This window comes from Bufo gargarizans, chromosome 5 (genome assembly GCF_014858855.1).
Source record: "Bufo gargarizans isolate SCDJY-AF-19 chromosome 5, ASM1485885v1, whole genome shotgun sequence".
In the NCBI taxonomy this organism is placed as follows: Eukaryota; Metazoa; Chordata; class Amphibia; order Anura; family Bufonidae; genus Bufo; species Bufo gargarizans.
In genome coordinates, this window is record NC_058084.1 from 471,845,471 (window position 1) to 471,917,559 (window position 72,089).

Consider the following 72,089-nt stretch of genomic DNA (forward strand, 5'->3'; position numbering starts at 1 on the left):
CCCATCCTCCCTTAGGCCTCATGGTTCTAGTCTAACAACAGTCTCCAAACCTCATGTACTGTCATCCGGAAGAGCCGTGAGGAACAGAAGAACACATGTATGAATCAAGTAGGTGCATAGAAATAAGTCAGTTCCTCCACAGACCACAGCGGTTTCTGTTTAATAGTCCCATCAGAGCAGAGTCAGTGTCTTAAATGGATAAGATAATTAACTTTGTGGCGCAATTATTTACAATACACTTGGGCTGATTATAATTGGCTCCTCGGTTTCTGTCAATTCATATGCAAAGTATCATCTATTGTCACCAGAATGATAACTCGCACCACGCATAGAAAATATCAGAATCAAAGGAAAAATTCAGGTTTTGTATCGAATTACCTCTGCATTGTGTCTTATATAATGTTGTTTTCGTTTTATCCTTCTTGCTAATAAAGACGTAAGACACTGGGCGTCATCATTGATGATGCATACTGTAATGAGGGTAATATACAATAAATACCCTAGATCATAGCACGTGTCCATAACCCTCATCCTTCAAAGCCATTGCCTTCTAAAACAGTAAATATCATCTTGTGAGTCATTCTGGAAAGGTAAGGAAAAGTTAAGCCTGGTTTTTCATTCATTCTTTAGAAAGCTAATGGACAGTCATTATGGGCTCCCATAAAGGCTGTCACCCAGTTTTCCCCAGAATTCTCCATATAACTAGTCATATTTAGCATGCAGGACTATGGGAAGTAGGGGCAGCTACAGGTAGCTATTTCCAAGCACTATAAAGACATGATCACAAGGATGAGGTCAATCTAGGGTTGCCACCTGCCTACTATACTACCAAGGTAGATGGTATTACCTACGGTATGCCAGTGCCAATATTATATTGTTCTAGCTGCATTAATTGCTGGTAAGTATTCCTTTATTGGCCTAGAACAGTGATGGATAACCTCCAGAACTCCAGCTGTGGTGAAACTACAACTCCAGCATGCTCTATTCATTTCTTAAGAGTTCTGAGAACAGCCAAGCAAGTGTACATCTTGGGAGTCATAGTTTTACCACAACTGGAGTGCTGAAGGTTAACCATCACATGCCTAGGAAGTGTGAAATACCTCTTTGGTTATAATAGCTCTATCTCAGGCTGTATAACAGCTAGATATATATCAGGTCTTATTTTAAAGGTAACAATCCAATCTATATGCTATGATACAGACTGAGATATAACCTGTAGAAACCAGGTCAAGCATAAGATCTGCAGGTACTCACTGTCTAAATTGGTCTCATCTTAGAAAGGGTAGCCCAATGGATGGAAATAAAGAATTCAGGGGTGACACCATGAGGACACTGCAACCTGAAATATCCTTTGATTGCATTTGCTATGGTTACTTAATACAGATATGGACATTCTAAGACATACTTTGTTTGGCACTGGTTAGAATGGAGTGTAATGTATAAGGAACCCCTTGGTCTTTATGTTTAAAGAGGTAGTCCAGTAATAGTACAGTAGGTTATCCCCTAAGACAAAGTCAGGATCAGGGTCAATCATAAATCAGAACTAGAAGCATAGGGAATGAGAGCAAGGACCGAATATAAATCTTAACCAACAATTCCCCTTTAAATATTCTGGCTCTACTTATCCAGTAGAGCCAGAAGATGGATTTTGGAGGAGCAGAGGAGGAAGGTGCTCATCGGGCACAACACTGGAAAAGGTTGAACTGAGTGACAAACCAATCTGGATATTCAGCGCACAGTGAAACAGAATACTGCACAGGTTAGAAATAAGCATCTGCAACGCGCTGCCCCCAGGGAGTAGTCACGTTGTATAGGATGAGAGTGGTATACTGTGGCCTATTGTCTGTGTCATGGTGCTCCTACCTTCAAGCTGTTGCTTCCAGGTGGTCAGTCTTCATTGCTGACATTGAATTGGAGCAAGGAATGAAGTTTAACTTTTCTTTACTTGGAATAGACTTGCAGAAACAGAACAGTACTTAATATTTCTCTTTCTTGGTTCCAGAACTATGCTATCTTTAGCTTCAAGTTTTGGTTACTGTCTCAAACAGAGTGTGGTTTCTTGGACCCATTGCCCCCTCTAAGATACAAATTCCTATTAATATCAGGAGTGTACCGCTCTATGAGCTGCTTTCCCAAAGCTTCTTCAGCAGTAGGGGAAACACTTCCCTCTTTGTGCCTTGTCTGGTCTTATTAGATTCTATGACTCAACTCCTCTACCTCAAAACCCCTCCTTTGGTAGGAAACTGGAAAACCCACGTCTACCCTAAGGTGAGCAGAATTAAATGGTTAGTTCCATTCTTTCTAAAGGAATCTGCCAGAACATATGCCACCTGATGGAAAACCAGGCTCATCATATATAAAACCAGTTGCATAACAATATTAAGGCACTAAATGAGAAGACCTGGCAATAAATATACTGATGGGATACACTGTTAGACATATAAACCCATAGCCAGGTGACAAAATTGTAGTTCCCCACTCCAGGGTACTATATATCTACCCCTAAGTCCTTTGCTAGATACAGGAGAGTCTGGGCACCTTGACTGACCTTTTCTACTGGTGCAGTTGTACAACCATACTTGTCTGATTCATAGATAGTGAGGGAGTAAGAACCTGGGGTCATGGGTTTGCTCCCTGCGCATTTCCGAGGTGCTGTATTTTGGAGCCCATATGGTTTCCATTGTAATGTGGAATGATTGTTTCAAGCTATGTTCCTTTGTTCCATTGGGTATGGCACTGTTCATGTTAGGGTCGGCCTGTGTCCATATGGTGCATTTGTTTTTTCTTTTGCTGATTCATGTTTGTATTGATATGCGACTTATGATGTAATCTTTTTTGCTTTATAAAAACAATAAAAATAGAATTGACAATTTTTTTTTTACATGAAATTCATATGGAAAATGCGGCAGGGTAATCTGATCTACGGCATAATTTGTATCTGTAGAGGACAGTGGGTTATTGGGGGGCAGAGGAGTCTGGAGGGAACAGAAGGGTCTGAGGGAGACAAAGCAGTCTGGAGGGGTAAAGGACACTGGAGGGGACAGAGGAGTTTGGCAGCAGCTCACTCGCCTATCCCCGTTGAAAACACATACAAACTTGGCCAAGCCGAATGTGTGTGATTATGGGGGAGTCGGAAAGAATAGCTCTCAGCAGAACAAATATTTGACTGTTATTTATCTAACGTACATGACCACCTTTAGTAAAATGTAGTCCTGGAAGAAGCACAAGGGGGTAAAAACAAAACAAAAGTAAAGTATCTGAGGCCAGGAAAGACGGAAGATCAGCAACCCGGGTGGCATATGGGTGTGTGGGGTTAAACAATTTGGCCAAATTTCAAAGTAAATAATGAGCAGGTAATAGCAAGATATTAGTAAGATAGAGGGTATAACCCACTGTACTGTAGCTAGGAGAAGGACACAATCAGATCCGCATAGGCCATCCTCTTGTATGTTTTTTTGGGTAACCATGCCCACATAGCTAAGGAAGACGGAGTGGTGGTGGAATCCAGAGGAACACAATTTGGCTTCCACTTCCACCGCACGTAAGCGGTTACAAAGGGAGCAGACTCACCCTTTGTCTCCCATTGGTACCCCGCAAATGAGATTGCGCGTGGCGATGTCAGTGCAGCAGGCCAAGGCCTAGTGAAGGCCCCAGGCCTGCCTCCAGAATTTCCCAGCAGGCTGTGCCTCTTTGACGCAGCCTGCTGGTGAATGTTAATATAGCACTCACATAAAAATACAATGCACTATAGGAATTGTGTATTGTATTTTAGAAGAAATCAAAATATTGTCTGTTATAGTCCCCTTGTTGGACTATTAATTAAATGGTTATAAAAAGTTTACAAAATTATTATATTTAAAAACATTCCAATAACAAATAGGCTTTTTTCATTGAAAAAATGTTTTTCAATGGAACAAATTGCAAAAATAAAATCTCCACAAATTTGATATCATCGCATCTGTAACAAACCACCACTATGCAAATATCATGTAAATTATCCCGTATGGTGAACACCGTAAAATAAAATGCCAGAATGCTTTTGGCTTAATCGTCACAAAAAAAAAAAACGTAATAAAAAGAATTTAAAAAGTGTTATGTACCCCAAGATTATACCAATGTAAACTACAAGTGGTCCTGCAAAAATCAAGCCTGCATACAGCTCTGTATGAAAGAAAAATAAAGAATGTATGGGTCTTGAAATGTAGCAATGTTAAAAGGTTTTCTTTTTTAACCCCTTAAGGACACGCCCATATTTCACCTTAAGGACCAGGCCATTTTTTGCAAATCTGACCAGTGTCACTTTATGTGTGAACAACTTTAAAACGCTTTTACTTATCCAGGCCATTCGTCACATATTTTACTTCATGACACTGGTAAAATGGAGGCAAATTTTTTTATTTTGATGTATAAAAAAATACCAAATTTACCAAAAATTGTGAAAAATTTGCAAATTTCCAAGTTTCAATTTCTCTACTTCTATAATACATAGTAATACCTTTAAAAATAGTTCTTACTTTACATTTACCATATGTCTTCTTCATGTTTGGATCATTTTGGGAATGCAATAAAAAAATTTGGGGATGTTACAAGGCTTTGAAGTTTAGAAGCAATTCTTGACATTTTTCAGAAATTTTCAAAAACCCACTTATTAAGGACCAGTTCAGGTCTGAAGTCACTTTGTGAGGCTTACATAACCCAAACCACAACCAATTGAAACAAAAGACACACATGTACAATTATAACACAAATATTTTATTGAATAATAAATATAACAACAGACTATAGACAATAATAAAATGAGTAGCAGCAGTGCAGACAAGCGATGAGATAAGCAGCTCAGCCGCCTGACTCTGGGTAAATGAATCCAGGAATCCAAAAGAGGAATAGGGAAACAGTGTATGCTGCACTGAGCAGGCAATATAAACCCTACCCCCAATACACGTACAAGCCTCCAACCCCCACAGATAAACATACAACAACTGCAAAATAGGAGCCAGAAACAAGGGGGAAATAACAGCACCTATAGCTAGCCCATAAGCAGTATGGAGGGACAACAATAGTAGTAATAAACGTTGAATAAGAAAAAAATATATACTATAACATATTACCTAGAGTTGATAGGAGGCACAGATGGAACAAACCCAGGTCTGGCAGAGAGCGCACCCCGACGCACGTTTCGCTCCTCCACTTTATACATTAGCAGGTGATGCACCCCTAGAGTAGAAACTCCAAAAAAGTGACCCCATTTTGGAAACTACGCGATAAGGTGGCAGTTTTGTTGGGACTTTTTTTTAGGGTAAATGTGATTTTTGGTTGCTCTATATTACATTTTTGTGAGGCAAGGTTACCAGAAATAGAAATTCAGAAATTTAATCTCCATTTGCCATAAACTGTTGAGGAACACTTAAAGGGTTAATAAAGTTTATAAAATCAGTTTTGAATACCTTGAGGGGTGTAGTTTCTTAGACGGGGTCGCTTTTATGAAGTTTCTACTCTAGGGGTGCATCAGGGGGGCTTCAAATGGGACATGGTGCCAAAAAAAGGCCATCAAAATCTGCCTTCCAGAAACCATATGGCGTTCCTTTCCTTTTGAGCCCTGCCGTTTGGAGATACAGCAGTTTATGACCACATATGGGGTGTTTCTGTAAACTGCAGAAAAACTAACAAAAAAAATTGAAAGCCCCAAAAAGTGTAAAAAAAACCCAAAACAATTCAAACGCGCTGATCAGCGGTCGGGTGGGTGATGCACTAACAGTGGCCGGACGCTAAGAGTGCCGGCCACAGTCAGCGCATGAAAAAAAAATAAAAATAATAATTATGCCCCAAAAAATATGTGTGTGGGGGCTAGGGTGCAAGCTGCAGCACCCCTGGGGGGTCTAGAGTCATACAGCTAAGTGCTGTGGACCCCAGACACCCGATACGGGTGCGAAACCACACTCTCCCTCACTATCCCTGCCTAATCTACCTCTCCCTCACTGTCCCTAATATGCTGTTTTGTGCCTGATGGCACAAAAAATTTACTTTACAGGCTCTGCAGCCGGAGGCTCCTCTCTCTACCCGCTCCTCGGATGTGTATGAGCGGGGAGAGGAGCTCCGGCAATTCAAATCTGCCGCTCCGCCCACCCACCTGCCCAGCCAGCCAATCAGAAGCGATCCTGAGAGGTGGCGTGACCCCCCTGGGCATTGTACCAAGGTGCCTGCTGAATGATTTGGGCAGGCACCTTGTGCCGCACGGCGGTGATCAGAACTACACAGGGGGCACAGGTTTGCCCTGTGTCCTTAAGTACCAGGACATCAGGATGTACCTATACACCCTGTGTCCTTAAGAGGTTAAGAACAAAAAGGTTTCTATTGCGTAAAAGTAGTAAAACGTAAAATAAACTATACTGTATGTATTTGGTATAGCTGTAACCATACCAACACAGATAATTAAGTTATTGTGTTATTTATGCTGAAAAAAGAATGCTGCAAAAAACATAAAATCTCATTGTTAGAATTCCTGTTTTTTCCTATTTTTCTCCCATAATAATAAAAGTTAATAAAAGTTAGATAGAAAGTTATCTGTACCCCAAAATGGCGCCAATAAAAACTATAACTTGTCCCACAAAAAACAATCCCTCATACAGCTACATAGATGGAAAAAGGTGAAGATATCGATGAAAAAAAAATATATTTGCTTGGTCAGTAAGGCCCAAAACAGGCTGGTCACTAAGGGGTTAAAGTTCATGGGTCGGTTGTTTAGAGCTGCCGTGGCTGTCTACTTGTGACTAAGCTCCATTTAATGGAGCTAAGCCATGAGCAGGTTTGGGGCAATTAAAGTGAACAACTGCAGTAGAAACCCTAGTCTTGATGGCCTACTGGGGCATAGGTATAGGCGGTATAAAGGTGGAGATCGCACCTGGGCCTGGCACCTGACGGAGACCAGTGGTCCATCATTCTCATAAGAATTCACCAACAGATTTTGCATGAGGCCCGCTGTCCTAGTATCTAGCCTCAGGTTGATGACATCCCTTCAGTTCTACGATGAGGGCGGCTGATTCAGGAGAAATATTGACAACTTTTTCACGGAATGGGTGGTGGTGAATTTTTGGAAATGAGTTCTAAGATAATGGGAACTGAGCTTGTAATGAAGGGAAGAGATTACGCAAGAGTCCTGCTGAGGAGCAGATAAGAGCCCTGGATGTTTGGTGTCACCCAGTACACAAAATGTCTATTATCTCTTCTTCTGGTGGTGCCCATGACAAGGTCTTCAGAGTCACTGCATGCCACGTGATTTTCACAAGGAGCATGTTTACACACGAGTCCACCTTAACCCCTAATGTCCACCGGACATCTGATGTGTAAAGTAAGAGCCCTTCATCAGGCTTATGCTTGCTTAACCTCCTCAGGACCGTCGTACGCAGGATTGCGTCCTGGCGGCGGCCATGCTATTCTGGGTGGACGCATATACGCGTCCTCTCGCGAGAGGCAAGATTTCCTGTGAACGCGCGCACACAGGCGCGTGCGTTCACAGGATCGGAAGGTAAGCGAGTGGATCTCCAGCCTGCCAGCGGCGATCGTTCGCTGGCAGGCTGGAGATGTGATTTTTTTTTTAACCCCTAACAGGTATATTAGATGCTGTTTTGATAACAGCGTCTAATATACCTGCTACCTGGTCCTCTGGTGGTCCCTTTTACTTGGATCGACCACCAGAGGACACAGGTAGCTCAGTAATAAGTAGCACCAAACACAACTACACTACACCCCCCCCTGTCACTTATTAACCTCTTATTAACCCCTGATCACCCCATATAGACTCCCTGATCACCCCCCTGTCATTGATCACCCCCCTGTAAGACTCCATTCAGACATCCGTATGATTTTTACGGATCCACGGATACATGGATCGGATCCTCAAAACGCATACGGACGTCTGAATGGAGCCTTACAGGGGGGTGATCACCCATATAGACTCCCTGATCACACCCTGCCATTGATCACCCCCCTGTAAGGCTCCATTCAGACATCCGTATGTTTTTTACGGATCCACGGATACATGGATTGGATCCGCAAAACACATACGGACGTCTGAATGGAGCCTTACAGGGGGTGATCAATGACAGGGGGGTGATCACCCATATAGACTCCCTGATCACCCCCCTGTCATTGATCACCCCCCTGTCATTGATCACCCCCCTGTAAGGCTCCATTCAGACGTCCGTATGTTTTTTTACGGATCCACGGATACATGAATCGGATCCGCAAAACACATACGGACGTCTGAATGGAGCCTTACAGGGGGGTGATCAATGACAGGGGGGTGATCACCCATATAGACTCCCTGATCACCCCCCTGTCATTGATCACACCCCTGTAAGGCTCCATTCAGACGTCCGTATGATTTTTGCGGATCCACGGATACATGGATCGGATCCGCAAAACACATACGGACGTCTGAATGGAGCCTTACAGGGGGGTGATCACCCATATAGACTCCCTGATCACCCCCCTGTAAGGCTCCATTCAGACGTCCGTATGATTTTTACGGATCCACGGATACATGGATCGGATCCGCAAAACACATACGAACGTCTGAATGGAGCCTTACACGGGGGTGATCAATGACAGGGGGGTGATCACCCAATTAGACTTCCTGATCACCCCCCTGTCATTGATAACCCCCCTGTAAGTCTCCATTTAGACGTCCGTATGATTTTTACGGATCCACGGATACATGGATCGGATCCGCAAAACACATACGGACGTCTGAATTAAGCCTTACAGGGGGGTGATCAATGACAGGTGGGTGATCACCCATATAGACTCCCTGATCACCCCCCTGTAAGGCTCCATTCAGACATTTTTTGGGCCCAAGTTAGCGAAAAATGTTTTTTTTTTTTTCTTACAAAGTCCATATTCCACTAACTTGTGTCAAAAAATAAAATCTCACATGAACTCCCCATACCCCTCACGGAATCCAAATGCGTAAAATTCTACTCTTCTTTCCAAAGTGGGGTCACATGTGGGGTATTTATACTGCCCTGGCATTTTAGGGGCCCGAAAGCGTGAGAAGAAGTCTGGGATCCAAATGTCTAAAAATGCCCTCATAAAAGGAATTTGGGCCCCTTTGCCCACCTAGGCTGCAAAAAAGTGTCACACATCTGGTATCGCCGTACTCAGGAGAAGTTGGGCAATGTGTTTTGGGGTGTCATTTTACATATACCCATGGTCAAATGCCAACTTTGTATAAAAAAATGGGAAAAGTTGTCTTTTGCCGAGATATTTCTCTCACCCAGCATGGGTATATGTAAAAAGACACCCCAAAACACATTCCCCAACTTCTCCTGAGTACGGCGATACCAGATGTGTGACACTTTTTTGCCGCCTAGGTGGGCAAAGGGGCACATATTCCAAAGAGCACCTTAAGGATTTCACCGGTCATTTTTTACAGATTATGATTTCAAACTACTTCTTACGCATTTGGGCCCCTAAAATGCCAGGGCAGTATAATTACCCCACAAGTGACCCCATTTTGGAAAGAAGACACCCAAAGGTATTTCGTGATGGGCATAGTGAGTTCATGGAAGTTTTTATTTTTTGTCACAAGTTAGTGGACTATGAGACTTTGTAAGGAAAAAATAAATAAATAGATAAATCATCATTTTCCGCTAACTTGTGACAAAAAATAAAAAGTTCTATGAACTCACTATGCCCATCAGTGAATACCTTAGGGTGTCTACTTTCCGAAATGGGGTCATTTGTGGGGTGTTTGTACTGTCTGGCCATTGTAGAACCTCAGGAAACATGACAGGTGCTCAGAAAGTCAGAGCTGCTTCAAAAAGCGGAAATTCACATTTTTGTACCATATTTTGTAAACGCTATAACTTTTACCCAAACCATTTTTTTTTTTTACCCAAACATTTTTTTTTAATCAAAGACATGTAGAACAATAAATTTAGAGAAAAATGTATATATGGATGTCGTTTTTTTTGCAAAATTTTACAACTGAAAGTGAAAAATGTCATTTTTTTGCAAAAAAAATCGTTAAATTTCGATTAATAACAAAAAAAGTAAAAATGTCAGCAGCAAGGAAATACCACCAAATGAAAGCTCTATTAGTGAGAAGAAAAGAAGGTAAAATTCTTTTGGGTGGTAAGTTGCATGACCGAGCAATAAACGATGAAAGTAGTGTAGTGCAGAAGTGTAAAAAGTGGTCTGGTCATTAAGGGTGTTTAAGCTAGGGGGGCTGAGGTGGTTAAAGGTGGTTTTACAGGATTAGAATATTGAAAGCCTATTCTTAGATTAGTGGGGGTCTGATTCCGGTCACCCACCCTGATCGGCCGATTGAAGGCACTCCAGTGACCTCAGCATCCCCTTAATAGTTTACCAGGCACAGTGCCATACCTCCTGTAGTGGCTGTTCCTGGTACTGCAGCTAAGTCCTATTCACTTGAAGGAAAATGAACTGCAGAGAGATGCAATACCAGGCGCAGCCACTACTAAAAGCAAGGCGCTGTGTCTGGCACACAACAAAGGGACCCCTTCAGTAAGTGGATTATTGGCAGTGCAGAACCTTCATCAGCCTTCAATATTGTAGTAAGGGTGCCTTCACACATTGCTGAAAATTCTCACAGAAAATCTGCAACTAGGGATAAGCGGACCCGTGGATGTTCAGGTTCGCCCGAACTTCAGGTCAAAGTTCAGGTTCGGGACCCGAACTCGACCCGAACCCCATTGAAGTCAATGAGGACCTGAACTTTGGTGCACCAAAATGGCTGTAAAATAGTCGTAGTAAGGGCTAGAGGGCTGCAAAAGGAAGCGAAATGGGGGTAAGAGCAGAACAGTTGCCCTGCAAACAAATGTGGATAGGGAAATGACTTAAAATAACATAGAATAGAAAAAATAAAAGAATTATAATCCTGAACTAGGAGGCGGAGGTCAAAGTGGAGTAGGAGGTTGAGGAGGCGGTGGACGTGGCAGTGTAGGTGGAAGCGGAGGTGGAGGAGGTAGCCAACACTGTTTTTGTTGTTTTTTTATACATTTGGGAAGACCCCAAAACATTGGGAAATAAAAAGGAGAATGCAAAGAGAAAGTGCGCTGCAGTATAACAATGGCTGGGTGCAGCCGGTATACTTGTCTACTCAGCACAAGGTACAGACAAGTCCTGAGGGATCCATGCCTGGTTCATTTTAATAAACGTGAGTTTGTCCAAGTTTGCTGTGGACAGGCGGCTGCGCTTGTCTGTGATCACCCCCTCTGCCAGGCTAAAAACACGTTCGGACAATACACTGGCCGCAGGGCAGGCCAGCACCTCCAAGGCGTAAAGGGCAAGCTCAGGCCATGTGCCCAATTTGGAGACCCAGAAGTTGAAGGGGGCAGACCCGTCATTCAGTACATGTAGGCGTGTGCACACATACTGTCCCACCATGTTGGTGAAATGCTGCCTCCTGCTAAGACGTTCCGTATCAGCTGGTGGTGCTGGTTGTTGTGGCGTGCTGACGTTTTTTCCACATTTTGGCCATGCTAACTCTCCCTTCTGAGGTGCTGGCAAGTAGTGATGGACAAACATCGGCCGGGGCGGTTCGCGAACGCGATCAAATGTTCGCGGCAGGCCCTATTCACTTCAATGGCAGGCGAACCTGAAAAACCTTCAGCTCATATTTGCAGCCACCAAATACTTAGTAGAAGTGTACAAATAGTCCCACAACATTGACAGTGACATACTAGAGGGGGATCAATGACAAAAATTCCAACAAAAAATATGTATCTTAATCAGGGGACAATTTTATGCGTCTTAAAGGGGAATTCTCTGAAATGTGTCCTGTTGGAGCCTAGAAATTTTTTATTTTAGGCCACAGGAGTACGGGCCTTAAAAATTAGGCATTCACCTGACATAATAGAAATTCTGATTATGTGGCTCGAGGTACATTATGCAATCAATGGATAAAAATTTTACTGTAGGCCACTGGAGTACAGGCCCCAAATATTAGGCATTCACCGGACAAAAAAGATAAAGTGATTATGTGGCCGGAGGTATATTACACGGTCAATGGATATCAATTTTACTGCAGTCCAGTACAAATACAGGTCAAATATATATGTTTAAAAGAACTAAAAATATAAAACTGGATTAAAAACATGGCTAACGAAATCCCCCTCTTGAAAAAAAACTCTAATGATAATTGTTGAAATTCAATAACACGTGGTCGTCACTGGTTTTGAATTCCTCCGAGGCCGCAACAATTATTCATTCAGCGTCCATAAAAGAATGTATGTAAAAGTATGTGGCTGAAGGTAGATTACACGGTCATTGGATATCAATTTTACAGCAGGCCAGTGGACTACAGGCCCCAAAAATTGTTCATTCAGCGTAAATAAAATAAATTATTTGTTCCAATAGCGTTTGTCACTCTGTGTAGCTGCGGTAACGCAGCTAAACCACAAACAAATGCTGCACTACCCAAATGCACTATATAGAAAGTATGTTATTGTTATATAACACCCCTGCTTCAATCTGATTTTTTGTGGGGCAACTGGTATTTAACACCAGTAGAAATAATTTGTTCCAATAGCGTTTGTCCCTCTGTATAGCTGCGGTATTTCAGCAGAACCGCACACAACTGCTGCATAATACAAATGCACTATAATATACTTTCTATGTTAGAAAGTATATTATAAGTATATTACACCCCTCAGTAAGTCACACCTATCGATAGCACACCTATACCAGTCCTTAAAATGAACTTATGTGGACCTATTACCTAGCGTTTTATGTTCCTAACAGTCTGTCCCTGCTCCACACAGCAACCTCTCCCTACACTGAATGTAAAATGGCGGCCACATCAAGTTTATTTATAAGGTAGGAGTTATGTCCATGTGCTGAAACGTCTCAATTGGCTGTCCTGTACCACCTGATGGATGTGTCATAGGTGGCCAAAGTTCTTCACAATGTAAAAGAATGGACATCGCCCCACTTCTTCCTCCTCCTACTCCACCTTGTGCTTCCACTGAGCTGTCAGGTGTGAATGCCATCAGCAGCGTGTTTACCAGCGTGCGCTTGTACTCACGCGTCTTCCGATCACGCTCCAGTGACGGAATTAAGGACAGCACATTGTCCTTATAGTGGGGATCCAGCAGGGTGGCCACCCAGAAATCAGCACTGTTTAGAATGTGGGCAACTCAGAGGTTATTGCACAGGCACTGCAGCATGTAATCGCTCATGTGTGCCAGACTGCCCAGAGTCAATGACAAGCTGTCCTCTGTGGGAGGTGTATCGTGTATGTCCTCTGTATCCCCGCAGCCACGCTCCAGTGATGCCCATGAGCTGCTTTGGGTGCCACCTTGCTGTGAACACGGTTCCTCCTCCTCATCAACCTCCTCCTCTTCATCCTGCAGAACTGTGCCCTGGCTGGACAGTTGTGTACCTGGCCTCTGTTGGTGCAGGAACCCACCCTCCGAGCCACTTGTGAATGACTGGCCTGATAACCGTTTCCTCCTCCTCTTCCTTCTGTGCCACATCCTCTTCCATCATTTTTCAAGGAGACATAGAAGTTGGATAGTAACGCTGAGGACTGCGTCATCAGCACTGGCCATGTTGGTGGAGTACTTGTAAGCCGTGTACCGGGGTGGGCTCCCCAGGATACAGCGAAGTCATGAACAAGAAAAAATACTCTGACACCAGCTCTTGTAGAACAGACTTTGTTTTACTGTTACAGCATATCAAACACACTCCCAAATGCAGTAAACATAAAATGAGATTACATACACTGGCTGAGACCCCTGTGTGGATGTTAGGGCTCTTTCACACTTGCGTTCTTGTCTTCCGGCATAGAGTTCCGTCGTCGGGGCTCTATGCCGGAAGAATACTGATTAGGATTATCCTAATGCATTCTGAATGGAGTGAAATCCGTTCAGGATGCATCAGGATGTCTTCAGGTCCGGAACGGAACGTTTTTTGGCCGGAGAAAATACCGCAGCATGCTGCGCTTTTTGCTCCAGCCAAAAATCCTGAAGACTTGCCGCAAGGCCGGATCCGGAATTAATGCCCATTGAAAGGCATTGATCCGGATCCGGCCTTAAGCTAAACGTCGTTTCGGCGCATTGCCGGATACGACGTTTAGCTTTTTCTCAATGGTTACCATGGCTGCCAAGACGCTAAAGTCCTGGCAGCCATGGTAAAGTGTAGTGGGGAGCAGCATACTTACCATCCGTGCGGCTCCTGGGGCGCTCCAGAGTGACGTCAGGGCGCCCCACGCGCATGGATGATGTGATCGCATGGCACGTTCATCCATGCGCATGGGGCGCTCTGACGTCATTCTGGAGCGCCCCGGGAGCCGCACGGACTGTAAGTATGCCGCTCCCCCGCTCCCCGCTCCTACTATGGCAACCAGGACTTTAATAGCGTCCTGGCTGCCATAGTAACACTGAAAGCATTTTAAAGACGGATCCGTCTTCAAATGCTTTTAGTACACTTGCGTTTTTCCGGATCCGGCGTGTACCTCCGGCAAGTGGAGTACACGCCGGATCCGGACAACGCAAGTGTGAAAGAGGCCTTAGCCGGAAAACACTTGCGCAATTTATCTACTGCGAGCAGAGTAAACTCTGCCTCGCCATACCTGTTATTACCCTGAAGAACAGGAATAATCGTGTGTGTGTGAGATGCAGGCTAGCCAGCGGTGCGACACAGCAGTTTACAATCTTACCGGCCTATACAGTGATTTACCCCTCCCTTTTCCCTAAAACTGGTAATGTGGCACGTGCCTAATATATATCACTCCCGATAAACACGCTGGGGTAACTGGAGATTATGGTGAAGTCCTCTCTGTTCTTCGGAGCGAACCAGAACTTTAAATGATAAGCCTTTGTGATTAATAAACAGCTTTACTTGTTAGCCTGCCACTTAGCAATAGTAACTAACTACCTACCTACCGGCAGGTTTGATCTCCGTCTCTAGTATTTAGGCGACAATCTTATATTAAAGTGCGTGCACGATTTGTCTTACCGACCCGGGTCTGCTCTGTCTCCGTTGATGTTTCCGAACAGAACAAGCAGTCTTTCAAACGAACATGCGGTACCACAGAATAGGTAATCTGTTCCTCAGCTCTCATCAGCACACCTGGCAGACGTCCTCTGTCTCCTGGCAGAAGTACTCCTCTTCCTGGACACTATCAGCTTCACTTGGCTGCAGTCCTGGTTGCAAAAGGGTAATTCCACGTTAGGATGTTAATGGATTTCTTCTCTCAAAATCTTTTCCAGTTTGCAACTAAGAAGGACACCAGCTTCCTTTCTCTAGACACACAGCTCCACCTCCAATATTTAAATCTGATAAATCTGAGCAGTCTGTTTAACTGTGTGGGGAAACAGCGGCCTCTTGTGGCCGTACAGCAAAATAACAGTGTTCATGCAATAAGAGCTGTTTCACAATCTCACATACTCGAAACAGCTCAACACGGCACACACGTCCCGCATGGAGGCCCACTTGTTGGTGGTGAAGTGGTGCTGTTCTGCAGAGCGACTCACCCCTGTGTGCTGCACATTGGCGGATCCGGGGGAGCAACGGGGCAATTGTGAGAATATAGTGAGAGCCAGCGCTCATCTCTATATTCATCTGATGAACGTTGCGGGACAGGGGAGAGGTGTCTCCCTTGCCCGTTCCTCTGATAGGCTGCAGGCCTAGTGTCTGTAGCCTATCAGAGGCCGGTGGAGGCGGCACAATGACGTCATCGCGTCACCTGAGCCGTACAGAGCGGGACACAGGCCGGAAGAGGCCTGCATCGCATCGCAGTGTCATGGAGGTATGTATAAGTGTTTATTGTTTTAATTATTTTTAGTACAGTATGGCAAGAAGGGGGGTGGGGCCCTATATACTGGCACATTATGGGGGGAGCACTATGGAGAAGGGGGGAAGGAGCACTATAGGGGCATCTAATAGGGGCCCTATATACTGGCACATTTTGGTGCCACTATGGGGAAGGGGGGAGAGAAGCATTATGCGGGCATCTATGTGGGGCAGTCTATAGGGGCATTTTATACTGCCACATTATAAAGGGCACTGTGGGGACGGGGGAGGAACACTACAGGGGCATCTTCTTGGGGCACTATATAGGACGGGGAGGAGCACTATGGGGGCATCTTCTGGGGGCACTATATAGGAGTATTTTATACTGGCACAAATTATAGGGGCACTATGGGAACCTTAGCTCCACTGGGGGCACTAAGTGTTTTTTGTAGTGGCACACAGTGCGGGTCATTGGATAACATGAGGGCACTCTAGGGACATTGACTCTACTGGGGGAACTAAGAGGAGGTTTTTTCTTTTTTTGTTACTGCCACACAACGGAGCATTTTTTGTACTGGCGCACATTAAAAATAAACTTTATTACAATTGGGGGACTATGGGAGTATTATTACTTCTGGGACACAATTACTGTTGGGGGGCACTGTAGGAGCACTATTACTACTAAGTGCACTCTGGCACAGAATTATTACTATTGCTTGGATTTGGGGAGCACTATTACTGTAGGGGCGCCCTGTCACAGTATCAGCTTAGCACAGTTATTTTTGGGGGACATTATGATTACACTATTAGTGGCAGGGGCACTATTTGCTGGGTGCAGTTATTTTTTTTAGAGCATTGTGTTCCAATAATTATTAAAGGGGTGCTATCTGTGTGTAACTAGTATTTTCAGGGGGTTTATCTGTTTCTACAGTATAGTTTTGCGGGGCACAGCGTCTCAGTATTGGGGGTGCATGATGGGATGTTGAAAAGGTGGGAGGAAAAGTAGGAAACTAAGATGTCTGTCTGTCAAACTCTGCAGAGATGAGAGATGGCTGAAAGAAATCATCATTGCTGTCTGGTCTGAATGGAGAAGATGAAGAAAGAGAACATCTACATCAAAGAAGACGTCACTGGATGTAAGAGGTATGGGCGTGATATATGGGTGGGGCTGTTTGTGGATGTGCCTTGAGGGTGGGTGGGGACACAGGGGCCCCATAATCTCCTATTGTCCGTGGAAGTGCCCCTCCCGAGACCAGGCTCTGGATCCGCCACTGGTGCTGCAGCTGAAACTCCACTATCGCTTGCTGCTGCTCGCACAGTCTCGCCAGCATGTGCAAGGTCAATTTCCACCTTGTAGGTATGTCGCATATGAGGTGGTGAGCGGGAAGGCTAAAGTTACGCTGCAGCGCAGACAGGCGAGCAGCAGCAGAGTGAGAACGCCGAAAGCGCGCACAGACTGCCCGCACTTTCTGCAGCAGCTCTGACATATTTGGATAATTTTTCAGGAACCTCTGCACCACCAAATTCAGCACATGCACCAGGCAAGGGATGTGCATCAAACCGGCTAGTCCTAGAGCTGCTACGAGACTTCACCCGTTATCGCACACCACCAGGCTGAGCTTGAGGCTCAGAGGCACCAACCACTCATCGGTCTTTTGTTCCATGCCCGCCCACAGCTCCTGCACAGTGGGTTTTTCCCCCCAAATATATGAGTTTCAAAACAGCCTATAAACCCCTGCTCCTGGTTTAATTCCTATTCGTATGGGCACCTCTCGATGGTAGAGATGCCCATACACAGGATCCTGGAAAACCCTGGTAACCCTCGGATGCCTTAAAGGTAATGACAGGGCAGAGACAACCCGTTCCTTACCTGGTGAAAGAACCAGCGTCTCGCTGAGGCCTAGTAAACAACCAGGGGAGGGGGGGGGATACAAAACACAACAAGCGGAACACTTAACTTCTGAGGATGATGGGTGAACAGAACTTCAACAAGAACCACACTCCAGCTCTTCCAAAACCAAATGAAGCTATCCAGAGCAAGGAGTGATGGGTAAAGTCAGACTAAATAGGGAGAGGTAAAGGTCACATGATCCACACCTGAACAGGAGGTGTGGACATACCAGCAACACACAGACACAGTGAAATAAAAAGAGACTGTCAGATCACTCAGTCAGTCTTTCAGTCCTTCTAACACCTGTCACAGGTGTGACAGTCAGATTACCTATATTAATTTCCCTGTCACATATGCAGTGCACGTGTGTCTCACAGAAAAAATAGGTATATGTCACCAGCCGATCTAACAGTCAGATTAAGTATATTAATTTCTCTGTCGTGTATGCAGTGCAGGTGTATCTCACACCAAAATTGGGTATATATCACCCATCGAACTAACAGACGGATTAACTATTATATTTTTGTGTCAGGGGTACAAAAATGGTGCCTTGCACCCACAAAAAATCGCTATAGGTCACCCAGAGAATTAACAGCCAGATTTATTATCATATTTTTGTGTCAGGGGTGCAAATCTGGTGTATTGCAACCACAAAAAATCACTCTCTCCCTCGCTTCAGCTGCCTACTTCCTGTCCCCTGCACTACTTAGAGCTAATGGGCGGTGCTACATGGGATCCAGCTTGTATAGAGGCCGGGTCACATGATGCACCTGCCAATCATGTGATGGCTTCTAAGTGCCCACAGCTTAAAAGGTTGTTGATTGGCTGCCCTGCAGCCTTTCAAAAGCTTTATTAAATGCCCAAACACCGAACTCTGCCGGAATAGTTCAGGTTCGGGTTCGTGTCTGGGTACTCGAACTCGCAAACTTTTTCAGTTCGGGTTCGCTCAACACTATCTGCAACATCACGACTTCCACCATGTTATCCTATGGCAACTGATTCTGCGAAAAAATTGTCGTGGCTTTTGTTGCGGATTTTTCCGCACTGTTCTCTGCTGCACAATCAGTTTACAATTTAATTGAATGGAGAGATTCTCATACAGAAAATCTGCACCATAATTCACATTAAAAAATTTACAACAATTCTGCGGATTTTCTGGCAGAATTTTCCACAGCGTGTGATTGCACCCTAAGTAAGGGGTTCTCCATGTTTAGTTTTATGTAGAAACAGCACCACTCCTGTCCCGCAGGTTGTGTGTGGTATTGCCTCTAGACTGCCGGTGTTCAGAACCAAAAGCCCCTCCTTGACCCCCTTCTTGAAACTCATGGGTCCTGTCTTAAGTATTCAGAGTACTTTTTCTGTATAGCAGTGCTATTTTCGTCATATGTATGAGCTTTGAGTTTGAGTTTGAGATGCAATAGGGCTGAGTTTGTCGCTGTTCATGCTCAAGCCTACTACATCGTCTTAACCCAATACCCAGAGTGATAATTTCAGCTCTGCTACATTTCAGCTTTCATCTCTCTTTCAACGAAGGTTTAGAGCCCATCAGCGTCGATTACTGGATTAACCAGCACTTTAATGAATTTCGTTAAGCGCTAGCAGTCACATGAGCATCGAGGGGATTTAGTCAATCTGGATGAAATGTGTAGTTCTCATCATTTTAATGAATTTAAAACAAACAAGCTAAAATTATTTTCCTGGGAATCCATGTTTTATTTACTCGGCTGCCGTTCTGGAGCTTTTCAATATGTGCAGCGTCTTTTCCTGGGATTCTTTTGAGATCTATTATTATGTATGAATCAAGGACACATCGCTGCGCCCCCAGCCAGGAACACAAGAGAACAGCGCAGATCCGATGCATCCACCATGAAGAAGGTTCAGGTTAGGGAGCTCTGTGCTATTCCATGAAAAAAGACATTGTGTACATGAATAAGGCATTGTATGTTTATTCCTGAGATTGATAATCCAGAGCAGAGCTCTTCATGGGTCAGGTGTGTCACCCAGGAGCAGAGGTGTCATTAGAAATCACTGTTTCCCACAACAAATTTCTGAGTGCCTCTCACCTCCCCTAGAGAATTTACCAGCTCCATGTGAGAGGTAAGTACAACTCCTAGGATGATGAAACAACTGATCATCAGACTACTGTAGCCCAGAGATGTACTGTTCCGCCATATACCATAGAGATACAGTAGAGATAGTTTGTTGCCATATGTACCTCATATAATGTACTGGGCAGACCAGACTCCAAAATAAACTCAGACCCCAAAACCGGACTCCAAAATAAACTCAGACCCCAGACCGGACTCCAAAATAAACTCAGACCCCAGACCAGACTCCAAAATAAACTCATACCCCAGACCAGACTCCAAAATAAACTCAAACCCCAAAACCGGAATCCAAAATAAACTCAGACCCTAGACCGGACTCAAAAATGAATTCAGACCCTTAGACCAGACTCCAAATTAAAATCAGACCACAGACCAGACTCCAAAATAAACTCAGATCCCAGATCGGGCCCCAAAATAAACTCAGACCCCAGACCAGACTCTAAAATGAACTCAGACCCCAGACCAGACTCCAAAATGAATTCAGACCCCTGACCAGACTTCATAATAAATTCAGACCCCAGACCGGACTCCAAAATGAATTCAGACCCCAGAACAGACTCCATAATAAATTCAGACCCCAGACCAGACTCCAAAATAAACTCAAAACCAGACCAGATTCCATAATGAATTCAGAACCCAGACCAGACTCCAAAATGAATTCAGACCCCAGACCAGACTACAAAATAAACTCATACCCAGACCAGATTCCGTAATGAATTCAGAACCCAGACCAGACTCCAAAATAAATTCAGACCTCAGGCCAGACTCCAAAATAAACTCAGACTCCAGACCTACAATTAATTCAGACCCCAGACTCCAAAATAAATTCTACCCCAGACCAGAGTCCATTAAAAAATTAGACCCTAGACCATGCTCAAAACTAAACTCAGGCCCGAGACTCCATAATAAATTCAGACTGAGACCAGACTTCAAAATACATTCAGACACCAGATTCCATAATAAATTCAGACCCTAGAACAGACTCCAAAATTAATGCAGAGTCAGACCCTAAAGCAGACGTCAATCTTAATCCAGACCCCAAAAGAAATATAGACCCAGCCCAGACCCCCTAAATACTGTAAATTCAGATCCCAGGCTAGATGATCAAATTAGCCCAGACCCCAGACTCCTAAGCTACCAAATTCATACAAATAAATAATGTTAGACCCCAGATCACCCCCTGTGTTCAGCCCACATGAGTACAACTCCTAGAACGGCGTGACTATTGATGATCAGGAGACTATGTTTCCATATGGTAGTGTTCAGACAAAAACCCCAGGAAAATGAAGACCTCAGACCAGACCCCAACATTATTTCAGAACACAAAGATCTCAGAATCAACCGAGACCAAACCGCCAAGTTAATTAAGACACTAGACCAGACCATGAAACGAATTCAGACCCCAAGCCAGGCTATAAAATATTATTAATATAAATCCAAACCTCAGATCTGGAAATTAATTAAGATGCCAGATCAGACCCCTAAATAAATTTAGACCTCAAACTACACCCCAAAATTTATTCAGAGACCAGAACAGCCCCTGTTAGACCGCACTATAAATCGGGCCAATCATCGGGGACCATTTTTCATAGGAGAAACATTCATCATTCATCGGTTGATGGACATCTTTTTTCAGGATGAAAGATGCTCTGTTATTTTCAGGAGATCTCCTTGTGTAATCAGAGATGTGCTGCTGATAATGGATAGAAGTGATCGGCCGATGTGATTAGGCCAGTGCAAAACATTGACAAATTATGTTTTATCTTCCATTGTTGCTCACACTGCCCATAGATTGGCAGTGTAAGAACACCCTAAGCAAGTTCAGACCACAGGCGTATTCCTAGCATGGCGTGATTAGTGATCATCATTACTACTGTACTATGCCGTGCGTCAAGAAGATGTTGGAATGAAGCTTTCTATGAGTGCATACCTCAAAACATTTGAAAAGAAGGACACTATGTGCAGCAAATCTGTTCTACACTAGGCCATGCCTCTAACTCCACCTAAAACATAACTAAACACCTAATCCCACCCAGTCCCCTAAATTCCCCCATATAGTCATTATTCCCCTTTCTTCGGGAAGTAGCGGTGCCCGGGTTCACGGAGGCAGCGACGGTAGCAGTCATTCAGTGTTGGGTTAGTTTTTTTGGGGGTTATTGTTCTGATCGATTCAGTTTTTTGGGGGTTATTGTTCTGAAGGATCAGAGGAAGGGCAAAATAATCAGTGATGTCAACACAAACTTACTGCTGACACCCTCTCCACTCTGTCGGGGGCTCTACTTCTATAAGCGTTTAATAGAACAGGTTCTGTAGACATCTATGTGGAATCAGCTGACGGTGTAAAAGGAGTGCGCTTCTTCTTGACGCTAACATCGACCTTTAAGGCTGAGTTCACACTTGAGTTACTTGGTCAGTTTTGGCCCTGTGACTGCCCAAATAAGTGACGTGTGCAGTGATTCTAAGATTCATCTGCATGTCATACGGACTCACAGTATTGTTTCACGACCACAGCAGACTCCCTATGTGTGTTACTGCAAGGCACAGTCTTCTACACCACTATAAAGGCTCTCTGCAGCCCGTAAATAGAAATTTTTTAATGAAATTTGCCGCAAATAAATTCATATTGAAGCAAATTTTTACAAAAAAATTCTGGGAACCGTCCGAATCGAATTTTTGAAAAATTCGCTCATCTCTAAGTGGTACCATTAAAAACTAAAAAATCTTGTTCCCCCCAAAAATAAGCCCTCCCACAGATCTGTAGACAGAAATCTAAAAAACTTCTGGGTGTCAGAATATGACGATGCAAAAAAATTAAATAAAACATAATAAAACTATAATAACATAAATTCGGATCAAAGCTAATTTTCCCCCAAAAAAAGTTTGGCGAATCGGCCGAATCGAATTTTTGCAAAATTTGCTTATCTCTAGCCTTGAAGATAACACTGCCAACCCTCAAGACCCCTCTATGGAAGACTTCTTCTGTTTAGTCCTTCAATGTCATTGTCTCAGCGAAGCATTATAATATTACGAGAAGTGGCAATTATCCACAGTTTCAAGAAGAAGAGCGATAAAGCGGGGCGCAGCCATAGCGGAATGGCGTATTGACTTAGGGGGAAGTGGTAGGCAGTTAAAGGGTTAAATAATTTAGCAGATATGCAGAAATTGGTGTAGCAGAAGGTGGGACAGTGTAGGTTGGCAGGCAGTATATAAGTGAGTTAGGGGCGTGTTCAGTCACTTGACCTGGTGAAAGGTTGGAAGTTAGTTATCATGTCTGACCTGGAAGAATTAATGGGCTGTGGCGGTGCAGCATGGAGTGAGGTGGTTGCAGCAGTCTCTTCAGGCTGGTTTGCAAGGGCCAGTGGGGTCCCAGGTAGATATCCCTTTGAGGGCAAGGCTCGGAGGTCATTGCCTTAGACGCGCTTAAGTCCAGAAATGAACCCTAGGGTCCGGCGCAGGCCTCAGAGCCCCAGCAGGGACCATCTGGTGCAGAGTGCAATTAGCTCTGCACCTGGCCACTGCCACAGCGGGAGGAATCTGGCACAGCGGCGGGGACCAGCGGGAGAGGGGCGTGGGTGTTCCCGTGATGGCTCTCCCAGGCAGCGTGGGGGGTCTGTTCGGGCAGCGGCTTACCCCAGCAGGCGACCTGTAGTGGGGGAAGAGCCTCAGGGCATGGCGTACCTGATCGCAGGACCAGGGGGCAGCAGGCAGGCGGATCCCTCATCCAGTCATGGAGTGGCTTCTGTAGGTGGGAACCAGGGTGTCAGGATGAGCAGGGAGAGGGTGCAAGTGCTGCTGCCTAGTAGCGAGGGCCGGCAGCTTCCTACAAGACCCGATGTGAGTGAAGCAGTGAGTGTTGGTGTGGCTACAGTCAAAGTTCAGCGGCCGCTGAGAGGTCCACTCAGGGATGGCCTGGTGAATGGACGACAGGGGTACAGCGTGTGGTTCCTGGTGGCTTAGGATAGAGTAGTTCAGGAATGACTGGGGTTGCAAGTGCGGGAGGGGTGGCGCAGGAGTTGTTGGCGGGGTTGGTGGCGTTGGTGTAGCGCTTTGGGTCCAGTTCAGGGGTGTCTCCGATTACGGTGTGGGCACCGTTTCATGATACATCAGGGATGATTCAGGGTTCGGTAGGAAGGAGGCCTGAGTTGGCATCAGATGGGGCTGAGGTGGTGGGGGCTTCTGGTGTGGTAACAGGGAGTAGCGGAAAAGTTGTAGTGGTTGATGACATAAGGCTGGCAGTTGCTGCAAGAGGGGAGGTCTATATGTGCTTTGAAGGGCCACTAGGGGTGGATTTAAAGCAGGAGGTCAGGGAGAAGATTTGGAAAGGTGAATATGTAGAGATTTTTTCGTTGCTTCCCCTAGAGAAGTTGAATTTAGATAGGGTGAAACCTGGCGAGAGCAAGAAGGAAGAGGAAGAAAAGAGGCGTTACTGTTTGATACCGCGTACGTTTATGAATTGGATGCGATCATTTGAGATTTTGGCTAGTGTAGTGGGGGGAAAGATCCCTGAACAGTGCTTGGCGTTTTGTTATATGGACGCCAATGGAGAGGTTTACAGGGTGTGCGGGGGAGTAGCTTGGCTTAGGTATGACGAACAGTTCTGGCAGAGGAAAGTGGTGCGGCCCAGTATCAGAAGGGATCACAAAGACATTAGTCTTTGGATGCATCTGAAGGCAGCTCCAAAGGCAGGAATGCAGCTCTTTCGTGGGGGGAACGAGGAGCTTTGGCCTCGTCAGCGGGTGGTTGGAAAGGGTGTTGTTGGCAATACAATGAAGGGTTCTGCAAGTTCCTTTCTGATTGCCAATTTAAGCATGAATGCTTAGGATGTGGGGGGGACGCACAATTTGTTCCATTGTTTCAAGTGAAGTAGGGGTAGGGGATTTGAGGTTTTGCAGAAGAGGAACGACACCGTTGAAGGTGGACGCGATGTTGCCATTTCTAAAGAGGTATCCAAATAGGGAAGCGGCTGAATTGTTGCGTTTGGGTTTTACGGAAGGGTTTTGGATTCCATGCGAGTCGGTAGGTTCCAAGGTGGTTGTGAGGAACTTGGTTTCGGCATTGACCAGGCCAGAGGTGGTGAAATAAAAGATAGAGATAGAATTGAGAGCAGGTTGCATAGCGGGTAGGGATGAGCGAACTCGAACTGTATAGTTCGGGTTCGTACCGAATTTTGGGGTGTCCGTGACACGGACCCGAACCCGGACATTTTCGTAAAAGTCCGGGTTCGGGTTCGGTGTTCGTCGCTTTCTTCGCGCTTTTGTGACGCTTTCTTGGCGCTTTTTGAAAGGCTGCAAAGCAGCCAATCAACAAGCGTCATACTACTTGCCCCAAGAGGCCATCACAGCCATGCCTACTATTGGCATGGCTGTGATTGGCCAGAGCACCATGTGACCCAGCCTCTATTTAAGCTGGAGTCACATAGCGCCGCCCGTCACTCTGCTCTGATTAGCGTAGGGAGAGGTTGCGGCTGCGACAGTAGGGCGAGATTAGGCAGATTAACTCCTCCAAAGGACTTGATTAACTGATCGATCTGCAGCTGTGGATCATTGAGCTGCTGATCCTCAATTGCTCACTGTTTTTAGGCTGCCCAGACCGTTTGTCAGTCACATTTTTCTGGGGTGATCGGCGGCCATTTTGTGTCTTGTGGTGCGCCAGCACAAGCTGCGACCAAGTGCATTTAACCCTCAATGGTGTGGTTGTTTTTTGGCTAAAGCCTACATCAGGGTGAAGCTGTCACACCAAGTGCATTTAACCAGCAATAGTCTGTTCATTTTTTGGCCATATACAAAATCAGGGGCAAGCTGCGCCTGTCACCAAGTGCATTTAACCCTCAATGGTGTGGTTGTTTTTTGGCTAAAGCCTACATCAGGGTGAAGCTGTCACACCAAGTGCATTTAACCAGCAATAGTCTGTTCATTTTTTGGCCATATACAAAATCAGGGGCAAGCTGCGCCTGTCACCAAGTGCATTTAACCCTCAATGGTGTGGTTGTTTTTTGGCTAAAGCCTACATCAGGGTGAAGCTGTCACACCAAGTGCATTTAACCAGCAATAGTCTGTTCATTTTTTGGCCATATACAAAATCAGGGGCAAGCTGCGCCTGTCACCAAGTGCATTTAACCCTCAATGGTGTGGTTGTTTTTTGGCTAAAGCCTACATCAGGGTGAAGCTGTCACACCAAGTGCATTTAACCAGCAATAGTCTGTTCATTTTTTGGCCATATACAAAATCAGGGGCAAGCTGCGCCTGTCACCAAGTGCATTTAACCCTCAATGGTGTGGTTGTTTTCTGGCTAAAGCCTACATCAGGGTGAAGCTGTCACACCAAGTGCATTTAACCAGCAATAGTCTGTTTATTTTTTGGCCATATACTACATCAGGGGCAAGCTGCGCCCGTCACCAAGTGCATTTAACCCTCAGTAGTGTGGTTGGTCAAGCTGTGACACCAAGTGCATTTAACCAGCAATAGTCTGTTCATTTTTTGGCCATATACTACATCAGGGGCAAGCTGCGCCCGTCACCAAGTGCATTTAACCAGCAATAGTGTGGTTATTTTTTGGCCATATCCCAGTCTAATTCTGTCACTAAATCCATACCGGTCACCCAGCGCCTAAATACTAGGCCTCAAATTTATATCCCGCTAAATCTCTCGTTACCGCTGTCCTGTTGTAGCTGGGAAAGTTATTTAGTGTCCGTCAAAGCACATTTTTTGTTCTGGGTTGAAGTACAATTCCCAATTTAGCAATTTCATAATTTAGTGGTTTCTGCTATATCAGAGCTATTTGAAATCTATCCCTAAAAGGGTATATAATATTCAAGGTGCACATTGGGTCATTCAGAATAACTTCACACACACCCGCTACTGTGTATTTTCAAGTCTAATTCTGTCACTAAACCCATACCTGTCACCCAGCGCCTAAATACTAGGCCTCAAATTTATATCCTGCTAAATCTCTCGTTACCGCTGTCCTGTTGTAGCTGGGAAAGTTATTTAGTGTCCGTCAAAGCACATTTTTTGTTCTGGGTTGAAGTACAATTCCCAATTTAGCAATTTCATAATTTAGTGGTTTCTGCTATATCAGAGCTATTTGAAATCTATCCCTAAAAGGGTATATAATATTCAAGGTGCACATTGGGTCATTCAGAATAACTTCACACACACCCGCTACTGTGTATTTTCAAGTCTAATTCTGTCACTAAACCCATACCTGTCACCCAGCGCCTAAATACTAGGCCTCAAATTTATATCCTGCTAAATCTCTCGTTACCGCTGTCCTGTTGTAGCTGGGAAAGTTATTTAGTGTCCGTCAAAGCACATTTTTTGTTCTGGGTTGAAATACAATTCCCAATTTAGCAATTTCATAATTTAGTGGTTTCTGCTATATCAGAGCTATTTGAAATCTATCCCTAAAAGGGTATATAATATTCAAGGTGCACATTGGGTCATTCAGAATAACTTCACACACACCCGCTACTGTGTATTTCCAAGTCTAATTCTGTCACTAAACCCATACCTGTCACCCAGCGCCTAAATACTAGGCCTCAAATTTATATCCTGCTAAATCTCTCGTTACCGCTGTACTGTTGTTGCTTGGAAAGATATTTAGTGTCCGTCAAAGCACATTTTTTGTTCTGGGTTGAAGTACAATTCCCAATTTAGCAATTTCATAATTTAGTGGTTTCTGCTATATCAGAGCTATTTGAAATCTATCCCTAAAAGGGTATATAATATTCAAGGTGCACATTGGGTCATTCAGAATAACTTCACACACACCCGCTACTGTGTATTTTCAAGTCTAATTCTGTCACTAAACCCATACCTGTCACCCAGCGCCTAAATACTAGGCCTCAAATTTATATCCTGCTAAATCTCTCGTTACCGCTGTCCTGTTGTAGCTGGGAAAGTTATTTAGTGTCCGTCAAAGCACATTTTTTCTTCTGGGTTGAAATACAATTCCCAATTTAGCAATTTCATAATTTAGTGGTTTCTGCTATATCAGAGCTATTTGAAATCTATCCCTAAAAGGGTAGATCATATTGAAGGTGCACATAGGGTCATTCAGAATAACTTCACACACACCCGCTACTGTGTATTTCCAAGTCTAATTCTGTCACTAAACCCATACCTGTCACCCAGCGCCTAAATACTAGGCCTCAAATTTATATCCCGCTAAATCTCTCGTTACCGCTGTCCTGTTGTAGCTGGGAAAGTTATTTAGTGTCCGTCAAAGCACATTTTTTGTTCTGGGTTGAAGTACAATTCCCAATTTAGCAATTTCATAATTTAGTGGTTTCTGCTATATCAGAGCTATTTGAAATCTATCCCTAAAAGGGTATATAATATTCAAGGTGCACATTGGGTCATTCAGAATAACTTCACACACACCCGCTACTGTGTATTTCCAAGTCTAATTCTGTCACTAAACCCATACCTGTCACCCAGCGCCTAAATACTAGGCCTCAAATTTAAATCCCTCTAAATCTCTCGTTACCCACCGCTGTACTGTTGTTGCTGGGCAAGATATTTAGTGTCCGTCAAAGCACATTTTTTGTACTGGGTTGAAGTACAATTCCCAATTTAGCAATTTCATAATTTAGTGGTTTCTGCTATATCAGAGCTATTTGAAATCTATCCCTAAAAGGGTATATAATATTCAAGGTGCACATTGGGTCATTCAGAATAACTTCACACACACCCGCTACTGTGTATTTCCAAGTCTAATTCTGTCACTAAACCCATACCTGTCACCCAGCGCCTAAATACTAGGCCTCAAATTTATATCCCGCTAAATCTCTCGTTACCGCTGTACTGTTGTTGCTTGGAAAGATATTTAGTGTCCGTCAAAGCACATTTTTTGTACTGGGTTGAAGTACAATTCCCAATTTAGCAATTTCATAATTTAGTGGTTTCTGCTATATCAGAGCTATTTGAAATCTATCCCTAAAAGGGTATATAATATTCAAGGTGCACATTGGGTCATTCAGAATAACTTCACACACACCCGCTACTGTGTATTTTCAAGTCTAATTCTGTCACTAAACCCATACCTGTCACCCAGCGCCTAAATACTAGGCCTCAAATTTATATCCTGCTAAATCTCTCGTTACCGCTGTACTGTTGTTGCTTGGAAAGATATTTAGTGTCCGTCAAAGCACATTTTTTGTTCTGGGTTGAAGTACAATTCCCAATTTAGCAATTTCATAATTTAGTGGTTTCTGCTATATCAGAGCTATTTGAAATCTATCCCTAAAAGGGTATATAATATTCAAGGTGCACATTGGGTCATTCAGAATAACTTCACACACACCCGCTACTGTGTATTTTCAAGTCTAATTCTGTCACTAAACCCATACCTGTCACCCAGCGCCTAAATACTAGGCCTCAAATTTATATCCTGCTAAATCTCTCGTTACCGCTGTACTGTTGTTGCTTGGAAAGATATTTAGTGTCCGTCAAAGCACATTTTTTGTTCTGGGTTGAAGTACAATTCCCAATTTAGCAATTTCATAATTTAGTGGTTTCTGCTATATCAGAGCTATTTGAAATCTATCCCTAAAAGGGTATATAATATTCAAGGTGCACATTGGGTCATTCAGAATAACTTCACACACACCCGCTACTGTGTATTTTCAAGTCTAATTCTGTCACTAAACCCATACCTGTCACCCAGCGCCTAAATACTAGGCCTCAAATTTATATCCTGCTAAATCTCTCGTTACCGCTGTACTGTTGTTGCTTGGAAAGATATTTAGTGTCCGTCAAAGCACATTTTTTGTTCTGGGTTGAAGTACAATTCCCAATTTAGCAATTTCATAATTTAGTGGTTTCTGCTATATCAGAGCTATTTGAAATCTATCCCTAAAAGGGTATATAATATTCAAGGTGCACATTGGGTCATTCAGAATAACTTCACACACACCCGCTACTGTGTATTTTCAAGTCTAATTCTGTCACTAAACCCATACCTGTCACCCAGCGCCTAAATACTAGGCCTCAAATTTATATCCTGCTAAATCTCTCGTTACCGCTGTACTGTTGTTGCTTGGAAAGATATTTAGTGTCCGTCAAAGCACATTTTTGTTCTGGGTTGAAGTACAATTCCCAATTTAGCAATTTCATAATTTAGTGGTTTCTGCTATATCAGAGCTATTTGAAATCTATCCCTAAAAGGGTATATAATATTCAAGGTGCACATTGGGTCATTCAGAATAACTTCACACACACCCGCTACTGTGTATTTTCAAGTCTAATTCTGTCACTAAACCCATACCTGTCACCCAGCGCCTAAATACTAGGCCTCAAATTTATATCCTGCTAAATTTCTCGTTACCGCTGTACTGTTGTTGCTTGGAAAGATATTTAGTGTCCGTCAAAGCACATTTTTTGTTCTGGGTTGAAGTACAATTCCCAATTTAGCAATTTCATAATTTAGTGGTTTCTGCTATATCAGAGCTATTTGAAATCTATCCCTAAAAGGGTATATAATATTCAAGGTGCACATTGGGTCATTCAGAATAACTTCACACACACCCGCTACTGTGTATTTTCAAGTCTAATTCTGTCACTAAACCCATACCGGTGACCCAGCGCCTAAATACTAGGCCTCAAATTTAAATCCCTCTAAATCTCTCGTTACCGCTGTACTGTTGTTGCTGGGCAAGATATTTAGTGTCCGTCAAAGCACATTTTTTGTACTGGGTTGAAATACAATTCCCAATTTAGCAATTTCATAATTTAGTGGTTTCTGCTATATCAGAGCTATTTGAAATCTATCCCTAAAAGGGTAGATCATATTGAAGGTGCACATTGGGTCATTCAGAATAACTTCACACACACCCGCTACTGTGTATTTCCAAGTCTAATTCTGGCACTAAACCCATACCTGTCACCCAGCGCCTAAATACTAGGCCTCAAATTTATATCCCGCTAAATCTGTCCTTAGTGCTGTAGCTGGGCGAGTTATTTAGTGTCCGTTCAAGCACATTTCTTGTTCTGGGTTGAAATACAATTCCCAATTTAGCAATTTCATAATTTAGTGGTTTCTGCTATATCAGAGCTATTTGAAATCTATCCCTAAAAGGGTATATAATATTGAAGGTGCACATAGGGTCATTCAGAATAACTTCACACACACGCTTCTGTGCATTTCCAAGTCTAATTCTGTCACTAAATCCATACCGGTCACCCAGCGCCTAAATACTAGGCCTCAAATTTATATCCCGCTGAATTTGAATACAATACATTGGGCCAAATAATATATTTGTTGTTGTGGTGAACCATAACAATGAGAAAAACATCTAGTAAGGGACGCGGACGTGGACATGGTCGTGGTGGTGTTAGTGGACCCTCTGGTGCTGGGAGAGGACGTGGCCGTTCTGCCACATCCACACGTCCTAGTGTACCAACTACCTCAGGTCCCAGTAGCCGCCAGAATTTACAGCGATATATGGTGGGGCCCAATGCCGTTCTAAGGATGGTAAGGCCTGAGCAGGTACAGGCATTAGTCAATTGGGTGGCCGACAGTGGATCCAGCACGTTCACATTATCTCCCACCCAGTCTTCTGCAGAAAGCGCACAGATGGCGCCTGAAAACCAACCCCATCAGTCTGTCACATCACCCCCATGCATACCAGGGAAACTGTCTCAGCCTCAAGTTATGCAGCAGTCTCTTATGCTGTTTGAAGACTCCGCTGGCAGGGTTTCCCAAGGGCATCCACCTAGCCCTTCCCCAGCGGTGAAAGACATAGAATGCACTGACGCACAACCACTTATGTTTCCTGATGATGAGGACATGGGAATACCACCTCAGCATGTCTCTGATGATGACGAAACACAGGTGCCAACTGCTGCGTCTTTCTGCAGTGTGCAGACTGAACAGGAGGTCAGGGATCAAGACTGGGTGGAAGACGATGCAGGGGACGATGAGGTCCTAGACCCCACATGGAATGAAGGTCGTGCCACTGACTTTCACAGTTCGGAGGAAGAGGCAGTGGTGAGACCGAGCCAACAGCGTAGCAAAAGAGGGAGCAGTGGGCAAAAGCAGAACACCCGCCGCCAAGAGACTCCGCCTGCTACTGACCGCCGCCATCTGGGACCGAGCACCCCAAAGGCAGCTTCAAGGAGTTCCCTGGCATGGCACTTCTTCAAACAATATGCTGACGACAAGACCCGAGTGGTTTGCACGCTGTGCCATCAGAGCCTGAAGCGAGGCATTAACGTTCTGAACCTGAGCACAACCTGCATGACCAGGCACCTGCATGCAAAGCATGAACTGCAGTGGAGTAAACACCTTAAAACCAAGGAAGTCACTCAGGCTCCCCCTGCTACCTCTTCTGCTGCTGCCGCCTCGGCCTATTCTGCTGCTGCCGCCTCGGCCTCTTCCTCCGCCTCTGGAGGAACGTTGGCACCTGCCGCCCAGCAAACAGGGGATGTACCACCAACACCACCACCACCACCTCCGTCACCAAGCGTCTCAACCATGTCACACGCCAGCGTTCAGCTCTCCATCTCACAAACATTTGATAGAAAGCGTAAATTCCCACCTAGCCACCCTCGATCCCTGGCCCTGAATGCCAGCATTTCTAAACTACTGGCCTATGAAATGCTGTCATTTAGGCTGGTGGACACAGACAGCTTCAAACAGCTCATGTCGCTTGCTGTCCCACAGTATGTTGTTCCCAGCCGGCACTACTTCTCCAAGAGAGCCGTGCCTTCCCTGCACAACCAAGTATCCGATAAAATCAAGTGTGCACTGCGCAACGCCATCTGTGGCAAGGTCCACCTAACCACAGATACGTGGACCAGTAAGCACGGCCAGGGACGCTATATCTCCCTAACTGCACACTGGGTAAATGTAGTGGCAGCTGGGCCCCAGGCGGAGAGCTGTTTGGCGCACGTCCTTCCGCCGCCAAGGATCGCAGGGCAACATTCTTTGCCTCCTGTTGCCACCTCCTCCTTCTCGGCTTCCTCCTCCTCTTCTTCCACCTGCTCATCCAGTCAGCCACACACCTTCACCACCAACTTCAGCACAGCCCGGGGTAAACGTCAGCAGGCCATTCTGAAACTCATATGTTTGGGGGACAGGCCCCACACCGCACAGGAGTTGTGGCGGGGTATAGAACAACAGACCGACGAGTGGTTGCTGCCGGTGAGCCTCAAGCCCGGCCTGGTGGTGTGTGATAATGGGCGAAATCTCGTTGCAGCTCTGGGACTAGCCAATTTGACGCACATCCCTTGCTTGGCGCATGTGCTGAATTTGGTGGTGCAGAAGTTCATTCACAACTACCCCGACATGTCAGAGCTGCTGCATAAAGTGCGGGCCGTCTGTTCGCGCTTCTGGCGTTCACATCCTGCTGCTGCTCGCCTGTCTGCGCTACAGCGTAACTTCGGCCTTCCCGCTCACCGCCTCATATGCGACGTGCCCACCAGGTGGAACTCCACCTTGCACATGCTGGACAGACTGTGCGAGCAGCAGCAGGCCATAGTGGAGTTTCAGCTGCAGCACGCACGGGTCAGTCGCACTACAGAACAGCACCACTTCACCACCAATGACTGGGCCTCCATGCGAGACCTGTGTGCCCTGTTGCGCTGTTTCGAGTACTCCACCAACATGGCCAGTGGCGATGACACCGTTATCAGCGTTACAATACCACTTCTATGTCTCCTTGAGAAAACACTTAGGGCGATGATGGAAGAGGAGGTGGCCCAGGAGGAGGAGGAGGAGGAGGAGGAAGAGGGGTCATTTTTAGCACTTTCAGGCCAGTCTCTTCGAAGTGACTCAGAGGGAGGTTTTTGGCAACAGCAGAGGCCAGGTACAAATGTGGCCAGCCAGGGCCCACTACTGGAGGACGAGGAGGACGAGGATGAGGAGGAGGTGGAGGAGGATGAGGATGAAGCATGGTCACAGCGGGGTGGCACCCAACGCAGCTCGGGTCCATCACTGGTGCGTGGCTGGGGGGAAAGGCAGGACGATGACGATACGCCTCCCACAGAGGACAGCTTGTCCTTATCCCTGGGCAGCCTGGCACACATGAGCGACTACATGCTGCAGTGCCTGCGCAACGACAGCAGAGTTGCCCACATTTTAACCTGTGCGGACTACTGGGTTGCCACCCTGCTGGATCCACGCTACAAAGACAATGTGCCCACCTTACTTCCTGCACTGGAGCGTGATAGGAAGATGCGCGAGTACAAGCGCACGTTGGTAGACGCGCTACTGAGAGCATTCCCAAATGTCACAGGGGAACAAGTGGAAGCCCAAGGCCAAGGCAGAGGAGGAGCAAGAGGTCGCCAAGGCAGCTGTGTCACGGCCAGCTCCTCTGAGGGCAGGGTTAGCATGGCAGAGTTGTGGAAAACTTTTGTCAACACGCCACAGCTAACTGCACCACCACCTGATACGCAACGTGTTAGCAGGAGGCAACATTTCACTAACATGGTGGAACAGTACGTGTGCACACCCCTCCACGTACTGACTGATGGTTCGGCCCCATTCAACTTCTGGGTCTCTAAATTGTCCACGTGGCCAGAGCTAGCCTTTTATGCCTTGGAGGTGCTGGCCTGCCCGGCAGCCAGCGTTTTGTCTGAACGTGTATTCAGCACGGCAGGGGGCGTCATTACAGACAAACGCAGCCGCCTGTCTACAGCCAATGTGGACAAGCTGACGTTCATAAAAATGAACCAGGCATGGATCCCACAGGACCTGTCCGTCCCTTGTCCAGATTAGACATTAACTACCTCCCCATAACCATATATTATTGGACTCCAGGGCACTTCCTCATTCAATCCTATTTTTATTTTCATTTTACCATTATATTGCGATGCTACCCAAAGTTGAATGAACCTCTCCTCTGCCTGTGTGCTAGGCCTAAATATATGCCAATGGACTGTTGCAGTGGTGGCTGACATGAAGCCTGATTCTCTGCTATGACATGCAGACTAATTCTCTGCTGACATGAAGCCAGATTGTCTGTTACGGGACCTCTCTCCTCTGCCTGGATGCTGGGCCTAAATTTATGACAATGGACTGTTGCAGTGGTGGCTGACGTGAAGCCTCATTCTCTGCTATGACATGCAGACTGATTCTCTGCTGACATGAAGCCAGATTGTCTGTTACGGGACCTCTCTGCTCTGCCTGTGTGCTAGGCCTAAATATATGCCAATGGACTGTTGCAGTGGTGGCTGACGTGAAGCCTGATTCTCTGCTATGATATGAAGACTGATTCTCTGCTGACATGAAGCCAGATTGTCTGTTACGGGACCTTTCTCCTCTGCCTGGGTTCTGGGCCTAAATTTATGAAAATTGACTCTTACAGTGGTGGGTGACGTGAAGCCTGATTCTCTGCTATGATATGAAGACTGATTCTCTGCTGACATGAAGCCAGATTCTCTGTTACGGGACCTCTCTCCTCTGCCTGGGTGCTGGGCCTAAATTTATGACAATGGACTGTTGCAGTGGTGGCTGACGTGAAGCCTGATTCTCTGCTATGACATGCAGACTGATTCTCTGCTGACATGAAGCCAGATCCTCTGTTACGGGACCTCTCTCCTCTGCCTGTGTGTGTGCTGGGCCTAAATATATGCCAATGGACTGTTGCAGTGGTGGCTGACGTGAAGCCTCATTCTCTGCTATGACATGCAGACTGATTCTCTGCTGTCATGAAGCCAGATTGTCTGTTACGGGACCTCTCTGCTCTGCCTGTGTGCTAGGCCTAAATATATGCCAATGGACTGTTGCAGTGGTGGGTGACGTGAAGCCTCATTCTCTGCTATGACATGCAGACTAATTCTCTGCTGACATGAAGACAGATTCTCTGTTACGGGACCTCTCTCCTCTGCCTGTGTGTGTGCTGGGCCTAAATATATGCCAATGGACTGTTGCAGTGGTGGCTGACGTGAAGCCTGATTCTCTGCTATGACATGCAGACTGATTCTCTGCTGACATGAAGCCAGATCCTCTGTTACGGGACCTCTCTCCTCTGCCTGTGTGTGTGCTGGGCCTAAATATATGCCAATGGACTGTTGCAGTGGTGGCTGACGTGAAGCCTCATTCTCTGCTATGACATGCAGACTGATTCTCTGCTGACATGAAGCCAGATCCTCTGTTACGGGACCTCTCTCCTCTGCCTGTGTGTGTGCTGGGCCTAAATATATGCCAATGGACTGTTGCAGTGGTGGCTGACGTGAAGCCTCATTCTCTGCTATGACATGCAGACTGATTCTCTGCTGACATGAAGCCAGATTCTCTGTTACGGGACCTCTCTCCTCTGCCTGTGTGTGTGCTGGGCCTAAATATATGCCAATGGACTGTTGCAGTGGTGGCTGACGTGAAGCCTCATTCTCTGCTATGACATGCAGACTAATTCTCTGCTGACATGAAGACAGATTCTCTGTTACGGGACCTCCCTCCTCTGCCTGGGTGCTGGGCCTAAATATATGCCAATGGACTGTTGCAGTGGTGGCTGACGTGAAGCCTCATTCTCTGCTATGACATGCAGACTAATTCTCTGCTGACATGAAGACAGATTCTCTGTTACGGGACCTCTCTCCTCTGCCTGGGTGCCGGGGCCTAAATATCTGAGAATGGACTGTTCCAGTGGTGGGTGACGGGAAGCCAGATTCTCTGCTATGGAACCTCTCTCCAATTGATTTTGGTTAATTTTTATTTATTTAATTTTTATTTTAATTCATTTCCCTATCCACATTTGTTTGCAGGGGATTTACCTACATGTTGCTGCCTTTTGCAGCCCTCTAGCTCTTTCCTGGGCTGTTTTACAGCCTTTTTAGTGCCGAAAAGTTCGGGTCCCCATTGACTTCAATGGGGTTCGGGTTCGGGACGAAGTTCGGATCGGGTTCGGATCCCGAACCCGAACATTTCCGGGATGTTCGGCCGAACTTCTCGAACCCGAACATCCAGGTGTTCGCTCAACTCTAATAGCGGGGCCTTTTGCGGTGCCTCCTTTGCCGGGGTTGAGGGTGTCTCCCCTTGGTTTGGTTCCTAAAAAGGAGCCAAACAAATTCCGGCTCATTCACCACCTCTTTTATCCGGCTGGGAGTTTGGTTAATGATGGGATTTAGCGGGATTTGTGTTCGGTTTCGTACACGTCATCTGACGCGGCGGTAAATTGGGTTCGGCATTTTGGTCGGGGAGCTCTTTTAGCAAAAACGGATTTTGAAGCAGCTTTCTGTTTGCTGCCGATTCATCCAAGTAGTTTTTATTTGTTGGGTTTTCATTGGGAGGGTCAGTTTTATGTTGACGGTTGTTTGCCTATGGGTTGTGCAATCTCCTGTTCATTGTTTGAGACGTTTAGTACGTTTTTGGAGTGGGTAGTGCAGTAGGAGTCAGGATGGAATTCCGCATTACATTATTTAGACGATTTCCTGTTCTTAGGCCCAACGGGCTCTCGGGTGTGCTCAACTTTGTTACATACAATGGAGCGGGTAGCTGCATCATTCCGGGTTCCGTTGGCTCCAGAAAAACAGAAGGACCTTCCACGCTGATCAAATTTCTAGGTATAGGTATTAATACGGTAGAGATGGAATATCGGTTACCTGAGAACAAGGTGTCAGATTTGCATGCGGAGGTGGCTTCGTTGCGACTGGATAAGAAGGTACAGCTTAGAAGGGTTCAGTCAGTTTTGGGAAAGTAAAACTTTGCGTGTCGAATTTTGGGTCGGGTTTTCTGTAGACGTTTGGCTTTGGCAACGGTAGGGGTGACAGCACCATTTCATTATGTGAGATTGTCAGCGGAAGTACGGGATGACTTGGCGGTGTCGGATTGGTTTTTGGGAGAGTTCATTGGGCGTTCATCTTGGATGTACAAACTAAAAAGACAGGGTGGCATTAGCAGGAGGTGCTCAAACCCACATGCAGTCGTTCATATATACAGGGGACCAAATACTGCACTTGTGGCCCGTTGCTAATGGCGATCCCCAGCAAAATGCATACGGTGGAGGATGCCCGCGGCGAACCACAAGTACCACAATAGACATCTCACACATTTTAACAAGTGCGGATGTCATAATCAATATAACAATATAACAAAACAATCGCAAAAGACAGGTGCACTCTGCAGTCTCACTAAACTCTCAACTGATTTTAAAATTGAGAGATTAGTCAACATGTCCTACGGTGTAGAACATGTCTAAGCCCGGGCACCACGCCAAGGTTTCTCAAGTAGCCCGGGACCTAACGCTCTCCTACCTGAGCCGTATGGGCGATGCCAGGAGCCAGTGGGCAAATTACAGGAGCATGAGGCCGACTCACAAACAGCTCACCAGTTACCTCCAGCATGTAACCATGCTTGCAATGGGAGGAGGGGTGAGTCTGCGAGTCCCACTCAAGGCTGGCTGATATGGCCCAGGCCTCACAGGTGCACCTAAATGTGGCCTGTAGATGGAAAACAGGCACATTTAAATTGGAGTTTATACACTTCCAGGAATCTATATATACAAACTAAAAAGACAGGGTGGCATTAGCAGGAGGTGCTCAAACCCACATGCAGTCGTGCATATATACAGGGGACCAAATACTGCACTTGTGGCCCATTGCTAATGGCGATCCCCAGCAAAATGCATACGGTGGAGGATGCCCGCGGCGAACCACAAGTACCACAATAGACCTCTCACACATGGTAACAAGTGCGGATGTCATAATCAATATAACAATATAACAAAACAATCGCAAAAGACAGGTGCACTCTGCAGTCTCACTAAACCCTCAAACTGATTTTAAAATTGAGAGATTAGTCAACATGTCCTACGGTGTAGAACATGTCTAAGCCCGGGCACCACGCCAAGGTTTCTCAAGTAGCCCGGGACCTAACGCTCTCCTACCTGAGCCGTATGGGCGATACCAGGAGCCAGTGGGCAAATTACAGGAGCATGAGGCCGACTCACATCATCTTGGATGGAGGCGCCGGTGTCAAGTTTTGATTTGGAGCTGCATACCGATGCATCCAGGGCATGTGGATACGGGTCCTTTTTCCAGGGGCAGTTAAGTGTGGGTCCTTGGCCTGAGGACTGACGAAAGGTGGGTTTCTTGACAAATTTGGCACTGTTAGAGTTATTTCTAATTGTATTAGTGGTTGAGTTGTGGGAGAACTTGTTACGTAACAAACGCGTGTAATTTTGTTGTGACAATTTAGGGGTGGTACAGGCTATAAATACACAAACAACTAGTTCATTGCCGGTTGTTACAGCATCTAGTTCTAGGGGTTGGAATAAAATTTTTGTTTTGTAGCGGTGCAAGTGCCTGGGATAGATAATTCAGTTGCAGGTTCTCTTTCTCGTTTTCAGTGGGACTGTTTTCGGCGATTGGTGCCAGGAGCGGACGAGAAAGGGCTGACTTGTCCCCAGGGGCTCTGGAGCGTGGCCTTGGGGCGTTAGTAACTTTGATTCGGCAATCGGTCAGTAGAGGTACATGGTCGGCATATACATCGGTTTGGTCGTAGTGTAAAAGTTAATAGATCAAGTGGGAGGATGCGTTTCGTTGGATGATTTTCAGACGTTATTGGTGTATTTAGTAGGGTTATCTTTTGAGAGCAGGGTGCCGTTTTCAGCAGTGTCAAAAAAGTTGCGTTTGCGAGGGTTAGCGGAAGTATCAAAAGGGTTTTTGGTGCGTAAGGCATTGAAGGGTCATAGGCGGGGGCGCCAGCTAGGGACACTCAGCATCCGGTTTCCTTTTCTGTGTTATAGACAGTTTGTACAACGTTGAAGGTTTTTTGCATAAAAAAATACCTAATTTACCAAAAATTTTAAAAAATTAGCACATTTCAAAGTTTCAGTTTCTCTACTTCTGTAATACATAGCACTACCCCCAAAAAATGTGGTGACTTTACATTCCCCATATGTCTAATTCATGTTTGAATTATTTTGGGAATGATATTTATTTATTTTTTGGGGATGTTACAAGGCTTAGAAGTTTAGAAGCAAATCTTGAAATTTTTCAGAAATTTACAAAAACCCAATTTTTAGGGACCACTACAGGTCTGAAGTCACTTTGTGAGGCCTACATGATAGAAACCACCCAAAAATAACCCCATTCTATAAACTACACCCCTCAAGGTATTCAAAACTGATTTTACAAACTTCGTTAACCCTTTAGGTGTTGCACAAGATTTAATGGAAAATAGAGATACAATTTCAAAATTTCACTTTTTGGTCAGATTTTCCATTTTAATATTTTTTTTCCAGTTACAAAGCAAGGGTTAACAGCTAAACAAAACTCATGATTTATGGCCCTGATTCTGTAGTTTACAGAAACACCCCATATGTGGTCGTAAACTGTTTTACGGGCACACGGCAGGGCGCAGAAGGAAAGGAATGCCATATGGTTTTTGGAAGGCAGATTTTGCTGGACTGGTTTTTTTGACACCATGTCCCATTTGAAGCCCCCCTGATGCACCTCTAGAGTAGAAACTCCCAAAAAGTGACCCAATTTTAGAAACTACGGGATAGGGTGGAAGTTTTGTTGGTACTAGTTTAGGGTACATATGATTTTTGGTTGCTCTATACTACACTTTTTGTGCAGCAAGGTTACAAGAAATAGCTTTTTTGGCACGTTTTTTTTTTGTTATTTACAACATTCATCTGACAGGTTAGATCATGTGGTAATTTTATAGAGCAGGTTGTTACGGACACGGCGATACCTAATATGTATACAAATTTTTTTATTTATGTAAGTTTCACACAATGATTTCATTTTTAAAACACAAAAAATGTTTTAGTGTCTCCATAGTCTAAGAGCCATTGTTTTTTCAGTTTTTGGGCGATTATCTTAGGTAGGGTCTCATTTTTTGCAGGATGAGATGATGGTTTGATTGGCACTATTTTGGGGTGCATATGACTTTTTGATCGCTTGCTATTACACTTTTTGTGACGTAAGATCACCAAAAATTTATTTTTTCACACAGTTTTCATTTTTATTTTTTTATGGTGGTCACCTGAGGGGTTAGGTCATGTGATATTTTTATAGAGCCGGTCGATACGGACGCGTCGATGCCTAATATGTATACTTTTTTTATTTATTTAAGTTTTACACAATGATTTAATTTTTGAAACAAAAAAAATCATGTTTTAGTGTTTCCATAGTCTAAGAGCCATAGTTTTTTAAGTTTTTGGGCGATTATCTTGGGTAGGGTATGATTTTTGCGGGATGAGATGACGGTTTGATTGATACTATTTTGGCATACATGCGACTTTTTTGATCACTTTTATTACCTTTTTTGGGAAGTAAGGTGGGCAAAATTAAAATTTTCTCATAGTTTTTATTTTTTTATTTTTATGGCGTTCACCGTGCGGGGAAAGTAACATGACCGTTTCATAGATCAGGTCGTTACGGACACGGCGACCCACTTTTTGACCCAGACCCACTTGGTTCTTGAAGATTCAGTGGGTCTGATGTCTGTATAATACAGTACAGTACACTATATAGGGTACTGTACTGTATTTTACTTACACTTTGTCTGAACAGATCTATGCCTTTAGCATAGATCTGTTCAGCACCATGGACAGCAGGACGCCTTAGAAGGCGTCCTGTTGCCATGGGAACCTTACCCGTCTGCTCAGTTGTAGCCACAACTGCGCAGACGGGGAAGGGTAAGGACAGGGCTGTCGGGGGGCTGTCTGGGGGCTCTCTCCCTCTCCATCGGGGGGCTGCAAAGGCACAGCAGCCCCCCGATGGGAGAGGGAGGGTGCTCCCTGATCTGTTAACCTTTTCCTTACAGCGGTCCATACGGACCGCGGTATGGAAAGGGCTAAACGTCTGACATCGCATCACCGATGTCAGCCGTTTATACCAGGGTGTCAGCAATGTGCTGACACCCTGGTATACCCACTAGACGCCAACAATTATTCAAGGGGAGGCGGCCGGGGGATCGCGATCCCGCCTCCCGCACCGCCCGCACCGCCTGCGACACCCCCCTTGCACCACCCGCCCACATAATATCATTCAGGGGTGCAGGGGGGGTTAATACAACTTTATTTGGGGCATTTGAAAGTTTGACCGCGGGGATCAGAATCGGCTGAAAGCGCAGCAAACCGCAGGTCTGAATTGACCTGCGGTTTGCTGCGATCACCGATACGGGGGGGTCACATCCGGCATCCCGTTCAGATTAACCCCCGGGGCGCCGCAATCTTATTTTAAACTCATGACGTACCGGTACCTCATGGGTCCTTAAGGACTCGGGAAACATGCCGTACCGGTACGTCATGCGTCCCTAAGGGGTTAAGGCGTGCATCATAGGGGGATTGGTGAGTTGAAGGATAGGTGCTCCTGTTTTGGCTAGAAGGCCTTCAGTGGCATGATGTTTATGTTTTGTGCCTTTGGGTTGGTGAGTGCGGCCAAGGGTAAGGTTAAAAAACTTAAACTGGAGGATCAATATGATGGGGTTGCCTTCCAGGATTCCTCATTATCGGTGCGTTATTGCATGCAAGTTATGTAAAGAAATGTTATGATTGTTAACAAGTTAATAAATGGGCCGCTATGGCATTTTTACACCAAAAAAGGTCTCTGTGTGTTTTAATGGGATAAAGGGGGATGGGGGGTGTTAAAGGGCTGTACTAATCTTGCATCCTAGTAAGTCAATTTACCATCATCTAGCTGCTTAAGAAACCCAAAGTGTCTTATGGTCACCATGAAGAACCTTGGACGTCTAGTACCGAAACACATCAGCTTCACAAGACCCCTGCAATTCACATAAAATCCTTGCTCTGTACCTCCTCCTGAACCACCTTAAAGGTCCACCTGCCTATGTTGGCTTCATACCAAGTATCATATTGGCCTGAAAAGAACAATGACAACCCCCCACTAACTCCTTTATGAAGACCTCCAGCTGTTTAGTCCTTCAATGCCGTCATTACAGATGAGAGGTCTCTCAGGGAAGCATTATAAGGTGATAATGAGCCAGAGCCTTTCAGCATTCGATGGTGCCGTCATCTTTGTAGAAGGAGTTGAATTAATTGACTGTGTGCAGGGATTTGCACCCTTAGACAACATTGTTAGGGAGAAGTTTTTTTTACCACTTTGTTTTTCTCCTAATGGTCTGAATGACGTCAGAAAGAGCCGGCAACAGTCTTCATCCAGCTGAGCCGAGAGAAGCAAAACTGTATTTCGCCTTGGCGTTAACCTGCCAAAGTGCTTTCTGTCGCACTGTGACGGTAAGCAGCGCCGGGAAACAGTATGAGAGGCGTAAAGATTGCATTCTTCTAATCCGCCTGCTTCATTTTAAGCTGATGATTTCCACTTGTTAGTGTAGGGATTAATCCATTCAATGGGGAGAAGACCAAAAAATAAAAGTTTGTTTCGAAGAAGCAATGAATTGACGCAATTGGAGGGCTTTCTGATCTAGGGTAACCCCAGTCTCCTTGTCTTCACTGTTGAGGACAGCGGGAAAATGTAGCAGAGCTGAATAGGCCATGTATCTCTCGGTGTGGGGTATGTAAATAAATCTTAATTACAGCATTCAGCGACTCTGTGGTTTAGGTCCTCCCCATTTTAAAGATTTCTGCTTGCTGTCAGAGAATGGAAACGTTACCATGCATGGGCTTAATACTTCATTTATGGAAACATTGACATGCATGGACCTACTACTACAATTACAGCCAATAAAGGTCACTTGAAGTGCTATTAGAGGGGACTGCAAAAGTACTGATGCCTTATATTCAAATTCTAATGCTTCATACCTCCCTATATATGGCATCCAATGGAGCATGAGTAAGAAACTGGAGGAATACGGAGGTACAGTAGAGGGTGCATGAGTCCTAATTCAGCCCTAGGGCTGCAAAAACCACTTTGGCCGGGTGACATGTCACACAACCAAAGATCACTGTATCACGATGCTACATCGCAGCATAAAGCAAAAGGGGTTACATTGCGACCACTAGTACAGTCTATGGTACAATTGCATGTTCAAGTCCCACAATGGGGCTAAAAGTAAAGGAAAAAATCAAAAATGAATTCCCAATTCTACATATAAAAATAAACAAAAAAATCTAAATCACATGTACCACCACATCCAAAAATGTCCGAACTATTAAAGTACAAGAATATTTATACTGCACGTTAAGTACCAAAAGGAAAAACAAAAAGGCTGATTTGACATATTTTGGTCACCTTGCTCCCAGGAAAAAAAATTTGCTGAAAAAGTGGCACTAGAGATGATCGAATCGAAGTTGATGAAGTGGAATTCGATCCTAATTTCAGGATAAATTCGATTTGCACCAAATCCGAATTTATATGGTAACGAATTTCATTTTTTTCTATAATGGCTGCTGCATGTGTGATTGAGGACATGGAGCAAGAAACTCTGGGAAGGCGGTATAATCCATAATACCATGTATGCAGCCAATCAGCAGCCAGCCAGCCCTGTGATGTCACAGCCCTATGAATAGCCTCAGCCATCTTGGATTCAGCCATTTTCCAGTGTGCTTAGTGCAGGGAGAGACGTCAGCAGGCGCTAGGGACAGTGTTAGCAAAGACTTCATTGTGCTGAAAAAATGATTTACAAGTTCAGGGAAAGATTATTCAAGGTGTAGGGAGAGGATAGGGAGGAATCATTCCATAATCCTATTACACCTTGCTGCATTGACTGCGGATCCAATTTGCCATTATACAGCTCTGTAATTCCAGCAAACCATTCTTATTAGGGTGCAAGTGCTGTGTGATACAGCCATGAACAGGGTTTATTACAAGTAAATATTTCTAAGTGTTATTTTCCCTTGTGCGGTGCAGCTATATGTTCTAAAGCATTTTTTGGCTTGTATTAGTGGGGAAAAATAGCCATTGTGTAATGAAGTGACAGCCCTTTTTGTTGTGTATTAGTGGCAAAAGTAAAATATATTTGCCTTTCAGCGCTGCAGTTATATGTTCTAAAGCCTTTTGTGGCGTGTATTAGTGGCAAAAGAAAAATATATTTGCCCTTCAGCGGTGCAGTTATATGTTCCAAAGTCCTTTTTGTCGTGTATTAGTGGCAAAAAGTAAAATATATTTGCCGTTCAGCGGTGCAGTTATATGTTCTAAAGACCTTTTTGTTGTGTATTAGTGGTAAAATAAATATATATTTGCCGTTCAGTGATGCAGTTATATGTTCTAAAGCCTACGGTGGCGTGTATAAGTAGAAAAAAATAAGGGCCTATTTGCTGTTCAGTGGTGCAGTCATATGTTCTAAAGCCCTTTTTGTCGTGTATTAGTGGCAAAAGAAAAATATATTTGCCGTTCAGCGGTGCAGTTATATGTTCTAAAGCCTTTTGTGGGATATATAAGTGGAAAAAAATAAGGGCCTATTTGCCGTTCAGAGGTGCAGTTATATGTTCTAAAACACTTTTTGTCGTGTATTAGTGGCAACAGAAAATATATATTTGCCGTTCAGCTGTGCAGTTATATGTTCTAAAGCCCTTTTGTCGTGTATTGGTGGCAAAAGAAAAATATATTTGCCGTTTGAGGTGTAGTTATATGTTCTAAAGCCCTTTTTGGAGTGTATTAGTGGTAAAAAAATATATATATTTGCCATTCTGCGGATATGTTCTAAAGCCCTTTTTGGCATGTATTAGTGGGGAAAAAGAATAAGGGCTTACTAGCCGTGTGTGCTGAAGTGAGAAAATTACAGCCCTTTTTGGTGTGTATTAGTGCCATTTAATTAATTTTTGCCATTCAGCAGTGAAGTTCCTTTGTACTACAGCCATTTACCGGGTGTATTAATAGGATAGATACGTACGTCCTATTATTTTTTTGGGTGTATTAATAGGAAAAAGAGTACAGGAAAATTGATGGGTGATTGTAGACTTTCTTCTGTATGAACCGAATTACGTCGATTAGCCATTCAGTGGTGAAATTTGTTTGTGATACAGCCTTTTTGGGGAAAATTGGTCAGTAGCTGTAACTATGGTCAAGGACAATATATGTCCTTTACGGTCCACTGGATAAATGTGGTTTCTGCGCAGCCACACCAGCAACTTGGCCAGGTGATGCTGGTTCAGCCTCCACATTCTCACGCCGTTAGTCCTGCGACAATGTCCGCCTCTACCTCCTCATCCTCCACCGTGTCCTCAGCCTCCACTGCAGGGACAATTCACAGTGCTCCTCCAGAATACCACATGTGCAGGGCACGGCGGTGTCATGCTGCTCTACACCTTGTTTGCCTGTTGAACTGAGTCACACAGGGGAGAAACAGCTCCATGTCCTTCAGCAAGAAATTGAATCCTGGCTTTCTCCGCAACAACTCCAAATCAGAACCATGGTGACCGACAATGGGAAGAAGATGATGTCAGTGCTGCGTCAAGCAGGGCTGAGCCATACGCCCTGCATGGCACACGTGTTCAATCTGGTTGTCAAGCGGTTCCTGAAGTCTTCCACCCATCTGCAAGACATCCTAAAAATGGCCAGGAAACTTTGCATGCACTTCAGCCACTTGTACATCGGCAAGCACGCCCTCCTTGAGCTGCAGCGGCAAAACAGCATCCCCCAACATAGGCTGATATGCGACGTTTTCACCCATTGGAATTCCACCCTCCATATGTTGGACTGACTATACGAACAGAGAAAGGCCATAAACAATTTCTTGATGATCCAAGCAGACAGCAGTACTCCCCTGTGTAACTTTGTTGTCAACCAGTTGCAGCTCATGCGTGACACCTGACGTTTCCTTAGGCCCTTTGAGGAGGCCACGTTATTTGTCAGTCACCAGGACTACGGGATGAACAACGTCATTCCACTGCTTCATGTCGTGGAACAGATGCTGGCCAAAAGTGCAAAATAATCAGTGACATCAACACAAACTTACTGCTGACACCCTCTCCACTCTGTCGGGGGGCTCTACTTGTATAAGCGTTTAATAGAACAGGTTCTGTCTGACATCTATGTGGAACCAGCAGACGATGGTGTAAAAAGGAGTGTGCTTCTTCTTGGCGCTAGCATCAACATGTAAGGCTGAGTTCACACTTGAGTTATTTGGTCAGTTTTGGCCCTGTGACTGCCACCAAATAAGTGAAGTGTGCAGTGATTCTGCATGTTATACTGACTCACAGTCTTATTTCACTAACACAGCAGACTCCCTAAGCTCTCTGCATCCAGGAAATAACTGTTTTTTTAACGCGATTCACCGTGAATAAATTCGGATCGAAGCAAATAAAAAAAATATATTCGGGTAACCGGCCGAATAGAATTTTTGAGAAATTCACTCATCTCTAATGTGGTACCATTAAAAACAAAAAAATCTTGTTCCCCCCCAAAAAAAGCCCTCCCACAGATCTGTAGACAGAAATCTAAAAAACTTCTGGGTGTCATAATTAGGTATGAGCGAACTCGAACTGTATAGTTCGGGTTCGTACCGAATTTTGGGGTGTCCGTGACACGGACCAGAACCCGGACATTTTCGTAAAAGTCTGGGTTCGGGTTCGGTGTTCGTCGCTTTCTTGGCGCTTTTTGAAAGGCTGCAAAGCAGCCAATCAACAAGCGTCATACTACTTGCCCCAAGAGGCCATCACAGCCATGCCTACTATTGGCATGGCTGTGATTGGCCAGAGCACCATGTGACCCAGCCTCTATTTAAGCTGGAGTCACATAGCGCCGCCCGTCACTCTGCTCTGATTAGCGTAGGGAGAGGTTGCGGCTGCGACAGTAGGGCGAGATTAGGCAGATTAACTCCTCCAAAGTACTTGATTATTGATCGATCTGCAGCTGTGGGTCATTGAGCTGCTGATACTCAATTGCTCACTGTTTTTCGGCTGCCCAGACCGTTTGTCAGTCACTTTTTTCTGGGGTGATCGGCGGCCATTTTGTGTCTTGTGGTGCGCCAGCACAAGCTGCGACCAAGTGCATTTAACCCTCAATGGTGTGGTTGTTTTTTGGCTAAATCCTACATCAGGGTGAAGCTGTCACACCAAGTGCATTTAACCAGCAATAGTCTGTTTATTTTTTGGCCATATACTACATCAGGGGCAAGCTGCGCCCGTCACCAAGTGCATTTAACCCTCAGTAGTGTGGTTGTTTTTTGGCTAAATCCTACATCAGGGTGAAGCTGTCACACCAAGTGCATTTAACCAGCAATAGTCTGTTTATTTTTTGGCCATATACTACATCAGGGGCAAGCTGCGCCTGTCACCAAGTGCATTTAACCCTCAATGGTGTGGTTGTTTTTTGGCTAAAGCCTACATCAGGGTGAAGCTGTCACACCAAGTGCATTTAACCAGCAATAGTCTGTTTATTTTTTGGCCATATACTACATCAGGGGCAAGCTGCGCCTGTCACCAAGTGCATTTAACCCTCAGTAGTGTGGTTGGTCAAGCTGTCACACCAAGTGCATTTAACCATCAATAGTGTGGTTATTTTTTGGCCATATCCCAGTCTAATTCTGTCAGTAAACGTATACCTGTCACCCAGCGCCTAAATACTAGGCCTCAAGTTTATATCCAGCTAAATCTGTCGTTACTGGTGTGGCTGGTCAAGTTATTTAGTGTCCGTCAAAGCACATTTTTTGTTCTGGGTTGAAATACAATTCCCAATTTAGCAATTTCCTAATTTAGTGGTTTCTGCTGTATCAGAGCTATTTGAAATCTATCCCTAAAAGGGTATATAATATTCAAGGTGCACATAGGGTCATTCAGAATAACTTCACACCCCCGCTACTGTGCATTTCCAAGTCTAATTCTGTCAGTAAATCTATACCTGTCACCCAGCGCCTAAATACTAGGCCTCAAATTTATATCCCGCTAAATCTGTCGTTACTGCTGTACTGTTGTGGCTGGGCAAGTTATTTAATGTCCGTCAAAGCACAGTTTTTGTTCTCGGTTGAAATACAATTCCCAAATTAGCAATTTCCTAATTTAGTGGTTTCTGCTGTATCAGAGCTATTTGAAATCTATCCCTAAAAGGGTATATAATATTCAAGGTGCACATAGGGTCATTCTGAATAACTTCACACACACGCTACTGTGCATTTCCAAGTTGTCAAGGAACCATGAACCAGACGTACAACAAGAGATAGGTGGAAAATAAGAAGGTTTTATTGAAGAGCAAGCCGTAAGCAAAGTCCGAACGGATGGCTAAACCGAAGCAGGGTCTTGCGGAGACAGAGGTCAGGAACCAGAAGGGTAGTCAGACGAAGCCAGGAACAGGAACCAACGGGGTAGTCAGACGAAGCCGGAATCGGGAACCAACGGGGTAGTCAGACGAAGCCGGAATCAGGAACCAACGGGGTAGTCAGACGAGGCCAGGATCAGGAACCAGAAGCAGCAGCAGTCTTGGAAGCATGTGAACACAGGAGGACCAAGCAAGGAACTGAAGCCACAGACCTCCTATATATATATGAGCTGGGCATCCAGCTCCTCCCAGTGGGAAGGAGGAGCCGCAGGGTGGGAGGCTACAAGAAAACCCAGAAACCAAGATGGCCGCCAGCACATGTCAAACGAAGGGAACAGCAAGGAGGTAAGACCATGACAGTACCTCCCCCTCAAGGGCCCCTCCTCCGCGGAGTAAGGAACGGTTTCTGAGGGAAGCGTGCGTGGAAGGCTCGGAGCAAAGCAGGAGCATGGACATCTGCGGAGGGAACCCAGGAACGCTCCTCTGGACCATAACCACGCCAATGGACCAAAAACTGCACCCGGCCGCGGAACCAGGCGTGAGTCCAGGATATTGCTCACCTCATACTCCTCACGATTGCCCACTTGGACCGGACGAGGCCGAGGAATCGAGGAAGTGAAACGATTACACACCAGTGGCTTCAACAGGGAGACATGAAACACGTTGGAGATCCGCATGCCAGGAGGAAGCGCAAGGGCATAGGCTACCGGGTTTACCCTGCGAAGCACTCGGAAGGGACCAACAAAGCGAGGCGCCAGCTTGGGAGTGGGCACTCGAAGGTTGAGGTTGCGGGTGGACAACCATACGCGGTCTCCGACCTGGTAGGAAGGAGCGGGCGCTCGTCTGCGATCAGCCTGGAGTTTCTGGCGCTGCGCAGAGACCTCAAGGGACCTCTGGATCTGTACCCAAGAAGCACGTAGGACGGAAAGGTGATCCTCCACAGCCGGAATATCCTGGGGAGAGAATACCTCCGGTAACACGGCAGGTTGGAACCCATAATTGGCCATGAAGGGAGACGTCCCAGAGGAAGAGTTCACCGCCGTGTTCCTGGCAAACTCAGCCCAAGGCAGGAGGTCAACCCAATTGTCTTGGTGATCGGAGACATAGCAACGAAGGAATTGCTCCAAGGCCTGATTGGATCGTTCTGCGGCCCCATTGGACTGAGGGTGGTAGGCCGAGGAGAAAGAGAGATGAATCCCCAACTGGGAGCAAAAGGCGCGCCAGAACCTGGACACAAACTGACTCCCCCGATCCGACACAATCTCCTTGGGCAAACCGTGCAACCGGAAGACCTCCCTGGCAAAAATCGAGGCCAACTCTTGTGCAGAGGGTAACTTCTTGAGAGGAACACAGTGGCACATTTTGGAAAACCGATCCACAATCATGAGAATGACCGTATGGCCTCGGGATGCAGGGAGGTCCACAATGAAATCCATCCCCAGGTGTGACCATGGACGCTCCCCGGTGGCTATGGGTTGCAAAAGGCCCAACGGAAGGTGCCGAGGGGACTTACTCTGGGCACAAACGGAGCATGCCGCTACATATGCGGCGATGTCGGAACGTAGAGAAGGCCACCAGAACAGACGTGAAACCGCCCAGGACAGCTGATTCTTTCCAGGGTGCCCCGCGGCCTTGGAGTTATGGTAGGTTCGCAACAACCGAGTGCGCAACTCCTCAGGCACAAAACATCTGCCGTTGGGTCTCCCAGAGGGAGCACCAGATTGAGCCGCCAAAATCTGCTCACCCAGAGGAGAAGTCAGGCTGGTGCGAATAGCGGCCAGGATCTGATTCGGGGGTATGACCGTAGTCGGAATCGACTCCTCCCCGGACAGCTCGGAGTACTGCCGTGATAAGGCATCCGCTCTGATGTTCTTGGAGCCGGGTAGGTAGGAGACCACGTAATTAAAACGTGACAAGAACAGAGCCCATCTGGCCTGACGTGGTGTCAATCTCTTGGCCTCAGAGAGGTAGGTCAGATTCTTGTGGTCCGTCAGGATGAGAACCGGAACCACCGAGCCCTCGAGCAAGTGCCTCCATTCTTTAAGGGCCTGCACGATGGCCAATAACTCCCTGTCACCAATCTGATAGTTGCACTCCGCGGAAGACAGTTTCCGGGAGTAAAACCCACAAGGAAGCAGAGGACCCTCTGGTGTTCTACGCTGAGACAGGAGGGCGCCTACTCCCGTCTCAGACGCGTCCACCTCGAGGACAAAAGGCAACCCAGGGTTGGGATGCGACAGAATCGGAGCCGACACAAAGGCGGACTTTAGAGCCTCAAAAGCTCGGATGGCCTCGAGCGGCCAGACCTGAGGATTACTGCCCTTCCTGGTCAGATCCGTGAGAGGCTTGGCTAGCATGGAAAAGTCCCTGATGAACTTCCGATAATAATTGGCGAAGCCCAAAAAGCGCTGCAGGGCACGAAGCCCACTGGGCTGGGGCCACTGTAAGACAGCCGAAACCTTCTCAGGATCCATGGAGAACCCCTCAGCGGAAATGATGTAACCTAAGAAGGTTACCTGGGATCGGTGAAATTCGCATTTCTCAAGCTTACCGAACAGCTTGTTCTCTCGTAAGCGTTGCAACACTCGTCTGACATCCAGAATGTGGGCCTCCATGGATGCAGAATATACCAAGATGTCATCCAAATAGACCACCACACACTGCTGCAACAGGTCACGGAAAACATCGTTGATGAATTCCTGGAAGACTGCGGGCGCATTGCACAACCCAAAGGGCATAACCAAGGATTCATAATGACCGGTCCTGGTGTTAAACGCGGTCTTCCACTCATCGCCCGCCTTGATCCTTACCAGGTTATATGCCGCCCTCAGGTCGAGTTTGGTAAAGACCGTGGCCCCTTTGAGGCGATCGAACAGCTCGGAAATCAAGGGTATCGGGTAAGCGTTCTTGATCGTGATGCGATTGAGACCCCTGTAATCGATGCAAGGCCTCAACTCGCCGCCCTTCTTTTTCACAAAGAAAAATCCAGCCCCTGCCGGGGACGAGGATTTGCGAATGTGTCCGCGTGAAAGCGCCTCCCTCACGTACTCCTCCATGGCCTCATTCTCCGCTACCGACAGTGGATAGACTTTGCCACGAGGAGGAACGGCACCGGATTGTAACTCTATGGCACAATCGTATGGGCGGTGCGGAGGTAGGGCAACCGCGCGCACCTTATCGAATACATCCCGGTACTCTTCGTATTCAGGAGGCAACAGAGAGTCCGAGGAAGTACACAGCAACTTGACAGGCCCATGGATGCAACTAGCCCCACACTGCGGTGACCACGAGAGGATCTCGACCGATCTCCAATCGAAAGTCGGATTATGCTTCTGGAGCCAGGGGTACCCCAAGACCACCGAGTAGTGTGGAGACGAAATAACCTGGAGACAGACCGACTCTCTGTGAACGGCACCAATGGCTATCCCCACTGGAAGGGTCTCATGAGTCACGTGTGGCGGCAGAAGGGGTCTGCCGTCTATCGCCTCAAGAGCCAGTGGGGAACCTCGAGGCTGCAGAGGAATGGAATTGGCGGCAACGAACACTCTATCAATGAACAAACCACCAGCACCAGAGTCCACCAACGCCTGGGTCGTCACCGAGCCCCCGACCCAGGAGAGGACAACCGTGATCAGTGGTTTGTCAACACGGGAAACCGGGGACGAGGAGACTCCACCCAAGATCTGCCCCCGACAGGACCTCAGGTGCGAGCGTTCTCCCGGACGGTTCGGACATGCCAACCGAAAATGCCCACCGAGACCACAGTACATGCATCGGCCCTCGCGTCTCCGGAGTACCCTCTCCCCCTCAGACAGGCGAGCAAACCCCCGCTGCATGGGTTCACCCCCAGACAAGTCATCCCCAGGAGGCGTGGGAGGAGAGGGAGGCACGGGTGGGACAGCAAACGTAGGCGCCAATCTGTTAGGAGACCTCCGCAGGCTCTCCTTAAAGGAAGGTCTCTCCCTGAGTCTGGTGTCAATCAAAATCAGGAAAGAAATAAGAGACTCGAGCTCCACTGGTAGGTCCTTAGCTGCAACCTCATCCTTCAAGGCATCCGAGAGACCATGAGAGAAAGCAGCGACCAGAGCCTCATTATTCCAGCCCACCTCTGCTGCCAGGGTACGAAACTCAATGGCGTATTCAGCTACGGATCGTGAACCCTGTCTGATGGACATAAGGAGCTTCGCAGCAGAGGCAGCACGAGCCGGCACATCGAATACCTTCCGAAGAGAAGCAACAAAACCGGAAAACTCGGCAACCACCGGATTGTTGTTCTCCCATAAAGGGCTGGCCCAGGCCAAGGCCTTGTCCGAGAGCAGCGAGATCAAGAAGCCCACCCTTGATCTCTCAGTAGGAAAGGCATGTGGCAGCAACTCGAAGTAAATGCCCACCTGGTTAAGGAAACCTCGGCACTGAGTTGGCTCTCCCCCAAAGCGCTGTGGAAGGGGGGCAGAACCGGTCATACCCTGAAACACCACAGGCGCAGCAACAGGTGTCAGGGTAGACTCTGGCGCAACAACCGGAGCGGCAGTAGGAGCGGGCCCAGGAGCGACAACCGACCCATCGGCAACGGAAGCTAAATGAGCCGTGCGTTCAAGCAGGGTTTGCAACGCCACAGCGAACCGACCCAACAGGTGATCCTGCTGATCAAGTCTGGCAACCAGCGTAGGTAGCGAGGGTGGCCCTGTACCGTCAGAATTCATGGCTTGGTCCTAATGTCAAGGAACCATGAACCAGACGTACAACAAGAGATAGGTGGAAAATAAGAAGGTTTTATTGAAGAGCAAGCCGTAAGCAAAGTCCGAACGGATGGCTAAACCGAAGCAGGGTCTTGCGGAGACAGAGGTCAGGAACCAGAAGGGTAGTCAGACGAAGCCAGGAACAGGAACCAACGGGGTAGTCAGACGAAGCCGGAATCGGGAACCAACGGGGTAGTCAGACGAAGCCGGAATCAGGAACCAACGGGGTAGTCAGACGAGGCCAGGATCAGGAACCAGAAGCAGCAGCAGTCTTGGAAGCATGTGAACACAGGAGGACCAAGCAAGGAACTGAAGCCACAGACCTCCTATATATATATGAGCTGGGCATCCAGCTCCTCCCAGTGGGAAGGAGGAGCCGCAGGGTGGGAGGCTACAAGAAAACCCAGAAACCAAGATGGCCGCCAGCACATGTCAAACGAAGGGAACAGCAAGGAGGTAAGACCATGACACAAGTCTAATTCTGTCAGTAAACCTAAATCTGTCACTCAGCGCCTAAATAATAGGCCTCAAATTTATAGTCAGCTAAATCTGTGGTTACTGCTGTGCCTGTATTAGTGTAATACGGTACCTAAATAGATAGCCAGATAGTGTTAGTTGTCTTTAAAAAAAGGCCTGAATTTGAATTCAATACATTGGGTCAAATAATATTTTTGTTGTTGTGGTGAACGATAACAATGAGGAAAACATCTAGTAAAGGACGCGGACATGGTCGTGGTGGTGTTAGTGGACCCTCTGGTGCTGGGAGAGGACGTGGCCGTTCTGCCACAGCCACACATCCTAGTGTACCAACTACCTCAGGTCCCAGTAGCCGCCATAATTTACAGCGATATTTGGTGGGGCCCAATGCCGTTCTAAGGATGGTAAGGCCTGAGCAGGTACAGGCATTAGTCAATTGGGTGGCCGACAGTGGATCCAGCACGTTCACATTATCTCCCACCCAGTCTTCTGCAGAAAGCGCACAGATGGCGCCTGAAAACCAACCCCATCAGTCTGTCACATCACCCCCATGCATACCAGGGAAACTGTCTGAGCCTCAAGTTATGCAGCAGTCTCTTATGCTGTTTGAAGACTCCGCTGGCAGGGTTTCCCAAGGGCATCCACCCAGCCCTTCCCCAGCGGTGGAAGACATAGAATGCACTGACGCACAACCACTTATGTTTCCTGATGATGAAGACATGGGAATACCACCTCAGCATGTCTCTGATGATGACGAAACACAGGTGCCAACTGCTGCGTCTTTCTGCAGTGTGCAGACTGAACAGGAGGTCAGGTATCAAGACTGGGTGGAAGACGATGCAGGGGACGATGAGGTCCTAGACCCCACATGGAATGAAGGTCGTGCCACTGACTTTCACAGTTCGGAGGAAGAGGCAGTGGTGAGACCGAGCCAACAGCGTAGCAAAAGAGGGAGCAGTGGGCAAAAGCAGAACACCCGCCGCCAAGAGACTCCGCCTGCTACTGACCGCCGCCATCTGGGACCGAGCACCCCAAAGGCAGCTTCAAGGAGTTCCCTGGCATGGCACTTCTTCAAACAATGTGCTGACGACAAGACCCGAGTGGTTTGCACGCTGTGTCATCAGAGCCTAAAGCGAGGCATTAACGTTCTGAACCTTAGCACAACCTGCATGACCAGGCACCTGCATGCAAAGCATGAACTGCAGTGGAGTAAACACCTTAAAAATAAGGAAGTCACTCAGGCTCCCCCTGCTACCTCTTCTGCTGCTGCCGCCTCGGCCTCTTCTGCTGCTGCCGCCTCGGCCTCTTCCTCCGCCTCTGGAGGAACGTTGGCACCTGCCGCCCAGCAAACAGGGGATGTACCACCAACACCACAACCACCTCCGTCACCAAGCATCTCAACCATGTCACACGGCAGCGTTCAGCTCTCCATCTCACAAACATTTGAGAGAAAGCGTAAATTCCCACCTAGCCACCCTCGATCCCTGGCCCTGAATGCCAACATTTCTAAACTACTGGCCTATGAAATGCTGTCATTTAGGCTGGTGGACACAGACAGCTTCAAACAGCTCATGTCGCTTGCTGTCCCACAGTATGTTGTTCCTAGCCGGCACTACTTCTCCAAGAGAGCCGTACCTTCCCTGCACAACCAAGTATCCGATAAAATCAAGTGTGCACTGCGCAACGCCATCTGTGGCAAGGTCCACCTAACCACAGATACGTGGACCAGTAAGCACGGCCAGGGACGCTATATCTCCCTAACTGCACACTGGGTAAATGTAGTGGCAGCTGGGCCCCAGGCGGAGAGCTGTTTGGCGCACGTCCTTCCGCCGCCAAGGATCGCAGGGCAACATTCTTTGCCTCCTGTTTCCTCCTCCTCCTACTCGGCTTCCTCCTCCTCTTCTTCCACCTGCTCATCCAGTCAGCCACACACCTTCACCACCAACTTCAGCACAGCCCGGGGTAAACGTCAGCAGGCCATTCTGAAACTCATATGTTTGGGGGACAGGCCCCACACCACACAGGAGTTGTGGTGGGGTATAGAACAACAGACCGACGAGTGGTTGCTGCCGGTGAGCCTCAAGCCCGGCCTGGTGGTGTGCGATAATGGGCGAAATCTCGTTGCAGCTCTGGGACTAGCCGGTTTGACGCACATCCCTTGCTTGGCGCATGTGCTGAATTTGGTGGTGCAGAAGTTCATTCACAACTACCCCGACATGTCAGAGCTGCTGCATAAAGTGCGGGCCGTCTGTTCGCGCTTCCGGCGTTCACATCCTGCCGCTACTCGCCTGTCTGCGCTACAGCGTAACTTCGGCCTTCCCGCTCACCGCCTCATATGCAACGTGCCCACCAGGTGGAACTCCACCTTGCACATGCTGGACAGACTGTGCGAGCAGCAGCAGGCCATAGTGGAGTTTCAGCTGCAGCACGCATGGGTCAGTCGCACTACGGAACAGCACCACTTCACCACCAATGACTGGGCCTCCATGCGAGACCTGTGTGCCCTGTTGCGCTGTTTCGAGTACTCCACCAACATGGCCAGTGGCGATGACGCCGTTATCAGCGTTACAATACCACTTCTATGTCTCCTTGAGAAAACACTTAGGGCGATGATGGAAGAGGAGGTGGCCCAGGAGGAGGAGGAGGAGGAGGAAGAGGGGTCATTTTTAGCACTTTCAGGCCAGTCTCTTCGAAGTGACTCAGAGGGAGGTTTTTTGCAACAGCAGAGGCCAGGTACAAATGTGGCCAGCCAGGGCCCACTACTGGAGGACGAGGAGGACGAGGATGAGGAGGAGGTGGAGGAGGATGAGGATGAAGCATGGTCACAGCGGGGTAGCACCCAACGCAGCTCGGGCCCATCACTGGTGCGTGGCTGGGGGGAAAGGCAGGACGATGACGATACGCCTCCCACAGAGGACAGCTTGTCCTTACCCCTGGGCAGCCTGGCACATATGAGCGACTACATGCTGCAGTGCCTGCGCAACGACAGCAGAGTTGCCCACATTTTAACGTGTGCGGACTACTGGGTTGCCACCCTTCTGGATCCACGGTACAAAGACAATGTGCCCACCTTACCTCCTGCACTGGAGCGTGATAGGAAGATGCGCGAGTACAAGCGCACGTTGGTAGACGCGCTACTGAGAGAATTCCCAAATATCACAGGGGAACAAGTGGAAGCCCAAGGCCAAGGCAGAGGAGGAGCAAGAGGTCGCCAAGGCAGCTGTGTCACGGCCAGCTCCTCTGAGGGCAGGGTTAGCATGGCAGAGATGTGGAAAAGTTTTGTCAACACGCCACAGCTAACTGCACCACCACCTGATACGCAACGTGTTAGCAGGAGGCAACATTTCACTAACATCGTGGAACAGTACGTGTGCACACCCCTCCACGTACTGACTGATGGTTCGGCCCCATTCAACTACTGGGTCTCTAAATTGTCCACGTGGCCAGAGCTAGCCTTTTATGCCTTGGAGGTGCTAGCCTGCCCGGCGGCCAGCGTTTTGTCTGAACGTGTATTCAGCACGGCAGGGGGCGTCATTACAGACAAACGCAGCCGCCTGTCTACAGCCAATGTGGACAAGCTGACGTTCATAAAAATGAACCAGGCATGGATCCCACAGGACCTGTCCATTCCTTGTGCAGATTAGACATTAGCTACCTCCCCTTAACCATATATTATTGTACTCCAGGGCACTTCCTCATTCAATCCTATTTTTATTTTCATTTTACCATTATATTGTGAGGCTACCCAAAGTTGAATGAACCTCTCCTCTGTCTGGGTGCCGGGGCCTAAATATATGCCAATAGACTGTTCCAATGTTGGGTGACGTGAAGCCTGATTCTCTGCTATGACATGCAGACTACTTCTCTGCTGACATGAAGCCAGATCCTCTGTTACGGGACCTCTCTCCTCTGCCTGGGTGCTGGGCCTAAATATCTGACAATGGACTGTTGCAGTGGTGGCTGACGAGAAGCCTGATTCTCTGCTATGACATGCAGACTGATTCTCTGCTGACATGAAGACAGATTCTCTGTTACGGGACCTCTCTCCTCTGCCTGGGTGCTGGGCCTAAATATGTGACAATGGACTGTTGCAGTGGTGGCTGACGTGAAGCCTGATTCTCTGCTATGACATGCAGACTAATTCTCTGCTGACATGAAGCCAGATTGTCTGTTACGGGACCTCTCTCCTCTGCCTGGGTGCCTGGGCCTAAATATATGACAATGGACTGTTACAGTGGTGGGTGACGTGAAGCCTGATTCTCTGCTATGACATGCAGACTGATTCTCTGCTGACATGAAGCCAGAATCTCTGTTACGGGACCTCTCTCCTCTGTCTGGGTGCCGGGGCCTAAATATCTGACAATGGACTGTTCCAGTGTTGGGTGACGTGAAGCATGATTCTCTGCTATGACATGAAGACTGATTCTCTGCTGACATGAAGCCAGATTCTCTGTTAAGGGACCTCTCTCCTCTGCCTGGGTGCCTGGGACTAAATATCTGACAATGGACTGTTACAGTGGTGGGTGACGTGAAGCCAGATTCTCTGCTATGGAACCTCTCTCCAATTGATATTGGTTAATTTTTATTTATTTTATTTTTATTTTTATTCATTTCCCTATCCACATTTGTTTGCAGGGGATTTACCTACATGTTGCTGCCTTTTGCAGCCCTTTAGCTCTTTCCTGGGCTTTTTTACAGCCTTTTTAGTGCCGAAAAGTTCGGGTCCCCATTGACTTCAATGGGGTTCGGGTTCGAGACGAAGTTCGGATCGGGTTCGGATCCCGAACCCGAACATTTCCGGGAAGTTCGGCCGAACTTCTCGAACCCGAACATCCAGGTGTTCGCTCAACTCTAGTCATAATATGACAATGCAAAAAAAAAACCACATAATAAAACCACATAAATTTGGTATTGTCACAGTCATGCAGACCTCCAGAATAAGGCCATCATGTCCTTTTTAGTGCATGGTGAACTGAGTAAAAATTAAACCGCCAAAAATTAAAAAGCTAAAACACTAAAAGCTAGAATTACATTTTATTTCCCTTTTTGTTTCATCCCACAAAGAAGTTTTTTAAAATTTTTCAATACACAAAGGTAAATGAAATGTCCTATTAAAAGATGCAACTTGTCCTGCAAAAAACAAGCCCTAATACGACTATGTGAACGGACAAGTAAGACTCTTGGAAGGCGGAGGAGGAATAAAATGAAAATGAAAAAAATGGAAATTGGGGACTTCCGGTTCTTGCGCCAGCATGAAAAGTCATGTTTGAGGCTCTGTGAGGTAACGCTCTAAATATCCTTTCCCCCTACCGTACCGGGCTCCTGTGTGAGCGTTAACTGGGCAGACCGACTGATTACCTTACTGCCGTGCTGTATGGACTGGTAATATTGTTAACATGGGGAGCAGAACTCGACAAAAAGGACAACTCTGTATCTAATATGGCAGATCCCGCCGCTAGCTCCTGAGGAGGGGCCTATGCCACTTCCAGATGGTAGATCCTCAGAGGGTGACGACCGAGAAGAAGAGCTTTAGGTAGACTATAAAAGACCAGCTTTGGAAGTGGCGGCTCAGATCCTTCCGGTCTTGCTAGAGTCTCTTTGTTCCACAGTTTTGTCATCGCTATCACAACAGCTTCAAGAGATTGCAGATCATGGACGCCGCATAGATTCTGTAGAGGAACGTGTAAGCACCCTGGAAGATGATTATACTTGCCTACAATCTGAGTGTTGCAGGCTGACACAAGAAAACAAAAAGGCGGGAGACAAGATTGACAATCTAGAAATACGTTCCCGGACAAACGACCTTCGGATAATCAACTTGCCTGAATCTATTCCTCTACAAGATCTTCCCACCACATGCAAGCAGGAGCTACAAAAGGCACTGGGCCTGAATACTCAAAGTGGAGAGAGCTCACAGAGTGGGTCCAGGTACCTGCTCCTCCCAGGTACCTGCTCCTTCCAAGGAATATCGTCTGAGGAGACACTACATTTATCTCTCCGCCAGAGACCTAAACAGGTCAGAGTCAGGTACTTGGACTTCTCTGAAAAGGCCTCACTGATATGGGCCTACAATTGGCGTAAAACGCCGCTCAAGATCCGTGGTTACCGAGTCCTATTCTTTAAGGACTTTTCAGCTAAGTTTGCTCAACGCAAAAGAGAATTTTCTTTACTTTTCTCCAAGCTGTACCGTACCCAAGTGAAATTTGCACTGCTTTACCCAGAGATTTTAAGGACCTATAATACAGATGGCTCAACGCACACTTATCATACTATCCAAAAAGCCGAAGAGGTGCTTCAGGGAGACTCCCTCCACCATCCTGGTGAGTCAGGACAGGAGATTCGGCAAGAGAGATATTCACCAACTTGGAATCGATTGATGGAAACAAGCAGGTGCCTAAGGAACAGAGAAATCAGGCTCTTAGAGGCCCCCCTGTTTTGCAAGGATCACAAGCTTGGCGGTAGAGGTCCTACAGTGTATGGTGACGACAGAAAGTTCTTGTCATGGTATGGGGGTATTAAAGAGACGCGTATATGCTCTTCATTACTAGAGACTTTATTATGGACCAATTCAGCAACGTTTGATATCATTGGACAATGTCTCCCATAGTTGTCCGTTGTGTTTTGTTCTTATTCTATTGATCTTTTCATATGATTAGCCAAAGCATTTTGCCTTCCATATGAGCACATCTTGAATTTATAAGACCTTCTTCATGCTGGGAAGAAGGGAAGTTCTTGAAAGATTTTATATAAGCACTCATTTCTATACTTTTCTCTTGATGCTCTCCATAATCTGATCTTAACCTTCAATATTCCAGGTTGGGGTTGTTTGATTTGGGAAAAGTTTGAGAAAAAGGGGGATTTATGTATTACCTCATCTATGTGGGAGTACACCCTAAGGGCACCAAATGTAGCTCACATGGTAATAAATTCCACAGAATATCAGGATGGCAGGATGTTATACATCTGATGACCTGAGCATTTATAACATTTGTTGTCCGAATGAGGACAATGCTTTTTTGGGGGGGATTTTTAGTGATTTTTACATAATGATCCGATACCCTATAAGATTATTGCGGGGGACATGAACACAGTGATGGTTCATGAGAAGGACAGGTGTAGTTCACAGGGTCGTCTTATTGTACCTAGACACAGGGACAAGATACTAATGGAATTGATTAATGCCAATGGATTACAAGAATCTTGCAGCATTTTTTCCTGGAGGGCAGAGAGTTTACGCATTTTTCCACCGCACATGACTCTTGGTCCTGCCTAGATTACTTTCTGGTGTCGGAAGGTGTACTCCAAAGACTGAGTACCATTAACATAAGCAATTTAGTCATTTCTGATCATGCTCTAGTGATCCTTGATATTATAGATAGTATCCCATGAGTGTCAGACTTTATTTGGCGGTTTCCATCGGATCTTGCCTCCAATGAACAGTTTTAAGAGCTGATCCAACAATGGTGGGAGGAACACTGGTAAACAAATGCTCCCTTGAGTGACCCACAGTTTGGAGGGTAGTGAAGGCTGTACTGAGAGGGGACTTGGAAATAAAATAAACGCAAAGTTAAATGAGTTAACCAGCTCTCTTATAAGCAATTATACTAGTTTCCAGTTGCAGCCTTGCTCCCAATCTAAACAAATATGGCAACGAACAAAGGCGGAATATGACAGCTGAATATTGCGAAAGGAAGAACAAAGGTCACAGAGGGAGGCCCACCTCTTTAAATTTGGGAGCAAATCGGTGAAGCTTCGGGCGTCTTTAGCGTCTTTAGTCTTTTAGTCTCTAAAAAACAAACAAGGCACATTATGCCACCTACCACATGAGATAAATTAGATCTTCAGGGATTTTTACAAGGACCTCTACTAGTCTCCGCAGGGAAGCCGTCCTGAAAGCAAAACATGGCTTAGTGGTTTATCACTGTCTCAGATAGCCCCTGCAGATCTGGCAATCTACTCATAACAGAAGAGGAGGTGAGAAGGGTAATCCTGCCCTCCACTGCTGTCATGGCACCTGGGCCAGATGGCTACACTAACCAATTTTATAAAATGCTGTCGCCCAAAATCACACTGGTTCTTTACAATCAATTATTCCAGAGACAACCAATACCACCTGGTACGAACACGGCATTCATTTAGGTGCTCCCAAAGCCGGCTAAAGATGAGACCCTGGCAACCTCCTATCGCCCAACTTCCCTAATAGATTTTAAATATCTCTCAAACATAATAGCTAATAGGCTAATTATTTGATTGTAATTGTACTGAGCACCAGGATCTAAATATGTGAGATGTTCACTTGCACACAATCCCCTGAAGAAGCAAGATGCGAAACATGCGTCAGGGTATATGATCACACTGGTCGGTATTATTTTACTTAAATTTATATTGCATTCATTGGACTGCTGTATTGTGTTATTTTTTTTCAGATTTTTTGTGTATTAATCTGTCGGTATGTTTTGCACTATGCACTTTATCATGCTGTAGGTGACACATTATACTCAGTGTATAGCTAATGGGAGAAGTAGTCCAGGAGGTTATGATATTTAATCCTCGACAGTGTGTTTTATCTGTCTGTATATGTCTGCCACCGTTATGTATTATCTATTACTTTTAAACTATTTGAATTAATGAAGATTATGTAGTTGTGTATTTATGTAGCACTGCCTAATGCTTATCGTAGGTGTTGTAATTAGTATTAAATGCGGAGTGCAATAAATTTTGGGAGCCCTATTGTATATTGGGGTGATTATACCTGTAAAGACAAATTTTGTTTTTTACAGAAGTTTGTTTATCCAGAAAGATGGATTTTCGGGCCTGTGAAGCAGCATGGAAAACCCAGGGTGAAGAAGTTTTTAACGGGGGTAGTAATCTTGTACAGAACATGGAACAAAGAAACCTCAAGGAATTAAAAGGTAATCTAAAAACTGTACTACACAAATTATTATGTACTGTACATGGTGGAACAAAACGTCTATGGAACAATATATCTTGAAAAACGTAATCCCTCGGGGGCTGAGGATTTACATTTTCCCATCATTCGGTCTAGAAAATGACCATTTAAACACCAAGTGGGAAGAGATGTGTAGCAGCTGCTCAGGGAACTTTATGAAGCTTCTCATAATAGCGAATGAGAGTACACTTGGTCAGTTAGATAAGGAAAAAACAGCGATGGAGGCACAATTGAATCAGATGTTAGAGTAATGAAGTTGAGAGCTTTATAAGGGACATTGATGATTCATGTAATATATGGGAAAGACAGATTAAGGAGCGCAAAGTTAAGAAATTCCAGAGGGATTTAAATGACTTTGAGCAAAATTGGATATATAAGTGGAAACGAGGCCCCAGGGAACCACGTAGTAGGAGCGCATGAATTTCCTCGTCTGTATCTACCGATATTGAAGGGGGGAGCCAAGAAGGCAATGCAAGATCATACTCCACTTGGTTGGGTAGAAAACTAAAAGAGGATACTCCGTATCGATCTACAAACAAAATAAATTTTCGTACAGGGGTGGCTAAAAACCAACAATTACAGGTAATTAATTAATGTTCTTGGTAAAGTTGTATACAGGAACCGCGCTATATTGCAATACATGCAATAAACCTGCTGTCCACCTCCAGCCTGTTGTCAGTTCTCACTTTAAGCCACCAACCGCTCGCTCCAGCCGAATCAGGATTACCTTCACAGAAAGGACAGAGAGATGGTGCAATACCCTCAGCACTCAGAGGTAACCAAATTTTATTTTACTCACACATTCCAGAGTTTTCACATGCATATATGTTTGGGCAAACATATATGCATGTGAAAACTCTAGAATATGTGAGTAAAATAAAATTTGGTTACCTCTGAGTGCTGAGGGTATTGCACCATCTCTCTGTCCTTTCTGTGAAGGTAATCCTGATTCGGCTGGAGCGAGCGGTTGGTGGCTTAAAGTGAGAACTGACAACAGGCTGGAGGTGGACAGCAGGTTTATTGCATGTGAAGTGCGGACCTGCAGTCAATACTTTTTACGGCTGAATAAGAACTTGGCTCTCCGTGTTTATAGTTTTTCTAACCACTTTCATAAACTGCTAACAATATAGCGCGGTTCCCGTATACAACTTTATATTTTACGTTAAGGAGATCGAACCTAGCCTATCCAGGGCACCGTTGCTTGATCTAGTTTTTCACACCAAACATCACTGGATGTTCTTGGTATAGGTTTGAGTTTTGTTCCTGAACACAAGTTTGATATTTTTTTTTAAAGTGGTCAAAGATTTAAACCTTTTTGCATGAAATTAGATTTTTGAGAAAATTTACCATAAGGATAAAGGGGCCTTGGTGACTAATACAGACTATGAACGCACAGCAATAAAAACACTCTGCGAACTCTTGGAATAGCAGGAGCAAAATACTGAGGTAAGCCCAATACCATGCACATTGAGACCTAGATCCAAAAAGTTCCCTCCGACAGCACCATATCCTAATATTGACATCTTTGTTAAACTAGTAACAGAGGATATGAAAAATATTTCTGGAGAAATTACACAAGATAATGAATAGAAACCAACGGAAGGCCCTGAGAGAATTAAGTCAGTTACCAGAAGTAGTTATCAAACCCTCCGATAAAGGTGGGAATTTTGTCATCTGGCCCACATCACTATATGAAAAAGAAGCCTTGTGATGGGGGTGTCATCTCTCAGAATTATTTGAAATATTATACACTGAAAATACAACCATAGCAGCCTTCTACATGCTGCCAAAAGTCCATAAAAATGAAAATAACCCACCTGGACGTCCTATTGTGTCAGGTACGAATAATTTCTGTGAACCGGTATGTAAAATTATTGGTTATGTTTTGAGACCGTTTGTTGAGAGCCTTCCCTCATATTTGAAAGATACAGGTGATGTCCTAAGAAAGGTTGAAGGGCTACAACTTGAGGAGCATATGGTCATTGTGACTTGTCACGTTGAATCGTAATATACTTTCATACGACATGAAGATGGTATACGGGCTGCCACTCATTTCATCAAGACATCTAATATCGACAGTGAGTATGGGACTTTTATATTCAATCTGTTAGATTTTGCGTTGCGCCATAACTTCTTCTCATTTAATAACTCCTACTACCTACAGCTCCAGGGAACAGCTATGGGGGCGGCTTGTGCGCCGGCCTATGCCAACCTGTTCCTGGGGCTGTGGGAGAGAAGGATCTTTCTTACTGAACCATATGATCGCGTTGAGAAGGTACATATGTGGAGCCAGTACATTGACGACGTCTTGATGTTATGGCAGGGTACCATGGAAGAGCTGAATTACTTCATGCAGTCACTGAACGATAACGACATGAATATTAAATTGACCTACAAAGCAGGCAGGAATTACATGGATTTTTTTGGACATCTTACTACAGGTTGATGAAGGGGGCTTCATCCATACTGATATCTTTTGGAAATCAACTCCGGTAAACAGTTTCCTTCATGCCTTCACACCCCAATAAAATAATCGAGGGCATTCCAACAGGTCAATTTCTCAGACTACGAAGATTGTGCTCCCGTGAGGATACCTTTGAGGTACGTGCAAGGTAGTTGAGTGATCGTTTTTGAGCTAGAGGCTATAACAACACATCCCTAAGAAAGGGCTAAGTGCGGGCCAAGAATTTCAAAAGGGACGTGCTGTTAAAAGATCATCCACCGAAAAAGAGAATGGAAGGGAATATAGTAAAAATTATCACCACCATCAATTATTCTCACAGGGAAGTGGCAAGGATCTTACAGAAACACTGGAGTATACTGTTAATTGACAGTGCATTGAAGAGCTATCTACCTTCCCATCCATGTATCACGTATAGGAGAGAGAAGAATTTATGTGATATTTTTGGTACATAGCTATCATTATGAGGGCATCAGCCCAAATAAAGCATTTGGCTCAAAGGGTCCAAAATGGGTCTGCCGCCCCTGCGGGGACTGTGTCGCGTGCCATAATGTTGAAAGAGCAACGTCATTCACGGATAGAACTGGCCGAGTAGCATACCAAATCACACAATTTCGTGTAGCACATTGTAGAGATGTAGTAGAGTTAACACTCATGCTTTCTGAGATTTCTGAGATGTGTTATCTAAACTAAGCAAACACCTTCAATTGCTTTTCAATGGCTTTTGTTACATGATAACGCAATGATTTAAGAAATTTGAGTTAAGAGTTTGAGTGCTAACCCTGCTACATCTTGTATATCCCCTGCAAACCCTTCCAATCTTACTAAAACATAAAGATATCAAACTCCTGCTTTTCAAGAATTTATTGGCAGTCCAGGCAAAGCAGAATATCGCCTAAATAATTAAAAACAGTAGTAAGGCATGGAGAGAAACCTACTTTAAGATCATGCATAGGGCCATATACGCTGATGAGCAAAAGGGTAATAATGTTTTGAACTTTTGACTTTCAGGCTCCATATCTCACCATCTACTACAGCTTAGAACCTGAGACTACCTGTCACGACCGCTATCCCAGCAGCAGTCGTGTCGCACCAGACGGAGGGGAAGGGGGACCCTTATCTACGGATGGTAAAAATAGGACGGTCACCCCTGACTAACCCTAAGCTGGCACCTGTTTGTCCTGATACCCTAGACGGGGTGTGAACCCGTGCGGCGAGCAGGATGCCTAAACCCTCAGTCACCCTAACAAGACTAGACTGGGGAAAGGCAGATGGGAGCACTAGTCACCATCACTCACGTCTAGGAGAACAACAGGGGAAGACAGCAACAAACAAACAAACAATCAAACATAGATAGACTTATCCAGTCACGAGCAGAGAAGGTGACCCCAGTAACGACGGTCCACACCGGACGAGAGCTCCACAGCAATACCATCAAACGATCTCCTTCAAAGGTCAGAATAGCACTGGAAGTAAGGACTATATCTGGCAATGACTGCAAGTGAAACTGAAACTAATATAGTAGCTGGGAGTGGCAGACAGGACTCACCCGAGAAGGATGCCTACAAACTCCCAGTCAGGACAAAAAGGTTCACAAGGCAAAACCCTGATGACATACCCTGAACCACAGAGCAAACTCACAAGCTATCGCGAGTAGCAAGTCGCTGCGACCTTCTCCTCCCAGACCTGTCTGGATCAGTCACAGTCGTGACAGTACCCCCCTTTCTACGAGGGGCCACCGGACCCTCAAGACCCGGCCTCTCCGGATGGGACCTATGAAAAGCTCGAATAAGTCTGTCCGCCTTTATCTCTGATGCTGGCACCCACATTCTCTCTTCGGGACCATAACCTCTCCAGTGCACCAGGTACTGAAGAGAGCGGCGAACATATCGTGAATCAACAATCTTTTCTACCTGAAACTCAAGACTGCCATCAACAACCACCTGTGGAGGCGGTAGTGGCAATGGTTCAGGAGGTTCTACATATCTCTTAAGCAGAGATCTGTGGAAGACATTATGGATCCTTAGAGTCTGAGGTAGCTCCAGACGAAAAGCCACCGGGTTAATGACCTTAATTACCCTATAAGGACCAATAAATCTCGGACCTAATTTCCACGAGGGAACCTTCAACTTGATATTTCTGGTAGACAACCACACCAAGTCATTCACCCCAAGGTCCGGACCTTCAGAGCGCTTCTTATCAGCCGCACGTTTGTATCTACCACCAATTCTCTTCAAACTTTCTTGCACACTCTGCCACACTGATGAAAGTGAAGATGCAAATCGTTCCTCCTCGGGAATCCCAGACGGCCCCCCCTCACTAAACGTACAAAACTGAGGATGGAAACCATACGCACCAAAAAATGGTGACTTATCTGTGGATTCTTGACGACGATTATTAATGGCAAACTCGGCTAACGGTAAATAAGATGACCATTCCTCCTGATTTCCGGAAACAAAGCATCTCAAATATGTCTCTAGGTTTTGATTGGTACGTTCAGTCTGACCGTTGGACTGTGGATGGAAAGATGAAGAAAACGACAGATGAACCCCTAAACGAGAACAAAAAGCTTTCCAAAATTTAGAAACAAATTGGGTACCACGATCCGAAACAATATCGGAAGGGACCCCGTGAAGCTTCACGATGTGGTCAATAAAAACCTGAGCCAGTGTATTAGCATTAGGCAATGCGGTAAGAGCAATAAAGTGCACCATTTTACTGAATCTGTCAACAACTACAAGAATAACAGTCTTCCCAGCTGATACTGGTAGATCCGTAATGAAATCCATTGATAGGTGTGTCCAAGGCCTGTTGGGGATGGCCAGAGGAAAAAGACGCCCTGCTGGACGAGTATGATCTACCTTAGAACGAGCACAGGTAGCACATGCAGACACAAAATTAAACACCTCCTGGCGCCACTTAGGCCACCAGAACCGACGAGACACTAATTCAGAGGTTGCCTTACTACCTGGGTGTCCTGCCAGTGTGGAGTTATGGTGTTCTTTTAGTATCTCCAGGCGTAAATTTTCTGGCACAAACAGTTTACCCGAGGGGCAGGATGCCGGGGCGTCCCCCTGAGCTTCCAACACCCTTCCCTCTAAACCTGAGTGTAATGCAGAGACCACCACCCCCTTTTGCAAAATAGGCTCTGGTACCTCAACATCACCCCCTCCAGGAAAACTTCGAGACAATGCATCCGCCTTAGTATTTTTTGCCCCCGGGCGATAGGTTATTACAAAATTAAACTTAGTAAAAAATAACGACCACCGAGCCTGTCTAGGGTTGAGACGTTTAGCAGACTCCAGATATAATACGTTTTTGTGATCAGTAATCACTGTGACGGGATGAACCGCCCCCTCCAAAAAATGACGCCACTCCTCAAAGGCCAACTTAATAGCAAAAAGAAAGCACACGGACGCCATTCACCAGGGGACGGGCCCTGAGAAAGTACCGCTCCCACCCCCACCTCTGATGCATCAACCTCTACAATAAAAGGAAGCGAGACATCTGGCTGTACGAGAATAGGGGCCGAGGTGAATCTCTCCTTCAGAGATGTAAAGGCAGTTTTGGCTGCATGTGACCATTTGGAAAAATCGGATCCCTTTCGGGTCATGTCAGTCAGTGGTTTGACCACCAAGGAATAGTTCTTTATAAACTTTCTATAAAAATTGGCAAACCCCAGGAAACGTTGCAATGCCTTCAGGTTCTCAGGCAGATCCCAGTCCATAATCGCCCGGACTTTCTCTGGATCCATGCGGAAACCTGAATCTGACAACACATACCCCAGAAATTGCAGTTCTTTTACGGCGAACACACATTTCTCTAATTTAGCAAACAATTTGTTGGCCCTTAATATCTGCAGCACTTGTCTCACATGGATCTTATGTGTCTCCAAATCCGGAGAATAGACCAGGATGTCATCAAGATATATCACAACAAATCTCCCGATAAGGTGACTAAAAATATCGTTGACAAAATGTTGGAACACCGCAGGCGCATTAGTAAGACCAAATGGCATGACCAGATTTTCATAATGCCCTTCTGGAGTATTAAAAGCCGTCTTCCACTCATCCCCCTCTTTGATGCGAACCAGGTTATAGGCTCCTCTGAGATCCATTTTAGAGAACCATTTAGCACCAGCAACCTGATTAAAGAGGTCGGGAATGAGAGGAAGAGGATAGGGATCTCGGATAGTTATCCGGTTTAACTCCCGGAAATCCAGGCAAGAACGCAGGCCCCCATCTTTCTTTTTAACGAAAAAGAACCCTGCAGCCACGGGTGAAGAAGAGGGTCTGATGTGTCCCTTAGCCAAACTCTCCGAAATATAATCTTTCATAGCCTTCCTCTCCGGGCCGGAAAGATTGTATAACCGGGTTTTAGGTAGTTTTGCCCCAGGCACAAGATTAATCGGGCAATCATATGGACGATGAGGTGGTAACCCCTGACAACCCTTCTCAGAAAACACATCCATAAAATCTGACAGAAAGGCAGGTAGAGATGTTACAGAGAGTGTAGAGAACCTACTACTCAAGCAGTTGTCCTTACAATGTTCACTCCACTCCACAATCTCCCCGGCCTGCCAATCCACCACTGGATTGTGGGTCACCAGCCAGGGAAGCCCCAATACCATAGGAGCCGGAAGACTGTCCAGGACATAACAAGAGATATGTTCTTTATGGAGGTCCCCTACCTGTAGATGGATATTATGGATGATCTGAGTTAACTCTCTCTGAGTAAGAGGGGAGGAGTCAATGGCAAAAACAGGAATAGTTCTGCGTACCGGTTCCGGAGTAAAACCCAGAGCCTGAGCAAACCGTGAATCCACCAAGTTGACCCCTGCCCCACTGTCCAAAAAGACGGAACAGATCTCAGTCTTATTGCCCGCCTCAACGGTAGCGGACAACAAAAACTGAGACATGCGTATGGAGGAAAGAAATACGCCCAGACTGTTATCCTCCGCACAATCTGGGGACTCTAGTTTTCCGGCGGCTCCCTTGTTTGTGGTCTCTTGGGTTCTGAGGGACATACCTTTACAAAATGACCCCTCCCCCCACAACGAAAACAAACCTCTGACCTACGGCGGACCTTAGAAGGATTCACCCGTCTAGTGGCGCCCCCAATTTGCATTGGTTCGACTGGATCATAACAAACCGATCCCTGCCCTATAGAGGCCTCTGTAGAATTTAATAGTCTCTCCCTGAGTCGTCTGTCGATTCTTATGGACAGTGACATAGCAGCCTCAAGAGACCCAGGGACCTCGTATACCGCCAGCGCGTCTTTTAATTTTTCAGACAACCCCTGGCAGAACTGACTCCTAAGGGCCGAGTCGTTCCATAATGTATCAGTAGCCCACCTACGGAATTCGGAACAATATAGTTCAGCAGACCGGTTCTCTTGCCGAAGTCTACGTAGCTTAGACTCAGCCAGTGAGACCCTGTCCGGGTCATCATATAAGAGACCCAGGGCTTTAAAAAACTCCTCCACTGATCGTAAGGCCGGAGAGTCTGATGGTAGGGAGAAAGCCCAAGCCTGCGGATCTCCTTGCAGGAGCGAAATTACAATGCCCACCTGTTGTTCCTCACCGCCGGAGGACCTAGGGCGTAACCTGAAGAACAATTTACAAGCTTCTCTGAAGGTTACAAATTGGTCTCTTCCTCCTGAGAACCTATCAGGTAAAACCACTTTTGGCTCAGGAGTACCTTGGTTTCCCGTAGCAACGGTGGAACCCAAGGATTGCTGCTGCTGCTGCACTGTTGCTTTTAATCCTGCCACTTCCAGGGATAACCCCTGTAATTCTTTTGCCAAAACCGTAACCGGATCCATAGTGGAACAGAAAAATACAAAGCAAAACAGCAAGCAAAAAAAAAAAAAAAAAAAAAGAAAGAAAGGTCACTTTTTTTTTTTTTTTTTTTTTAAATGGCCAGATATACTGTCACGACCGCTATCCCAGCAGCAGTCGTGTCGCACCAGACGGAGGGGAAGGGGGACCCTTATCTACGGATGGGAAATAGAACGGTCACCCCTGACTAACCCTAAGCTGGCACCTGTTTGTCCTGATACCCTAGACGGGGTGTGAACCCGTGCGGCGAGCAGGATGCCTAAACCCTCAGTCACCCTAACAAGACTAGACTGGGGAAAGGCAGATGGGAGCACTAGTCACCATCACTCACGTCTAGGAGAACAACAGGGGAAGACAGCAACAAACAAACAAACAATCAAACATAGATAGACTTATCCAGTCACGAGCAGAGAAGGTGATCCCAGTAACGACGGTCCACACCGGACGAGAGCTCCACAGCAATACCATCAAACGATCTCCTTCAAAGGTCAGAATAGCACTGGAAGTAAGGACTATATCTGGCAATGACTGCAAGTGAAACTGAAACTAATATAGTAGCTGGGAGTGGCAGACAGGACTCACCTGAGAAGGATGCCTACAAACTCCCAGTCAGGACAAAAAGGTTCACAAGGCAAAACCCTGATGACATACCCTGAACCACAGAGCAAACTCACAAGCTATCGCGAGTAGCAAGTCGCTGCGACCTTCTCCTCCCAGACCTGTCTGGATCAGTCACAGTCGTGACACTACCATCATTTTATAGACAATCATCTTGGCTATCTCATACACCCATTGGACTTGT